The following is a 71,694-nucleotide window of genomic DNA, read 5'->3' as shown; positions in this document are numbered from 1 at the left end:
GCAGTCCTTCAGCGGTATAGGGACTGACGTACAGTCTGCTAATCACTAACACACAACCTGCTTGTTCCACAAAAGTTCTTATAAGGACTGGTAACTTGGTATAGGGTGCTACGGTACATAGGCTTGAGTGCGGTACAGTCTGCTGTTCTGTAAGGACCGCTATCGGTCCACAATAGATAGGGTTGACGTGCACCACTGCTGACCGCTGCCCTATACTGCAGCAGTCCTTCAGCGGTATAGGGACTGACGTACAGTCTGCTAAACACTAACACACAACCTGCTTGGTCCACAAAAGTTCTTATAAGGACTGGTAACTTGGTATAGGGTGCTACGGTACATAGGCTTGAGTGCGGTACAGTCTGCTGTTCTGTAAGGACCGCTATCGGTCCACAATAGATAGGGTTGACGTGCACCACTGCTGACCGCTCACCTATACTGCAGCAGTCCTTCAGCGGTATAGGGACTGACGTACAGTCTGCTAATCACTAACACACAACCTGCTTGTTCCACAAAAGTTCTTATAAGGACTGGTAACTTGGTATAGGGTGCTACGGTACATAGGCTTGAGTGCGGTACAGTCTGCTGTTCTGTAAGGACCGCTATCGGTCCACAATAGATAGGGTTGACGTGCACCACTGCTGACCGCTGCCCTATACTGCAGCAGTCCTTCAGCGGTATAGGGACTGACGTACAGTCTGCTAATCACTAACACACAACCTGCTTGTTCCACAAAAGTTCTTATAAGGACTGGTAACTTGGTATAGGGTGCTACGGTACATAGGCTTGAGTGCGGTACAGTCTGCTGTTCTGTAAGGACCGCTATCGGTCCACAATAGATAGGGTTGACGTGCACCACTGCTGACCGCTGCCCTATACTGCAGCAGTCCTTCAGCGGTATAGGGACTGACGTACAGTCTGCTAATCACTAACACACAACCTGCTTGTTCCACAAAAGTTCTTATAAGGACTGGTAACTTGGTATAGGGTGCTACGGTACATAGGCTTGAGTGCGGTACAGTCTGCTGTTCTGTAAGGACCGCTATCGGTCCACAATAGATAGGGTTGACGTGCACCACTGCTGACCGCTGCCCTATACTGCAGCAGTCCTTCAGCGGTATAGGGACTGACGTACAGTCTGCTAAACACTAATACACAACCTGCTTGGTCCACAAAAGTTCTTATAAGGACTGGTAACTTGGTATAGGGTGCTACGGTACATAGGCTTGAGTGCGGTACAGTCTGCTGTTCTGTAAGGACCGCTATAGGTCCACAATAGATAGGGTTGACGTGCACCACTGCTGACCGCTCACCTATACTGCAGCAGTCCTTCAGCGGTATAGGGACTAAGAGTTTTGTCACAGGGTCATTTAAAAAATGACATGCAGAGGAAGAGGCAGGCCCTTCCGCAGGGGTGGTAGGGGTAGGGCAGGAGCAACAGGCTTGAGCCAAAGTGGGAAGTTGCAGAAGGTGCGTTCAATTACTTTAAAGGATGCACCAGACTTGGTTGAGTGGCTCGCTCAGCCTTACTCTTCTGCACCCTCCTCATCCTCTCGATCTGCACCCTCTTCTTCACTCTCTGCTATGTGCACCCCCAAAGACACTACCACCAACAACACGACCACCACCACCACCACCACATACCTTCCGCTTGAGTCACTGGAATTATTTTCCGATCCATATCAAGAGGACATTTCTGATGCGCAGCCACTCTTGGTATTGGATCAGGAAGAGGAGGTAGCAACAAGCGCTACTCAGCAGTCTGACGCCAGTACCCAGATCAGCCCAAGGAGGAGGTTGGTCCCCGGTGTTGCTGCCTACTCCGAGATCTCTACTTATAGCGGTGGGGAAGGTGACGTTGATGATGACGTGTCTAGTGATGTCACGTGGGTGCCCACAAGAGAGGAAGAGGAGGGGAGTTCAGAGGGAGATATGGACCAGCAGATAGGGAGGAGAAGCAGCAATGACTTACATTGCACAGCAGGGACAAAGCAGACTGCAAATGTATCAGGAGCGAGTCATCGACCATGTACGGTCACATCTGGCGCTCCCAGGACACCGGCACATGGCTCCGCAGTGTGGGCTTTTTTTAACGTGTCCGCTGCTGACAATAGCGTTGCCATCTGCAATCTTTGCAGTCAACGCGTTAGTCGCGGTAAGCCCAATACTCACCTAGGGACGACCGCCTTAAGAAGGCACATGAGCAGCCATCACCGAGCCCAGTGGGAGCAACGGAACACACAAAGCCACACTGCAGGCTCTCACCGTCCAGCCTCGTCTTCTACTTCTCCTTCTCCTCTCTCCTCACAATTGTCCTCCACTCCACCTTCCATCACGCCAAGCTCACATTTTTCTGCAAAAAGGCAGGCTTCCGTGGGCCTAATGTTTGAGCGTAAAAAAATGATGATGCCGGATAACCCTCTTGCCCAACGGTTGGCGGCTGGCTTGTCAGAACTCATAGCCCGCCAACTACTGCCATATAAACTGGTGGACTCGGAGGCCTTTCGCAAATTTGTGGCCATTGGAACACCACAATGGAAGGTCCCAGGAAGGAAGTATTTCTCAGAGAAGGGCATCCCAGAGCTATATGGCCATGTTCAGCGGCAAGTGAATGTATCTCTGGCACACAGTGTCGGTGCCAAGATACATCTGACCACAGACACGTGGTCTAGCAAACACGGGCAGGGAAGGTATATCAGTTTTACTGCCCACTGGGTGAACCTTCTGACGGCCGTCAAGCATGTAACCCGTGGCACCCGTGTAGATTTGGTTTTACCGCCACGGATTGCATGCAGGCCTGACTCTTCTTCTCCTCCTCCTACTCCATCCTCCTCCCTCTCCTCCTCAGCTGCCTCCTCCTTTTCCGCTGCTAGCGTCTCTTCCACTGCACCGCCCAAGCTCCCCAGAACCTATTCCACATGCCAGGTGAGACGTTGCCATGCCGTGCTGCGTCTGTTGTGCCTGGAAGCAAAGAGCCACACTGGCCCGGCACTCCTTTCAGCTTTGCGTTCACAGGCAGATGAGTGGCTAACACCGCTCAATTTGACAGTTGGTAAAGTGGTGTGTGACAACGGTGCCAATCTGCTTAGCGCATTGAAACAGGGCAAAATCACGCACGTGCCGTGCATGGCACACGTCTTAAACTTGGTCGTGCAGCGATTCCTTGTCAAATACCCTGGGGTCCAGGACATCTTGCGGCAGGCAAGGAAAATCTCGGCCCATTTCAGAAGATCTTACACGGCCATGGCTCGCCTTGCTGACATTCAGCGGCGACACCATCTGCCGGTCAGACGTCTTATTTGCGATTGCCCGACGCGATGGAACTCAACCTTCTATATGCTTGATAGGCTGCTCCAGCAGAAACGTGCAGTTAACGTCTACCTGTATGAACTCTGCGAAAGAAACGGTTCTGGGGAGCTGGGTTTTTTTTCACCGCGCCAGTGGCTGCTCATGCGCGACACATGCAGACTTCTGCGGCCATTTGAGGAGATCACCAAACTGGTCAGTCGCAGCCATGGCGCCATCAGTGACATGGTACCTTATGCCTTCTTTCTGGAGCGTGCATTGCGTCGTGTCATTGATCAGGCTGTGGAGGAGCAGGAGCGGGAAGATGAGGAAGTCGCAATGCTGGATGAATTCCCAGGGGGGGCTACTCTATCTGAGACAAGTCAACAACAGGAGTCTGATGAGGAGTCAGAGGAGGATGGTGCCGGGGCGGATGAGCAGGAGCAAGAAGAGCATGCTTTAAACCTTTCTGGGATCCCTGTTGTGCGAGGATGGGGAGAGGAGAATGAAGAGGACGACATTATCCTGGATGATGAGCAGGAGCCAGGCCACCACACCGCTTCCACTTTAGTGCAAATGGGGGCCTTCATGCTCCAGTGTTTTAATAGGGACCCCCGTATAAAAAGCATGAGGGTCAAGGACCAGTACTGGGTGGCAACGTACTTAGACCCCCGGTACAAACACAAAATGGCGGAAATGTTACCGCCGTCGCAGAGGGCTGTCAGAATGCAGCACTTCCAGGCCTTGCTTCGAGAAATGCTGCATTCTGCTTTTGCGTGCGCTGGCAGAGGAGCAATTCCCACTCCCAGAGAAGGATTTGCGGGTACCAATCCAACAGCGCCTGCAAGAAGAGGCCGGTTTGAAGATGTGTTGGTGACTTCGGATATGAGGTCATTCTTTCAGCCGACCCATCGACAGGTGTCATCCGGATCCAGCATCAGGGAACGCCTAGACCGTCAGGTGTCCGACTACATTGGGTTAACGGCCGATGTGGACGCTCTGAGGAGTGATGAACCCCTAGACTACTGGGTGGGCAGGCTTGACCTCTGGCCAGAGCTTGCCCAATTTGCAATCGAACTGTTGGCTTGCCCCTCATCCAGTGTCCTGTCCGAAAGGACGTTCAGCGCAGCAGGGGGGATTGTGACCGATAAGCGTACTCGCCTAGCTCACCACAGTGTTAACTACCTCACATTTCTAAAAATGAATGAGGCATGGATCTCGGAGGAATTCAACACATGTGACCAGTAGACCATGTATATGTCTATAAACTATTTTTTTAATCAAGCACACAGACCTTCTTAATTCATTTGGCTCACTTCCTTGACCCAAAAAAGCACACCGTACTATATGCCCCTACCCTCCTCTTTGAAGAGGTTGAGCGGTGTCATATTTCTACTGGGGCTGCTTATGATATCCCTGTGCTGTGCTGACTTCCTCCTGGGGGTTCTTATTATGAAGGGATCACACTATCCCTGTGCTGTGCTGACTTCCTCCTGGGGGTTCTTATTATGAGGGGATCACACCATCCCTGTGCTGTGCTGACTTCCTCCTGGGGCTGCTTACGGTGCTGCTGTCAGTGCTGTATGTCACGGTGCTGCTGTCAGCGCTGTATGTCACGGTGCTGCTGTCAGCGCTGTATGTCACGGTGCTGCTGTCAGCGCTGTATGTCACGGTGCTGCTGTCAGCGCTGTATGTCACGGTGCTGCTGTCAGCGCTGTATGTCACGGTGCTGCTGTCAGCGCTGTATGTCACGGTGCTGCTGTCAGCGCTGTATGTCACGGTGCTGCTGTCAGCGCTGTATGTCACGGTGCTGCTGTCAGCGCTGTATGTCACGGTGCTGCTGTCAGTGCTCTGTATTACGGTGCTGCTGTCAGATGCCTCTATCACGGTGCATGTGTCATTCCGGTATGTCACGCTGCTGGTGATCATCTCCTGCACCCTCTTCTTTGCCTACCCTGGTCCCTGACCTTCCCTCTCCTCCATTGCCTTCATTAGCTCCATAGTCCTGAATTGTTAGAACAATTTCCCAAATAAAATAAAAATGCTTGTAGTTATCGATCCCAAATTCACCTCATACATGTATTATGTCATTGTCCAGATGGTGGGACTACGTTTTACCCCCTAATAATTACCACGTGGCCGCAAATTCGACATGAAGGTTTGCAAAGTTCGCCTCCCATTGAAGTCAATGGGGCCCGCGGCGAACGGTCGGTTTCGCGAACGTTTGGGTCCGTTCGCATTTCGCGTTCGCGAAACGTCCCGTCGGAAGTTCGTCCATCACTAGTAATGATTGATTGTCGTACTGAGAGATAATAGGTATCTGAATAGTTGGGGAGGTTTGGTTCTTTAATGGGGGGGAGAGTGTCGAAACAAATACAATCTTTATAATATATATTGTATGTTAAGAGGGGAAGTGTCTTTTTCTCTCTTTTTTTTTTTTTTCTTTTTCCTCTTTCTTTGAATATAATCTTTTAAGATGTGAATATATAAGTTTTTGATCTTATGCAATACTTTATATGGACACATGGTTTTGTTTTTACTTGATTGCTAAACTGAACCTTAATAAAGCTTAATAAAATAAAAAAACTTAATTATGAAAAAAAATGTTGAATAGAATAAATTTATAGTGCGACTCTTTAGGTTCTGAATGGTATATGACTGTGTTTATATCCCACAGTAAGGTTGCCACTTGAATAACTGTTTACACTTTGGGCTGATTTTCCTTTAAATAAGTGCATTTTTTTCCTCCTTTTTATATCCTGTATATTTAACCACTTCAGCCCCACATGACCAGGCCATTATTTGCTATTCAGCACTGTGCTGTTTTAACTGGTGATTGCAATGTCATGCAACCAGATGTGATCAAATACCACCATTAGCCCCTGTACACACGGTCGGAGATTTCGACAACCAAATCCGTCGGATTTTGTCCGTCGGATCTTGTCCATACACACGGTCAGACTAAGTTGTCGAAAAATCCGATCATTCAAAATGTGATGACGTTATTTCGTTACGATGGGACTACATTCACGCTAGTAGCCAATAGCTTTGATGTAGGAATTTGATCTGAGCATGCGTGGCACTTGGTCCGATCAAAATTCTCTACACATGATCGGAGTATGTCCGATCAAACCAGTTGGTCGGGAAATATTTCCAACATGTTGGAAAATTGGGTCCGACGGAATCAGTCCGATGCATACCACACACAGTCAGATTATCCGACGACACGGTCCGATAGGACAAATTCCGACGGATTCTCCGACCGTGTGTACAAGGGCTTAGAAAGCTCTATTTGTGTAAAAAAAAAAAGTATATAAATTTAGTTTGGGTACAGTGTTACATGACTGAAAAGGATTTTCCCCCTGTACCCAAACAAAATTTATGTTATTTTTTCCCCAGAAATAGAGCTTTCTTTTGGTGGTATTTGATCACCTCAGCGGTTTTTATTTTTTGCGCTATAAACAAAAAAAGACAGACGATTTTGAAAAATAAAAAACAATGTTTTTGACTTTTTGCTATAATAAAAACCCAAAAACAAAATGTCAAAAATCTAATTTCTTCATAAATTTAGGCCAATATGTATTCTTCTACATATTTTCGGTAAAAAAACAAAACAAAAAAACCCGCAAAAAGCGTACATTGATTGGTTTGCACAAAAGTTATAACGTCTACAAAATAGGGGATAGATTTATGTCATTTTTATTATTATTATTATTTTTTACAAGTAATGGCGGTGATCAGCGTTTTTTGTAGCAGGACTGCGACATTGCGGCAGACAGATTGGACACTTTTTTGGGACCAGTGACATTTATGCAGCGATCAGCGCTATAAAAATGCACGATTACTGCCTAAATGTCACTAGCGGGGAAGGGGTTAACACTAGAGGGCGATCAAGGTTAAGTGTTCCCTAGGGAGGTGTTTCTAACTGTAGGGGGAGGGGAATGACTGGAGGAGGAGAGGGATCACTGTTCCTGATCACTAGGAACAGATGATCACTTTGTATTCCCCTGAAAGAATGGGGATCTGTTTGTTTACATTGACAGATCCCCGTTCTGGCTCTCTGTGGAGCAACCGCGGGTGGCCAGCAGGCATCGTGGGTGCCGGCCACGCACCGTGGGCGTGTGTGCACGCCTCCGGCGCCGTGCGCACTGTATCTATTGCATGTAGCGACGTACACCTACACCTATAGTATAATGACCGCGGCTGGTTGGCAAGATGTTAAAGTAGCGCAGTGCTGAATAGCAAAAAATTGCCTTGTAATGAACGGGACCTGATCCATTGCGAGAGCCGTGCTCGGCCAATCAAGTGGCCGTGGCCCACGAACCTAGAAGGAAGACCGGGCGAAGATGGAAGCCCTGTCCATGGTGACAACGTGTTGCTGGAGGGTCTTGTACTTAGGTAAGACTTTCATAATGTGCTAGTATGTAATGCATACTAGCAGATTAGGACACTATTTTTTTATGGTATATTACTGCTTTAGGCCCTTTTTACACAGGCTTGTCCAGACTGTGACGGACTCCGCATGCTCAGAGGGGGATCGATCCGCTGATTCCCACTAAACAGGCAGATGACAGTTTTCCGCTCACTGTACATATACGGACCTGTCAGAGTCCTGTTCTCCTCCTCTATGGGAGGATCGGATGAAAACAGATCACCTGTCTGTTTTCATCCGACCCCATCCGATCTGACAGACGGATGGAAAATAGGGCCACCATCCATCTGGATTTGGTGGATCAGATAGCAGCAGGTGTCAGCAGACATGTCACCGCTGACATCCGATGCCCCATAGAGGTGAATGGAGGGTCTGATCAGGTCCTCCTGAAAAACTGACAGGCCTGATCAGAAAGCCCGTGTGAAAGGGGCCTTAAAGGGTTAGTTCATCTTTCCTATATAATAAAAACTACTTGTGCAAATAAGGGGTGTCTACCTAAAAACCAACTGTGCAGCTCTGCCTCTGACGAATGTTGGATAATTACCCTGCTATAGGTGTGTGGGCCATTTAAGTACCTTAGGAAGCCTGACTGGAAAACTTCTAGGATGTTGCTAAGGAACAGCTAGCTGTTACTGTTCACCATCACAGGAGCGAGCTTCCAAATGCTGAGCTCAGAGCTACTACATCAAAGGAGAAAGAGCATGTGAGGGATTGAATCAGAGTAACAGCTCACTCCAGTGATGGCGGAGGTGAACGGTAACAGCTAGGTGTTTCTTACCATCGTCCTGGGAATATTCCAGTCAGGCTTTATGAGGTGTGTAAATGGCCTACACCTATAGCAAGGGTGTTAATAATTTTTAGTCTGAGCTGCACAGTTTGCTTTTATCTACAGACACCCCTAACCTGCATGGACAGGTGAACTAACCCTTTAACCAGTTCAGGTCCACCCCATAGCAGTTTTACTGCTACAGGGCGACACCTGTGCACCGGATCATGAATGTACGGCTCGCTCCCGTTGTGATCAAACACAGCGGGTGCCCAGCAGCAGGTACCGTGGACTCGATGTCCGCAGGCACCCGCCGATCCTTCGGTAGACAGGCAGAATGGCAGTCTGACTATGTGAACAAGGCAGATTGCCATTCTGTCAGTAGGGAAGGCATGAGTCCTGTGTTCCTGTGCCCGTGGCATGATGGGGTGGTGATGTCACAAGGGGGCTACGCCCCATAGCTATAAAGGTAATGGCACATGGCAGACCTAGCATTAGGAGAGAGCATCGGGAGAAGATTGGAGGAAGAACAGAGGGAGAAGACAGCGGAGAGAGGAGAACCGGCAGAGGGAGAAGACAGCAGAGAGAGGAGAACCGGCAGTAGGAGAAGACAGTGGAGAGAGGAGAACTGGCAGAGGGAGAAGACAGCGGAGAGGGGAGAACCGGCAGAGGGAAAAGACAGCGGAGAGAGGAGAACTGGGAGAAGGAGAAGACAGAGGAGAACCAGCAGAGGGATAAGAGAGCAGATAGAGGAGAACCAACAGAGGGAGAATACAGAGGAGAGAGGAGAACCGGCCGAAGGAGAAGACACAGGAGAGAGGAGAACTGGCAGCGGGTGCTCAGCAGCAGGTACCATGGACTCGATATCCGCAGGCACCCACGATCCTCCTGTAAACAAGGCAGATTGCCGTTCTGTCAGCAGGGAAGGCATGAGTCCTGTGTTCCTGTGGCATGATGGGGCGCTGATGTCACAAGGGGGCAGGCCTCCGGACGACGTCACCAGGTGGCTACGCCCCATAGCTATAAAGGTAATGGCACATGGCGGACCTAGCATTAGGAGAGAGCATCAGGAGAAGATTGGAAGAAGAACAGAGAGAGAAGACAGCGGAGAGAGAAGAACCGGCAGAATGAGAAGACAGCGGAGAGTGGAAAACTGGCAGAGGGAGAAGACAGCGGAGAGAGGAGAACCGGCAGAGGGAGAAGACAGCAGACAGAAGAGAACCGGCAGAAGGAGAAGACAGCGGAGAGAGGAGAACCGGCAGAGGGAGAAGACAGCGGAGAGAGGAGAACTGGCAGAGGGAGAAGACAGCGGAGAGAGGAGAACTGGCAGAGGGAGAAGACAGCAAAGAGGGGAGAACTGGCAGAGGGAGAAGACAGCGGAGAGAGGAGAACTGCCAGAGGGAGAAGACAGCGGAGAGAGGACAACTGGCAGAGGGAGAAGATAGGGGGGAGAGTGGAGAACCGGAAGAGGGAGAAGACAGCGGAGAGAGGAGAACTGGCAGAGGGAGAAGACAGCGGAGAGAGGACAACTGGCAGAGGGAGAAGATAGGGGGGAGAGAGGAGAACCGGAAGAGGGAGAAGACAGTGGAGAGAGGAGAACTGGCAGAGGGAGAAGACAGCAGAGAGAGGACAACTGGCAGAGGGAGAAGACAGCACAGAGAGGAGAACTGGCAGAAGGAGAAGACAGCGGACAGAGGAGAACCGGCAGAGGGAGAAGACAGAGGAGAGAGGAGAACCAGCAGAGGGATAAGACAGCAGAGAGAGGAGAACCAACAGAGGGAGAATACAGCGGAGAGAGGAGAACCGGCCGAAGGAGAAGACAGTAGAGAGGAGAACCAGGAGAGGGAGAAGACAACAGAGAGAGGAGATCCGGCAGAGGGAGAAGACAGTGGATAGAGGAGAATCAGCAGCGGGAGAAGACAACGGAGAGAGGAGAACCGGCAGAGGGAGAAGACAGCGGAGAGAGGAGAACTGGCAGAGGGAGAAGACAGTGGAGAGAGGAGAGGAGGACTGGCAGAGGAAGAAAACAGTGGAGGGAGGAGAACCGGCAGAGGGAGAAGACAGCAGAGAGAGGAAAACCAACAGAAGGAGAAGACAGCGGAAAGAGGAGAACCGGCAGAGGGAGAAGACAGCAGAGAGAGGAGAAACGGCAGAGGGAGAACACAGCGGAGAGAAGACAACCGGCAGCGGAAGAAGACAGCGGAAGAAGACATCAGAGAAGGAAGAAGAACCGAACTGGAGGAAGTCATCAGCGGAGGGGGGAGAACCGGAGGATGAAGACATACCCAGAGGGAGAAGAAATCGGAAAGGAGAAGAGACGCCAGAGCTGCTTTAATAAATTACTTTGTCAAAAACCTGTGTACTGTTTTTATTTTTTACACTTTTCTTTGGGTGAATGGGTAGGGGTACAATGTACCCCATACTCATTCACATAGGGTGGGGGGGCTGGGATCTGGGGGTCAGAAAAGTCCCCCCGCCTGCAGACCCCCAGACAACCGCTGGCCAGGGTTGTCGGGAAGTGGCCCTTAGGGTTGATGGGGACAAGGTGCTTTAAAGAGGGGGCGCAGGGCCCCCCCTATCCCAAAGCACCCACCCCCACTTGTCCCCACCAACTTTCCTGACGTGCTGGGCTGCGTGCTCGGATAAGGGTCTGGTATGGATTTTGGGGGGGGGGGCCCCCACACCATTTTTTTTTTTATTTGGTGTGTAGTTTCCCCTAAAAAAAATTTGTAAGTGGGCAAACTTACAAAATCTGCAGGGGATCAAATAATCATTTTCCCCACTGTATTTTTTTGCACTGATCACTCTATTGGTGTCACTGGTCCCCACAAACTGTCAGTTAATGTCAGATGTGTCCGCTGCCATATAGCAGTGCCACTATAAGGCTCGGTTTACACAGTAGGCAGCACGATTTGCAGCGCCGCGACCTCAGCGGCGACTTGCAAAACGACTTCTGTATAGAAGTCAATGCAAGTCGCCCGAAGTCGCCGCAAAAGTAGTACAGGAACCTTTTTTCTAAGTCGGAGCGACTTGAGTCTCTCCTATTAGAACGGTTCCGTAGTACAGAACGGGGCGCGACTTGTCAGGCGGCGAAGTCGCCTGGACAAGTCGCCCCTGTGTGAACCGAGCCTGACTCACCGATAGCCGCCATTACTAGTAAAAAAAACAAAACAAAGGAAAATAAATAAATCTATCCCATAGTTTGTAGACTCTATAACTTTTGCAATATACACTTATTGGGATTTTGTTTACCAAAAATATGTAGCAGAATACATATTGGCCTAAATTTATAAAGAAATTCGATTTTTATTTTTATTTTTTTTTAATTTTCGCTCTTTTTTTGTTTATAGCGCAACAAATAAAAACAGCAGAGGTGATCGAATACCACCAAAAGAAATCTCTATTTGCCGGGAAATTTACATACATTTTATTTGAGTACAGTGTCGCACGACCGTACAATTGTCGGTTAAAATAACGCAGTGTCGTATCGCAAAAAAATGGCCTGGTCAGAAGGGGGGGAAACCTTCCGGAGGGCAAGTGCTTAAATATATTTATTACTATATGGTCACCGCCTGAGGAAGGTTAGGTATGAAGGAAGGTAGCAGGCTGGAGAGTACGTTCCACTGCCTCTATTGTCATCCTATTTATAGCTGTAGCACCTTCACTGAGTAAACCTCTCTGAGAGAAAGGGAGGGGGCGTGGCTGAGGCGGGGAGAAGTGTCCTGAGGTAAAGAGGGCGCGGTCTGAGCGGGAAAGGAGACAACTGTGTGGAGGTGTGGCTGAGTCCGTCGTTGCGGTGGGGGGAGTGGCCAATGCTCAGTGCGGAGGGCGGTCTCCCCCCAGTCTGAGGAGGCGGGGTGCTCAGTGCGCAGGCGCGATCGGTGCATTGTGGGAGTCCGCGGCCCAGTCAGGTTCTTGTCGTCGTTGGATGGCGGCGGTGTGCTGCTCGCTGTAGCCGGCCGCTGTCGCTCCCCATTTCCCCCCCTCCGCCGACCTGTACTAATCGTGTGTGTGTGTCCCTCTTGTTGTGTGTTAGAGCAGGAGAGGCGCCATGACTTCCAGCACAGACGTCATCCAGGTGACCAACGTGTCCCCCAGCGCCAGCTCCGAGCAGATGAAAACGCTCTTCGGCTTCCTGGGCAAGATCGAGGAGCTGCACCTCTTCCCGCCCGAGTAAGTGACCCGACGAGGAGGTGAGGGGAGCCCGACATGGCGGTGCGGGCCTGGCCAAAAATGGCGCCCGGGAGGGGGCGGGGCGGACGTGTATGAGGCGTGAGGGGAGTCCTGAGGGACTAAAGAGGCTATGTGGCCTAGTAGGCCCCTAAGCTGCTGAAGTACTGCGGGGCCCCTCTCTAAGCCTGGTGGGGCCCCACAGTTTATGGGCAGCTACAGGACTCCTCAGCTGCTGGGGGACCAAGGGGCCCTGCTGTGGCCCCTCAGCTGCTACAGCCCCTTGGCTATATAGTACAAAGGGGTTCCTAAGGTACTAAAACACCCAGCAGAGCCCTCCTGTAGCTAGGAGATCACAGGGACCCCCAGTTTCTTTGGCACTGCAGGGAATGGCGGGCAGTGTTAATTTTGGCAGCGCATTTTAGTTTTACTCTTAGGACTAAAATGGCATTTTAGTTTTAGTCCCATTTTAGTCTTTTGTAATTGTTTTAGTTGTATTTAGTCGACTAAATCTGCAGTACATTTTAGTCCTCTGAAATCGAATGGGTTTAATTAAATTGTAATGCATTAGTTAACGTTTCTCTATAATTTCCAAACCCCTTTTATATACTGCTGGAGTGAAAAGTCTCATATATTGATATGTTAACCACTTACCGACCGACTCCTGTACATATACGTCGGCAGTTTAAAGATGGATATCTCGGTAACGGCAGCAGCTGCTGCCATAACCAAGGCATCGATCTTTTGAGCCAGCGGTCCTGTTTACAGTACTGGTGGTCTCTGCGGCAGAATCACCGCAAGATCGCAGTTATCGGAGAGGGGGGGGGGGCCTTCCAGTCGCTTACCGGACGTGATTGGCTCCTAACAGTGGCTGGGTATGGAGACGAGTGAGGGGAGGATGGGGCCCCCCACCTGTCTCCATACCATAGCAGGGCGACATCATAACGTACCTCTTAGAGGCACAATTTTTTTTTCTGTCCCCCCCCCCCCAAATCAAATAATTTTTTTAGCGTATTTAAAATGCAAGTAAACCCTTCCAAACAACTTTGACCTACAGGTAAGCCTAGATTAAGGCTTACCTGTAGGTCCAAGTAATATCTCCTAAACCTATATGGTTTAGGAGATATTTGCCCGAAAATGGGCACCGCTGTCTACGGCGCATGCGCCGTAGACAGCGGCGCGCATGCGCACTAAATGCGGCAAGTCCAAGAATGGATTTGCCAAATTTGTCGACTCCCGTGCGCATGCGCGGGAGTGACGTCATCGCGGCCTCGCCGTATGACAGCGGCGGAGCTGCGAGGCGCGACTCCCGTGCGCATGCGCGGGAGTGACGTCATCGCGGCTTCGCCGCTGTCATTGGTCGGAGCTGCGAGACGCCACCAGCAAGATGGACGCGGCGGACTACAGGGATCAGCGGCGACTTCGCTGGCTCCTGTGTCAGGTAAGTGACACATAATGAGCTACTATGCGATGCATAGTAGTCCATTATGCTTTACCTTTGCAGGGAAAAAAAGAGGAAGTAAACCCATCAGGGTTTACTTCCTCTTTAAGTCCAAATATGAGATCTGAGGACTTTCTGACCTCGGATCTCATATTTAAAGAGGGCCTGTCATGCTTTTTTCTATTACAAGGGATGTTTACGATCCTTGTAATAGAAATAAGTGACACAATGTTTAAAAAAAAAAAAATGTAAAACTAAAATAAATAAGAAAAATTTAAAGCACCCCTTCCCCACGAGCTCACGCGCAGAAGCTACCGCAAAACCACCACACGTGAGGTATCGCCGCGATCGGTAGAGCGGGAGCAATAGTTCTAGCCCTTCTCTGTAACCCAAAACATGCAACCTGTAGATTTTTTTTTTTTTATGTCGCCTATGGAGATTTTTAAGGGTAAAAGTTTGTCGTAATTCCACGCGTGAGCACAATTTTGAAGCATGACATGTTGAGTATCAATTTACTCGGCGTAGCATTATATTTAACAATATAAAAAAAATTGGGCTAACTTTACTGTTGTGGGGTTTTTTTTATTCCAAAAGTGAATTTTTTCCAAAAAAGTGCACTTGTAAGACCGCTGTGCAAATGTGCTATGACAGAAAGTATTGCAACGGCCACCTTTTTATTCTCAAGGGTGTTAGAAAAAAATATGTAATGTTTGGGGTTTCCAAGTAATTTTCTAACTAAAAAACTTGTTTTTAACTTGTAAACATTGAGTCTGAAAAATAGGCCCGATCCTTAAGTGGTTAAAAGAGAACCTGTCCCCAGTACAGTTGCAGGTTGTGATACAAGTAATGCACATACCCTGGGCCTCTCCTATGATGTGACCCCGTGGTGTGCGGTGTCACCTTTCCTGCCTCCTTCCTCCAGGCATTCATGATGTTCAGCACTTTTCTGGGTGCCGACTGCGCTGCCTCCCTCTCTGTGATGAATCCTCCAGGCATCAGATTATTTTCTATTTATGTTTTCAGGACGAGAGGTCAGAGCAACAGTGGTGACAGGCTCTCTTTACGGTGGTCCGTGTGTTTTCTGAGGGTTTAACTTCTATAATTTGCCCAACAATTACACTTCACCCGCAGCTCCGCTTCAGTAACGGGAGCTTTGTGTACGCTGGTTGGCTGCATTCTGATGCCTGGTGTGGCTGCTGGTGAAGTATACCTGGTGCTGTGCATCTGTAAAATACAGGCTCTTTAGGGCTGTACACACTATTTGCACAGAACGACGTTCAGTTTTCCTGTGTCTGTGTTGGGCTTCTGGGAGCAGTTCAAGGCACTAATTCTCTCTTGTGTTTTTAATATTTTTCAGGTTTATTGTAAAGTGACATTCCATTAATTTCTGTGCACCAAAAGCAATTGTTTTCTGTGTATCCCATCTGTCAGCACTTTTCTAGTGCAGAACAATACCGGTCTCCATACAAGTGTGAATGAATCCTTAAAGTAGAACTGAAGGCAGTGCTTTTTTTTTTATTTTTTTTATTTTTTTTTGGATGGTCGGGGAGGCTTTTAACCCCTGTCATTATTATTAATTATTATTTTTTGCCTTGTGTCCCATTGGGAAGATTTAATTTCCTGTCCCTTAGCCGAAACAGGAAGTGAGAGGAATCCCTGGTTGTTACCAGAACTAGTGTCCCCTTTGGAAGTTTTCTCCTCTATTCATGTTCTGGTAACAACACAAAATTTGGGATTTTCTGTCATTTAGTGTTACGGTAGAAAAAAATGATACATTTTGACCTATATTTGTCCTATTTAAAATTGCACTAAAGCAGTAAAAAATTAAAAATGTCTCCCTGCAAGGTAATATCAAAATGTGCTAGTATGCATCGCATACAGCCACGTTGCCAGTGCATGTTTAGGGAGTTGTTCTTTGTACCTACAGATAAGCTATATTATTGGTTTCCTTGGTGGGGTGACACTATCCTTGGGAATTTTTTGCAAAAAAATACATGATGTGGGTCCTACAGAACAAGGGATCTAGATAGTGCCTCTTATTGAGAATACGTTTATTATATAAAAGGACAGTAAAAATTACAATGCAGAAGGAATAAGAGGGCACCGCTGATTGAGCTTTCAATCTAAAGGGAGTGGGGGTTTCGGTGGATTATGTGATAGAAAAAAATTACTCAGAACCCCCAAACATATATAATGGTGGCAGCTGCTCATGCAGGGAGCACAATCACCACCCCTAATTGATGCGCCCGGCCCCTAATCTACATGCAAGGCACCAGACGCATGGATTCAAATGGGTTGTTTTTTTGTTTTTTTAAAACGTGAGTAGAGCCTGAGGCTCTAATTGGCTTCACAAAGGGTGGGCTTGGGGCACAGAGCACTGCTCCCGGAGCCCACCCAGTTGTGTGACCTTAGTGAATTTAATATTCACTTTTGTCTTCCTGGTTTCCCCTCCCAGCCAATCAGGAAGCAGGTCCTGAGAGCTGACTGGCTGGGATCGTGCGAGCGCCGTAGGTGGTTGGAGGGCTGGCTGTGGGTGGTTGGGATTTGGGCTACCCCTTAAGAAAATGAAGCACCAGCCACTGATTAAAAAAAATGTAAAATTTTATATATATATATATATATATATATATATATATATATATATATATATATATATATATATATATATATATATATATATTGTATATGATTTTTTTATTATGCGCCTTATACTGCAGGCATGGCTTTGCTTGTCAACATATGATCCTGCAGGGCTGTGCAGATAAAACGATACATGATAGGAATTTTGTTCTGTAACACTTTTGGATACTATGTTGTCTTTCTTTTAAATGTTTTGATTTGAAGGATTAGAATAAGTTTAGGATTATGCATTTATTGTGGCATTATAGTTGATAAATTAAAGTGCTTTTCTTAAATTGTCACAACTGTTTGTTTAGTTTATATAGAGAGACTTTTTTTTTTTTCCCCCCCAGATCAGCAGATGTCACTGTTTGCCACAGATAAGCTGTGGCAGTGAGAACATTGCATCCTTTTCTAGTAGTTAAATATCTTATATGGGAGGATTAAGGTGTCACATGATTAGCTATTGGCAGTGTGCTGTAATATTTTTTTTTTTGTAAGCAGGCCAGGTATTTGGGTCATCTAAAGGGGGGGGGGGGGGTGTGGAGATTTGCTTCTACGATTGGAGATTATGAATTGCCTAAATATACTTTTGGTGGTTAAACAATGGTGCAACTGTATGCATTTTTATAGATGTGTATTGATATACAAGGGTGGCTTTGGCTCAGGCTTGTACAATTGAGTGTCAGTGTTTTTTTTTTTTTTTTTTTTTTTTAATTCTGCTGGACAATGGTGGTTAGTGCTTTGTAATGCCGGATGGTTTTCATCACAATTAAAATGTGTCCTAGTCTATGCACCTGTTGAAAACCAAATGCAGCCATTTTGCTCTTTGTATTAATATTCATGAGCATGCAACCTATAAATTGTTTTGACACCACTGCAAACTGAAGCTAAGCATGCCTGTGTTTCCAATAGAGTGGCATCCATATCTCTGTGTAAGAAGAAAGTATGCTGTTACACGCTTGGCGCTATGTGACTGTAGCTATGATGGCTGCTTTTTAAAGGGATCTTTCAGTTGTGCCATGCTAATTGTTTTTGGTAATTGGGGTCAATAGGATTTAAGTGTTACTAAACCCAGGAGCCTGCATTCACTATATCTGGACTCCCACAGTACACAGAACATGGAAATGCAATCATTTTAGTAAATATAAATGATAAATACATTTTGTCATCAGCAGTATATAGCAGTCTTGTGACTTCTGTCAGTGTCTGGTTAAAACTTGTAGGAGGAGTTTTCATTCTCCCATGATCCTTTGTCTGGACAGTGCTGATTTGCCCTGTGCTGATCACATGCACCCTGCCAAGAAAAAAAAAAACTCTAGCAATACACACCAAACTGAGCATGTGCAGAGTGACGCCTAATGCTCTGTTCTATCAGGAGATGGGTTTGAGTTGGGTAAAGAGGGGGATCGGAGAGACGGGATCACATATATCCTTTATGCACAATTCGGAGGATTAACCCTTTAGATACCACCGTGAGTATAACAAGCATGCTTCCTTTCTGCATATATAGACTGATTTTTACTGTTGTGGGTTTAGTAACACTTTTTAAGGCACTTCAGCTAGGCAAAGGGGTTATATTATGTACATGCTTTTAAAGAGAACCTGGAGGTGGCTGGCGCTTCTTCTGCAAATACTGGCTTTCATGTTTATCCTCCCTGCTTTCAATACTTTGTGTCTTTTACCTGAAATGAGCATTAGAATGCCTGACTTTGCAAGTAGGCATACTTGTTCAGGTCGGCGATTCAAACATTACTGAGCCAGACAGCAAACCTCTTCTGAAGGGGATTGGCAAAGGCCACCCCAATATGTGTTTTTTTTTTTTTGGGAATGGTTTATTTTAAAGTTGAACTCCTGGATATACAAACTTTTATACAAGAGGTTTGTGCTTTCTTCAGTTTTGGTGTGCTTTTTAATTTCTTCATGACCTGTGCATTTATTCAAGTGTGAGACTTTACCTCCGTGCAGGAGCTTCCTGTAATAAAGACCTGTCGCTGCTGCTCTCTGATTGTGCAGGGTGACTGTTTTTTGTCTCCGCCCCCCTCCTGTAGTTTTCTACAAGCAGCATGTGGTATGTTGGACCTGCTGGGCCCCTCCCACAGCTCTCTTCCCTGCATAGGCTATGTACAGTCTAGTGGTGTCGCAGCTACTTTTACAAAATAACTGGATTTGTAAAGGCAGTTTGTGCGTGCGCACACAGTGAATTTATATCCCTTGTAGCTATTGAGGAATATATTTAAATATGTTTTAGTGCTTTAAGCAGTTGGTCTTTGGATGTTGATGATCAGTTGGGGCATAAAGTGAGAGCACTCTTTGTTTTACTGGTCCCTGGAAAAAAGCATAGGACATATGGTGTTTATTTTTAGATTGTTACTCAATTTTGTAGAGATGGCAGAGTTTTCAGAGCCATGTTGTTGGTAGGGGTGGCTTAAAATGCAATATGGAGTTGATGTACAATATGAGCAGATACTGTTCACCTTGTTAATGATGGTAAGCACAGACCCAAAAATCAGCAGGCACAAGCAGACCTTCTGTTCCTGTGTACTGCTGACTAAAATAAGCCAGTGCAACTGGCTTATGTCAAATGGTCATGCTGAAATACCAGCATTTAATCAGCATTTTCAGCCAATGTGTTCTGATGGGGTAGTCTCCCATCCCCACCCCTCCTCCCTGACAGAATACAATAGCTTTTTCACTGCTTCTGTTTGTTGATGTAGGAATTTCTTTCTTTGTTTTTTTTGTTTTTGTTTTTTTTTTGTTTTTTTAACCTTCTGGTTAATGCTGAATGTGTATACCCTGCTTAGGTTAGGTGAAGCTGTTTTCACTTCAACCGGCCTTTTGCTAGCAAGCTTTCCTTTTTATCTTTCTATTGCACATGATTTGGACATTGAATATGAACACTAGTTCAAGTTTTTTTTTTTTAATTTTTTTAATTTTTTTTTTTAAACAGCCTCTGTTCATTCAGTGCCTATTTGTGGCTCTGCACTTTAGTAATGAACATTACATGAGTGTTTTGCTCTCTGAATTGCCATTTATTAATGGCTCCCAAAATTATAACATTGTGATAAATTTCAGCAGCCTGTCCCATTTTAATGTGAATGGCTGGCTTTTATTTATTTATTTTATTTTCCTTTTTTATTTATTTTTTTTTAATCCTTGGTTGAGGGATGTATGTACGACAAATACTGTTTATTTTTATTTTTTTATTTTTTTTAGCTAAATGTTTAATATAATTGTAAGGTATTGGCATTAGCTGGCACATTTTGTTTTGCAGTCATCTAGCAGGGTAGTTCATGTTGAGCTCCATGCTCCTTCAGAAAAAATTAGGTCAGCAGCTATAAGTACTGTAGCTGCTGACTTTTGATATTAGGACACTTATGTGTCCACGTATACCAGTGGTGTCTTCACCTGAACTGATTTTTAAATCGGCTCTCTGTTGCCGCCACCATCTCATCTAGGGTAAACCGGCTCCCTACTGCGCACTTTGAATCATTTGGGGGGAAAGAGGAGGGGGGGGGGGCCTTCTGGCTGACTTTGCCACAGTGAACTCGGCTAGGTCCATATGATGTACAGGCTGATGATAGAGCTGCACAATATTGGCCAAAATGTGAATCATTTATTATTATTATTATTTTATTTTTTGCTTGGAATAAAAAGATCACGATTTTCGTGACGTAAAATCTTTCACATTATACATCAACTTTACTGTGGTGTGTGGGTTTTTTTAAATAATAATTTTTTCAAAAAACTGCGCACATACAGTGTGACGTAAAGTATTGCAAGAACTGACATTTTATTCTCAAGGGTGTCTACAAAAAAATTGTTTGGGGGTTCTAAGTAATTTTCTAGAACAATTATTTTAACTTAAAACCAACAAATGTCAGAAAAAGGTTTAATGGTTAAACTGTTTTCACTTTTGCAGGAAGTCTATTCCATTGACAAATTGTTAAAATGTTTATACTTAAAGCGGGACTGTACTGGGGAAAAAAATATTAAAAGCCAGCAGCTATAAATACTACAGCTGCTGACTTTTAATAAATGGACACTCACCTGTCCCGGGAGGCCGATCGATCTCTCGGCTGCTGCCGCCACCATTCTAGGTGAGGGAATCAGGAAGTGAAGCTAATCGGCTTCACTTCCCGGTTCCCTACTGCGCATGCGTGAGTCGCACAGCGCAATAGGAATTGTCCGCACTGTCTCTGGGACCCGTGTGTGTCCCAGCAGACAGCGCTGCAGGACAGGAAGAGGCATAGACTCCCATGGGAGTCTATGCCCGGAAGTGGGTGTAAATACCTGTCTTTGACAGGTATCTCCACCCCCTCCCCCCTGAAAGGTGCCAATTGTGACACCGGTGGGGGGGGGGGGGGATCCGATTAGCGGAAGTTCCACTTTAGGGTGGAACCCCGCTTTAAGATCAACTGATAAAGAATGTTTTTGATTCTTGGCAGACTGCCCAGTTTTATTTTTATTTTTTTTCCTTCCTTTCTTTTGACAGCTTTGGCTTCAGAAGAGCAGAGAGAATTCTTTGCATAGAAAGAATTGGGAAACTCTTTAGACAAGATTGATAACGATTCTTGATGATTAATGATGCAGCTCTAGCAGACGGCTTACACTGACAGTCTGCGAGAGACTTGCATGGTATCAGTAATCTGGTGCAATGTTTTCCAGGCTCTCAAAAAAAAAATAAAAAATCAGCATTCATTGATAGTTTTATACCTGTGTGGATTGCAGTAACTTTAGCAGCAATACTGGTTCTGGGATAAAGGCATCATTTTGCAGTATGGATAGAGGCATACTTTTATACCAGAACTGGTGACATCTGCTGTGACAGAAAACACCTGTCCCATAAGTGGCAATCTCGATAATAAATAACTTTAATTTCTTGTAGGGATTTCAATAAAGGGTGAGTACTGCAATCTTGAGTGGCTGCCTAAATCCTCCCAATACTGGTTTTTATATTAGATCTCCCCCAGTGCTTCTGTTTATATTTTTTTCATGTGTTTCATCTGTATTTCTCCTTTTCCTTTTTTTAGTGAGTCTCCTTTGCCTGTAACATCTCGTGTCTGTTTTGTAAAGTTCCATGATCCAGAGTCTGCTGTGGTGGCCCAGCACCTGACTAACACAGTGTTCGTGGACCGAGCATTAATAGTGGTTCCTTACGCAGAAGGTTTGTACATTACCTGTCTATTCACGTCTTTTGAGGGGAGGTGGGGTGGGGATGTCTGTTTCGGGTTCTATAAGTGCACAGTCTGCATGCTTGTCCTTTTTGTTTAAAGATCTCTGGTATACACTGATTCTTTTCTTCAAAAAATATCCTGAGGCTGTTCTGCCAGTTCCTACACCGCCTACATCCTGTTTTTCATATTTACTGTACTATATTTATAGAGCGTGAGCAGTTTGCATATCGCTTTATATAAAAAAAGACAGTACAGTTAAAATACAAGAGGAAGGTTTATAGAGCCCTGCACCTGGAGAGCTTACGATCTCATTAGTTATTAATTGCATCAATATGGTGTCTTACTGTCCCTTTACAAGGACATAAAGCAGTGGTCTCCCTTGATGGAAAGTAATGTCATTGCTTTGCTTTGTAGCATAGTCACCATTTTAATAAAAGCTATACTTCTAACTGGCACATTGGCTGATAGAATTTCAGGTATACCACAGATCAGTCTTGGTGTTCTGTAAGTCAGTAACTTACAGAGGTGCTGAATGGGTGCAGGGTGTAAGATTTTTCTCTTTCCCTTTTTTGAAGTTTGCATCCTTCAATACCTCACAGTATTTGCCGAATAATGAACTCTCTTCTCTGTTATTTGTGTGTGTGATTTTTGTAGTGGAGAAGGCATTTGCAAAGCCCTTCCTGATGGCAGAAAAAAAGTGGGTCCTCTTCTGCTTCAGGGGATGCTAGACATTAACTAGACGCCAGCAAGCACTCGTGTGTTGTACATGCTGTAACTACATGCTAACAATGTTTCTTTTTATTTATTTTTTCTCTTTTTTTTTTTTTTTTAATGGCTGAAGTTTCTGTATATCTAGTATTGTTAGTTTTGTGAGGTTTTGTATCTGAAAACAAATGCGGGATAAATGACTTAAAGGATATATGGACAACTTCTCTAAACTGGCAACTCCTTCGAAAATGGAATTTAATCCTCTGAGTGGATCTGGACAAGTTTCAATTATTTATTCATTGCTGATCAAGAGGGGTCCTTCCCTCTCTCCTATGACTGTAACAGATTTAAGGTGCGTTTTGTCAATAAACTCGCTTACTCTTCAGGATGCTGAACACAACAGTACAGTATCATGTGACTAATACTGGTAGACCGATTAAAAAAAAAAGAGACCCTCTCAGCAACTTAAATTTCAGGTCAATTTTTGCAAATATGCCTTTGAACCTGCTAGATCTGACTGCTCCAGGATAAGTCCATTCCCTAGCACAGCTCCCTGCCTCCTTGTAGTTTATAGCCCCATGCTCTTCTGGTGGGAGCATCTAATTGCTATATTTGCTGGCCCAGCTCTTCCCACCTACAACACTTTATGAAGGAGCAAAGGGAAATACTTTTAGTCTGTCCATGGAGTGACAGCTTTGAGTCTGCTGGGATACTAATGTCACATCTAAGATGGTGGCACCCAGCTGCAGTCTGTTTTTTGGATATCTAGCCAAAGGGAGGCTTTTTGCAAGTAAATAGCATGCATAAAGTGTTAAATGCAAATCTAATCTGTCCAGAATATTGTATTTGAAATGGATGGTCTGGCAACAAGTTCCCTTTTAGTTTAATCTTCAGGATGTTGGACACAATATTATGTGACCACTAATGTATTCTCTGTAAGGAAACCGTATTTCTGGTACATCAGCTTTTAAAGCCCATCCCATCCTGTCAGTTTTGCCAAGGGTAGAGATCGCTGCAGCAAGACGCTGTGATGACCCCGGTGTTTAAACACACCCCACGTTGCATATTGGACATCACCATTTTGTCTGGTGTTGTATTGCAAATACTTAATAGTAGCATGTCACCAAAACGAGTCTTGTATTACAACTTTGGTTAGTCTATCAATGGCTTTCTTATGTGGATAATAAAACAAAATACCTTTTTGGGTCTTACCCAGGGTCACAGAGTTTCACAAACCAAACATGTTTTATGTGTTTTATGATAGTCTTTTAAGCTGCTGTGTTCAAAAAAGAATTCCGATGCAAAAGTTTTTCTCTTTAGTGGATGGTCTTTTCAGCCAGCACGGTACAGCTGTTCACGAATGTCAGGTTTACTTTTTCCTAGTAAGATCAGCATTCCTTTTGGGTTCTCAAGACTTGAGTAACAGCACTTTGCTCTTGTCATAGAGCATAAGCTTGTCTCCGTCAGTCTTCATCAGTCGTGAATGAGGTACCCTATAATAGTCAGTGGGTTATTAATGTGTGCCTGTGGTTTTAATGGCCACATTCAGTTTGTTGCCATATTAAGAGGCTTCAAATTTCTGAAAACACAATGTTTAACAATTTACTTTCTTTGTTTTTATATATCTCTATAGTCTCAAAGTTTCTTACCCGTTGGATCCTATCGGTAACCAGAGCCTCCTGTTATTTAATACTACAAATACTTCTATAGACGCATCAGTTTATGTAACACAACTATTCATTCACATCAATCCCTGCTCTTGATCTTTAGAGTTTAAGGTCCTTTTCTCCTACACACATTCTAGAGCTAATTTAGTCATAGACATATATTTAGTGTGTCAAAGGAAACGCACGGACGTGCCGAACATGCAAAATCCATGTAGACTGTGTCCTGGCTGGCACTGAGAACCTCATAGGTCCCCTAAGCCATTGTCACTGAACCAATTGGTGCAGTGCTTACTAATGCTCCCACACTCTCCTATGTGATATTGTGCATGTTCCACTTTAAAGCCAAAATTCTCTGGCTGCCAACTGTCCATACATGCTCCCTTAGTTGCCAGTTGGGCCCCTGTTCTGTTGTTCAACCCAACAGCCAACTAATGGAGTGCATGTGACAAGAGTGAAAACTGCTGCTGATTGCAAGGCAGTGGTTTAAGCAAGGTCAGCATGCAACAGGAAGTGCTGTTAAGAGAAGTATGGGTTTGGGGTTTTTCCCCCCCATCATACTTGAGAGGCTGCAGCATCAGTCCTATGCTGTGTCTGTTCCCCAGCGTCTACACACTGAGAACTGAGCGATTTAAACATCGCCGATGGCTCGGTTCTTGCAGTTCCCCGAGCAGAGAGCTGCTGCCTGTCAATCAGCAGCTCTCGGCTCTGCTCCACGCTCACTGGAGCGATGAGCTGTGGAGGGGCGGGGGATCGGCTGTCCCAGCATCTCGCTGAGACGGGTGTCAGTCCAGGCACCTGGTGTATCCAGACTAACATTGTCGGGATGACGCCGTGCATGGACTGATTCCTGTGACATCAGCAGAGATCGGATTTCAGTCCGTGCTCTGCTAAAAAAAAAATAAAAAAAAAAATGTCACAGGGGTGAAAAACAAATTGCACTCCTGTGACCCATAGGAGAAGCCCAAAAGACTTCTCCTTTAATGGCAGGATCTTCAGGTAATAAAACTTTGCAAGAGGTCCCCAAAAAGCTATTTCCTTTATGCAATCTTTATAGGCCTGATGGTAAAACAGTCTGAAATGGGTTTTGGGTTTACGTACATTTTTTTTTTTTTTTTTTTTTTTTTAAATTGGCCTTATCAGTTGTCTCAAACTCTTGCTAGGACCAGTGGTTTTCCACATCAGAACCTCTGGCTTTAAATCTATTGGGGAAACCTGACACATAAGTTTAAACCAGATAGTTGCAGATTAGACTTGGTCATGTTAGTGTGCAGGTGAACATTGTGGTATACATGGGGAATTGGTGTGAAATTCAAGCCTCACAATTAGGTTTCAAGTATAAAGTTTTGCTCTTGTACATTTAAACCCTGCATACGTAATAACTTTTACTGCATTTTATGCCGTTTTCAAAATTGCACTGACATTGAGCTGCTAAGCTCAAGTAGATTTAAAAGCAGTGATAACTGTAAAACTATTTTATACATGGCTAATGTGTGTTTTTAATTTGGGGGGGGGGGGGGGGTGACATATTAAATATATTTCTAAACAATATCTCTCTCCCATTTTAAGCACATAAAATCTTAGGCTGTTTTCTCCCGAGCTATGATGTAGCCAGAATGTTTTTATTCAGTATTAGCAGTGCAGTGACTTGGTTCTTTAGTGCCCCCTCACTTCAAAAATAGACTTTCTATAAATATCCTGCTTTAGCTATATATCCATGTCACATGCTAAGCAACACTTGATGGGACTTGTACGATTTCCTTCCTAATCCCTTTATTACAGCTGTTGCCTCTGCCACCATCATACACAAGTTATATGTAACAAAGCAGTTTAAGGGTCATTAAAAAGGCACATCTTACAGCTGAATGTAATCCGTGACGGAATACTTATATGTAAAGAAAGTTAAGTGTACACATTTTTTACTTGACACTCGTCGCTTAAAAATCTGACATTTATATCTTCCTCTTCCACACAATCTTTATTATTATAGCTGCCTAAGATCAGACTGATGCTGGCTCATCAGAAAATCATAATGGCGTTGTTTTTAATAAAGCTGAACTCCAGGCAGCTAAATATGAAGATTAAATGCACAGGCGCTTTTACTTACCAAAGGATTTGTATTTATGTCCATATGGTCCTGAGACTTGCTTTGCACAGCCCTGTCTGGCGGAGCAGAAGACCTAATTTTTCTCTAATCCAGCGAAGTAATTCTAACCGGTCTTGTACCTCCCCCATTCTGTGATTGGCTCTTGAAGGAGAAGCAGCAGATTAAACAACTCATCTGTCCCTTTGCGAATGCTTCTTGTTAGCACCTAATTACTGCAGCGCAAATGATTGGCTCCTTATAATGCTTCTTCTCTCCCAGTTTGAGTTTTGCTGTACAGTAGATTTGCAAGAGGCTGATGCCATATAAAATTCAGGTACCTACACTGATTTTATTTAAAAAAAAATTAATTCTGATCTCCCTCAATTTTGTGTTCCTTTTTCTTCTTCTTTTTTTTTTTTTTTTTTTTGTTTTGTTTTTTAATCTGCCTGAATGTTAGCTTTAAACTAGTAGAGTACATGAAGTAAACTTGTTTTCTGTTTTTATAAGGTAAAAGTCCTGCAGACACCACAAGATGGTAATTTGGGCTTGATTTACTAAAACTGGAGAGTGCAGCTCTGCAAAGAAACCAATCGGCTTCCAGATTTTGTAAGCTTAAAGTGTTAATAAACCCAGGAGCCTGAATTCACTATATCTGGCCTCCCACAGTACAAAACGCACAGGAGCCGCCACGTGCGGCATATCGCCGTTGACGGCGGCGCGCTCAGTGCGCATGCACCGCAGACAGCGGTGCCTGTCTTTCGGCAAATATCTCCTAAACCGTGTAGATTTAGTAGATATTTCTTGGACCTACAGGTAAGCCTTAATCTAGGCTTACCTGTAGGTCAAAGTGTGTTGTAAGGGTTTACAACCACTTTAATGACACTTTTTATTGAACAAGCTGAAATTAGAAGCTGACTGGCTACCATGCAGAGCTGCACCACAGTTTGCTCTCTCCAGTTTTAGTCAACACTTTTGTGTGCCAGAAACCCACATCTGTGGTCATTTTGAAAGCTAGTTTTCATTTTTCTGTCAGACTGTCTGAAAGTCCATGCTAGCTGCCACCCCCCTGTAAAGTGAAAGCACCCTCCTTTTGAGGTTTTGTTAGAAAAGTGGATAACACCTGATAGGGCTTAAGCCTATTGACGGCGAGGTCAGAGCCTTGTAGATGTAAGAAATATATTGGCAGGCATTTCAGTGCTGCTTTAGAAAATGCTAGCTGCCTTGTCATGATCCTCCAGCTACAGTGCTAAGTCATAGTCATGAGATAAAGCTAAACTCTTGTCCCATATTGAGGATCTACTGCTTGTTTAAGGCTGGGTTCACACCTATGCAGATTTGCTTGGATCCAATTCACATAGCAGGGGAATGTGAGCGGCTCTCTATGGAGTCGGTTCACATATCTCCGGGGTAGCCAAGGAGCGCACTGCACAGAAACGCCGTGCGTCTTTGGCTCAGTTTCAGGGCCAAATTCAGGCAAAGATTTGTCCCTGAAACGGAGAACAGGGATGCACAGCATTCCTGTGTGATCCGTGGCAGGTTTAGATGTGAACTGAACCTCAGTCCAGCAGGATGCAATAGAAAAATCATTGCTTGGTCCCTTGGCAGCTGGAGCTACTCTTCGATCCCACCAGTGGTTGCACTAGTTCCTGCATTGTAGGCAATCCTGATTAAATGGATGGCCTTGTGATTTGAAAAAGTCTCTGCGGGAGTGGTAGTCATACCATAACTGGTGAGGAGGAGAAAGTCAGGAGTATGGTAAGCAATTCTCTATTACATCCCCACTAGACTGAATGAGGCTTTAGATCTGGAATATTTGGGGTGGCACCCACATGTCTTCCTTTGTAAGCTGACTGGAGTTAAACTTGAATCCGTTCTAACCAACTTGGTTGCATACCACTTCAGGATCACTGACTATTGGTAATAAAGATGGAGAAACTGTTTCACAAGCAACAATGTGGAAAGGAAAGCATCGCCCATTGGAAGTGTTTGCTTTCACTTTTGCGGCTGGTGAAGTGTCGGCTATGATGCTGTAAGCCATGGGTGCTCAACCTGTGGCCCTCCAGCTGTTGTGGAACTACAAGTGCTGTCATGCTTGTTCGTGGCTTGCAATGCATCATGGGACTTGTAGTTCTGTAACAGCTGGTGGGCCGCAGGCTGAGCACCCATGCTGTAAGCAGTACATACTCTTCTATGGAGTGTCCTGGGTGGCAGGCATAAGTAGGAATGTATGTTGACATATTAGACTTAGTAAATGTCTGCCATTTTTGTTCTGACAAAAGCTAAAATAAAATGGGCACTTTTCAGCAGTACTGTATTTGTAGTAATGTATTTAAAGGTGATCATTTTTTATATTACCATTGTGAGATTTTTCCATACATTTCTAGGGCTGGTCCACCCAAATTGTATATTTCACACCTGGATATTTTACTGGCCAGTTGACTCCAGTGGACAGTTCACCTTTTGTAATAAAATATACTATACAATTGCATAACTCAACACTTGCTATAGTGCCCAGTTATGCACCTTTGTTGCATTTTCTTTAATAGTGAGTATTCAAGCTTTGTAATTGTGGACAATAATGGTGCCCACAAACTACTTGCTATTTTTTTATTTTTATTTTTTTTAACCAAAAAATGTAATATTCTTTTTGGGTGAACTAACCCTTTAAAGGCCAAGTGCACCTTTTGTAATAAAAAGTACTATGCAGTGATGGGGCTCCAGTGCTTTATAAAAAAAAAAATATAGCTTGTAGCATTGGGGGTTATTAGCTGGAGAGTGCAAAATCAGACTCACTTCTGCATAGAAACCAATCGGCTTCTAACCTCAGCTTGTTAAATTAGGCTTCGGCAATACAACCTGGAAGCTGATTAAAAGCCTAATTGAAGAATCTGAAGGTATAAGCTTATTGGTTTCTATGCAGAAGTGAGCCTGATTTTGCGCACTCCAACTTTGGTAAATAAACCCCATTGCTCGATGGATGAAATGTCTTCATACCTGTAGGCCAAGCTTGGTTTTACCATAACCTGGCTAAAAAAAACTAGCCTCATTCTGGCAAGGATCCGGAATGCATAGCACATGGGCTATCCTCAGCATCACGAGAACAAGCCCTTCTCCCTCTCGATCCACCCATCGTAGTAGCACTGAGCTAAGCCACTCTTACAATGGGCAGAGAAGGCACATGTGCCTGATTTTTACTTTTTTTTTTTATTTCCTGGGGGGCTTGCTCAAAAATTAGCATTGAGTCACAACTCCTATGCTAGGACCAAGGGTTTCATCTGTCAGAATGTTAGTTTTTTTGAAAGGCTTGTGGAAACAGATTGGCCTACTGGTATGTCATGGAAACTAAGATGGATAGATATAATTTTTTATTACCAGTGTGGGATTTTTCCATAGAGCTGGTCCACGCAAATTAGACGAGTCACACCTGGATATTTGCTGGCCAGTGGACAGTTCACCTTGTAATAAAATATAATAAACAGTTGCATCAAGTGGCACTTGCTATAGTGCCCAGTGATGCACCTTGTTTGCATTTTCTATAATAGTGACTATTCAAGCTAGATGGAGGGATGTGTTTTTTTTTTTATTTTTTACATTTTAAGCTAGACCATGTTTCTTACACTGACAGCCACTTGACTGCATACTATTTTTTATTTTGTAATAAAAAATGTGAGCACTGCCTTTTATGGTCTTGATAACACTACAGAGAGCATTGGTGTGCCATTGCCCATAGTGGCCAATCAGAAGGTGACACTGAGCAGTTTAGCATAGGCAGAGTAAAGAAAAGTCCCTGATTAGATGCTATGGGTTACTGGACACAAATGCTCGCTGGCTTTTAAAATAAAGGTCTTTAGAAATGGGCTGGATTTCAGGTGTATTGGTTAATGTTTGTTTCTTTTTTTTTGTCTGTTTCTTCTTTTCTTTCATTTCAACATATCCACGCAGTATTTCATGGTTCTAACAAAGCGGCAGTGTAAAAAATTAAACCATGACGCATGAAAAATACCTGGTGAGGGTCCTCATTGCTTTTTTTTTTTTTTTTTTTTCTTTTCATTTTATTTCAGTTAGTTTTCTTCTAAATTAATGTCACATTTAAAAAAAGTTTAAAAAAAATAACTCCCAGACTGGTCTATCCAGTGCATGATTTATGGTAGATGCTGTCTTTTAATTTTTTATTTTTTTTCCCCTAAATATTGGCCATTTCTTGTCTCTGGACCAATGCATGACTGTCCCCTGAGATATACCATAGATATTTGTGATGTATGGTGAAATTGGCAAAGACTTGGGCCCCCTTTTTTCTCAGAACACAGCAATCTGCCTCATGCAGTGTAAATATATAATTTGTTTAAGATCTGCAGCTCTCAGCGTAGGTGGAAGGAACCATGACCCTTATTTAACAGTGGTTTTTCTTTTTTTGTTGTTGTGTTTTACAGTTCTTTTCCCTGGTTCAGCCTGAACTATATACCAGGCCCTGCTGAAAATACCACTCAACCGTTTTCTTCTCCAGCTTGTCCAGTTTCTCTTAAGTGCCCTGTACATGTTGTATGTTTAATGCTCACACGCACTTTGTTAATCCAAGACAAACGACTGGTATTTGGAAATCTATAGTTGCATTTATTTAATTTTAATTTCTTTCTTTTTTTTTTTCCCCCCATTTCGTTGATTTTGCTCACGCTCTGATTTTGGGGGTGGATACAGGCAGTTGGAAGGGGGAGGGTAGATGAATAGTGCACATCGGCGTTGTACTGAATGTGCTGTCTTAACAGTCATCACCAACATACAGTGAGGACCTGTTTTTGGCTGCACCAAACACACTGTTTTGTCATTGGTGCAAACACAGGGTCCGTATCCCTTTACCATTTATTAAAGCGAACCTGTCACTTTGTATCAGACATGTGCAAAAGATGCAGTTTGAATGGGGTTATAAACTTTGCTTGTGGTTTTTAGGAAGGAAAAACGGGGAAGTGGATTGCCATCAGACCATGGTCTTCAGCATTCTCAACCATTGTATGCTGAGTTACACCTTGGGAGAAAGGCAAGATCTGCTTATATTTGTTAGTCCGCCCACTGGAATAAACGCTTGGTTAAAGTGTTACAGCCTGCCATCGAATCCATTTCCTGCTAACAGGGATGATGTAATTGGACCACCTTCCGTGATCCTGGGAAAAGGTTAACATCTAGAACCCCCCCAAGAATGTACTCCTGTACTGAGCAGGAACACTTACTCAGATTTTCAAATGCTGTCTTTACCAGGCAAGCATGCCTGAATCCGTTTTGTTTTTGCATTAAGCAGGAACTGGTGGAATTTTCAATCCATGAATGGGCAGCCTGGTTGTAAACAAATCAGTCTGTCCAGTTTTTCCTGCATGATTACTGCCACCGGCTATAACAGGCAACACTAATCATTATGTTCTGCCAGCAGGGAAGGCTCCCCTCCGGCAGAACACAAATAGCTCTGCAGAAGGGATTCCCCATTAACACATTTGTTTGTGGGGGGGGATATCTGTGCAATTTTCTTGAAAAGGAAAGAAATTTCCTCATCTATGGCCTACCTAACCAACGTTTTTCAGCACGCTCCAATCTAAAGCCTTTAGCCCATTTTGTACTTGTCCACATTTTGTCCAACTAGGAGTTTTTAAATTCCATTTATTTGGTTTAAAAAGATTTGCATACTTGCCACCTTCCCTCTATTAAACATAATTTGGGGATTTGTCTATATGGTTTGTTGATATAAAAGTTGCATAGATAACTTTTATAAATGGGAAATCTGTGACATTCATATTTCCCATAGAGAAACATTCAAAAAATTAGTACAGTTTATGGTTGGACATTTAAAGCCTTGTGCCTATTAAAACCCCCTTACCACAACTAGCATGCAACCAAAAGCCACTCGCCTGCGCTCAAAATGGTAAACACAGGGGCCTGAAGTGTAGGAATTATTCCTCGGCGCCAATGGTCTTGCTGCCCCCCTCACAACGATGCATGTCCTTGGGACTGTAAAACAAGAGAAGGGCGCATTAACCTAGTGCATTACCCCAATAAAAAAAAAAATCTGAATAAAAATAGTTATACCCTCAAACACATGATAAATGTGTGCATATCATAGCAAGTGGGACCAATCTCTTTGAAGTCTGCTGTAGTCTTCCAATAGTGTGGGAAGACCAGGAGGCGTCTGTGGTGGCTGACGTGTTTCAGACACTCTTCATCAGAGCCAAGTAGTGAATGTCCCAACAGTTCATCTCAGTGCACGTAGATACACATGCTCAGCAAGAGGGATTCCACCTCTGGGTTGGCAGAGTCCATAGATTGTGGGTCCTTTGACAAATGATATGGGCTGTTTGGTAGTGCTGGGCACCCACAGATGTTCTGCTCTATAGGCTGCTCAGGAGGGTTAGAGGGTTCAGTCTCTGTACTGACTGTCTGCTTTGCCTTCTAATAGGCTGGACTGCATGCTCTAGTCACATGATGCAAACGCACACTTTTTTTTTTTCTCTCTTGCAAAAATGAATTTTGCCTCCTCCCTGTGCTGACATTTTCTGATGTCAGCAGCTGTCTTCACTTACTGTTAAGCAGCATTTTTTCCTTCCGGATGTCATGAGTCTCACTCGGCACATAGCCTGCTCAGAATCAGTGGCCTATGCGTATAACACAGGAGTGGGTGATTTTGCCAACATAGCTTGGAGTCCGAGGCTGTAACTAAGAGGGATAGAAGATGTCAGAGGATATAGTGAGAAAATGGTCCGTGCTATGGGTAAGTATGCATCGTTCTTTGTTTAGAAGAGCATGTTCAAGTGGAAATTAGCCCTCCTGCCTGCTGAGGAAGATGCCATCCTGGCCTCTGGCTCTGCCATGGTGCTGCACATGTGACCAGCTATGGCGTCAGTCATATTTAGCCTGAAATTTAGCTTACATTAGACATGCACTGTTGGGTATAATGTAAATGAAAGCAGTAAAGAAAACAATGGTGCATTTAATGAAACCCTTACTGCTGGACCTTTTTAGCGGTTCTTAACGCTAAGGGCATTTTATGGGTTTCCTGATCATGTGATCGGGAGCCTGTTCTATCTGCTCCTGTTTCTAAACAGAGAACTGGAAGCTATTGGTGAAAGCGTTAGAATATTGGGGATGCATAGTGAGCATGCTCCCAGTACAAAATGGCAGCACAGCATTTAAAGCCCACTGCTGTGCTGCCACATGTATAGGTACAGCAACAGGTTAATTTGGTAAACGGTTTTGAAATCCTTTTCTGTCAAACTTTCTTTTAGAGAAATTTTTAAATTAGTTCCACTTTAAAGCCAAACCCTGGGCCCCAAGATTATCTTTGGATGTGTGCACTGTAAAAAAAACATTGGCACAAATGTAGTGTTGCATGTGCAAAGGGTGCAGCGTTCTGCTAACATTTCACTTTAGTTCACCCCTTAATTATAGCAAATTTTGAATGTCCAGGGGTGAAACTGTTGCGGTTGAAGTACACTGCAGGTCACTCATCCAATGACAAAACCTTTTTACAGAATGCAAGGTGTTCTGTAAATGCAGGAGGTTCTTATGATTTTGTTTAAAATCCCCCCCCCCCCCTCCTTGAATCACAGAATACCTAGCAGTCTGTGAAAAAGAATGCAAGGTGTTTCTCAGTGAACAAGGCATAGAGCGAGTGATCTGATCAAGGTACTCCAGCTTGTACTGTAAGGCTCGAGCGCTAGGGTTTCAGCACATTTATTTTTAAAGTGCACATACCCAAATGTTGTGTTTGGCCAGGGTACAGCTTTATTGTAATGGAAACGGCAAGATCTGAGCTGAAGTAGACATTGGGATAGACCAAAAGCATTCTATTTTGCAGAAATGTGTCTTCAAAATGACAGGTACACCTTAATATTGGTTCAGTCTTCAAAATGGCCTCCCTACTGTATGTATGTGACGTATCTATTTTGACACAAATGCACCTTGCGTATGGATTAGGCATCCTTTTCAATGCTTTCTCCCATAACCCTACCCAATCATTATCGCTCTTCATCAGGTAAGCAAAGCGTTAGAAATCAAAGGGCTTAATTTTAAACTCCCGAACACTCTTCTACAACACATTACAAACTCTCACACTCTTCTGTGGTAGGTATGATACAAGAGCTAGTGAATTGTTCCATATGATTAACTCCTAAACCGACCTTTTTTTTTTTTTTTTGTCTTGTGTATCTTGATTTCTCTGTGTGCTTTATAGTGAAGCAGCCGACACGAGTCGTTGTTCATATAACAGCTTTTGAAAAGTTGAGAGCACACCCCCCTACGGAGAAAACCGACTGTGCTTGCTTACGTTTGGTTCATGAATTAAAAATCCCGTACAGGTGATGAAACCTCGGCAGTGTTAACACAAAGCAGCAGTAGTGTGTATTGTGCAGTCTCTCTTTTCTTACTCTAGAACTTTTTAACCATGTGTAGAAAGTCAAGAAAAAGGCCCAGTGTTTTTTCTTTTTATTTTCTTTTTTCTTTTTTTCTTTTTTTTTCACTTTATCGGTAAAATGTAGATAGAGCTAGCATGAACATGACAGCCATAAATAAGTACAATCAACAAGTTTGAGTGATGGATCAGTGAATTTCTGGGTGTTTTTTTTGTTTTTGTTTTCTTTTTCTTTTTTTTTGATTTTTGTGTTTTAAGTCCTCCTGTGAATGGTGTGGCTAATACAGATATGTTCTTCTGCAGGAATCATTCCTGATGAGGCCAAAGCTTTAACACTTGTGGCCCCAGCTAATGCAGTCACTAGTTTGCTACCAGGCGGAGGACTCCTGCCCACTCCGAACCCCCTCAGTCAGGTAAGTTTTTTTTATTTTTTTTTTTATTTTTATTTATTTTATTTTTTTATAGTTCTATATAACTTATTGATTATTTTTAAAGATTTTGATTGCTGTAGCGATAGATTTCTACACATAAGTTTACAGAAAAAATAACAGGTATTCCAATACATCAAAATGTAGTAATAAACATATTCAATAGTAGACTTTTTGGACTATCCATTAACAAAGTAATGGAAACATCTGCTTTTGATCATTTCACAGCAAATTATAACCGTTTTTGCAGTGTTAAAATACAATCTGCACAACCACCTCTAACCTACTTCAAATTAAAGGGATTGTAAAGTAAATAAATTTTTTTTTTTTTTAAATAACAAACGTGTTATACTTCCACTGTGCAGCTCGTTTTGCACAGAGTGGCCCCGAACCTGCTCTTCTAGGGTCCCTCGGCGGCTGTCTCTGCTGCTTTCCGCAGGTACTTCTCACGTTCATGCGAGCTCCCTTGCATGGTGAGAAGCACCTGCGGGCACGCTCCCGTGATAGTCGGCCGCTATGGCCGCTCGCTGTATCACAAGGCCCCGCTTCATTGGATGTGATTGACAGCAGCGCGAGCCAATGGCTGCGCTGCCTTCAATCCATCCACTCCAGCCAATCAGCGGCCAGGCTGAGCGGAGAAGAGGCCGGCGGGGGCGAGCGCGGGACTTTCGAGTGGTGAGGTAAGTAAAATGGGGGGACTGGGGGCGCCGGCAGTGTGAGATGTTTTTTTTCACCTTAATGCATAGAATGCATTAAGGTGAAAAAACATTTACCTTTACAACCCCTTTAACTTAGTCTGCCCTATAGCTGTTTTACTGCTACACTCCAGCACAGAGGTGCTGCCCTGTGTGTGTGTGTGTGTGTGTGTGTGTGTGTGTGTGTGTGTGTGCGCGCGCGCGCGCGCGCGCACACACTCACACTGTGTATTTGTGTGTATTCCGGGTAGCAGGTGCAAACACACACCGCTAGCTCCTTGTTCCTGCTGTTGTTCAGTGGGGGAACCATGGACTCCATGTTCGGCTGCACCCGCCAATTCTTCAGTACAGATGCTTTCTCTGCAAAGGGAACAGGATGACCAATCCATGTACATCAAAGAATAAATGGGGCCATGTATCGTGAGATTGAATGCAAACCTCCTCCCATCAGCAAGGGCACTGAAGATGAAACGTGGCTGGGTCTTTAAGCATGAAAATTATCCCAAATACACTGCCCGGGCAACGGAGGAGTGGCTTCGTAAGAAGCATTTCAAGGTCCTGGAGTGGCCTAGATCTCCAGATCTCAACCCCAACCCCATGTCTGGATTTGTTTCCACATCTTGTCTCTCATAGTTGAGATATACCTATGATGACAATTACAGGCCTCTCATCTTTTTAAGTGGGATAACTTGCACAATTGGTGGCTGACTAAATGCTTTTTTTGCCCCACTGTGTAAAGTTGCTAGCTGTGCACCCTTATAGTAAAAATATATAAATCGGTGCAGCGCAACAAAAACTAATTTGCATATACATCTCAAATCATAAAAATGTGTGTGTCCGACACTACTATTCAAAAGTTGGGTTGTGACTCAAGCAAATCCATTGCTCCCCAGAAAAGTAGTATTTATCTATCTGTCACTCCTCCAGTGAGTCGTGCACCTCCACACCTCAGGGGAAAAACCTGCTCACCTCAAGCTCATAAGTATATGTTCATTTGTGGTCTTAATTTATATCCACTTGGCTAGCGACCGTTCTCCAGTCCTCGAATCTCTAGCTCTCCTCAATGTGCTTGTATCCCACATATGGATTACATACAATATAAATATAAAATACATAGTGCTTCCTGTTGGTGTGGTGTGTTTTTTTTATTTTTTACTTTGTTTAATCCTGCAAGTGTATTTTACTTGCATGTAAATAAAATCTCTTTATGATGCACATCAGCTGGGTCACCACTGCACAATGACGCGTGACATCACGGGCTCAGCTACTCTCTCCTAGACGCATAGTGCACGATAATTGGGCTTCCTCAGTCATCAAGTGCTTTTGGATTTAGCAGTGTAGTGGGGGTGGTCTGCTAGCTATTTAAACCATGCTCTCTCATATTTGGGTGGGCAAACCCAACACCTGACTGGATGCCTGCAGTCTGTGTCAGTGTTGCCCTGGCCGACAGCCCCCAACTTCAGTGAAGAGGAGATCTGTCTCGGGAGTGTTTCCCGCAACCTCCATGGAACAGTATGTAGATGCCCCTCCTCCCTCCCTGTGCACTCGTGGGCGTGGGTACTCCCTGGGGTGGTCAGCCCTGCGGGGTCCCTTCCAGGGTCTCTCTTACTACACCCCAGCCTCCCCCTATACCATCTGGGGTGAATTGATGTGGGGTTGGGTACCCTGATCCCCCTTGTTTCACCAGGCTTCAAGTGTCACGAGGTGTACCTGATGGGACACTGTGTGGTATATGTCTGTATGCCATCTCCCTCACTAGTGGCCGTATCTGTACTTCCAGATGGACAGGCATCCCCCTGGCCTTGGGGTCCACTGGTACACTGCTACATATGCACCTTCCTCCCCCTTTCCTGGGTTTATTTGGGAATCCAGAGGCTGCAGGAGACATGTGGGCGGGTATTGCATCTTGTCACTTTTTGGATGGGCTTAGATTTATCTACTCTAGGGGGGTGGTTGCTTCTGGCTCCCTTCCTTGCCAGGGTACTTTGTTTTTGGGCTTTCTCACGGGTGCACACATGTGGTCAGGCTCCCTACAACTTTAGGCTGCTTATGGGCAGGCACCCTTTATACATGCCAGTGTCGCTGTTGAGCCTGGTGCCTGCCCCCAGATGGGCGTTGGTGACTGCCTTTTCACCTTAGACCATTCGCTCCTTTACTCCCGCTTGGTTGCAAGGGGGAACGCAATGGCATGGTGGGTTGGTCCGCTCTTGCATGTAGGGAGAGACTCCCCCTGGGATGATGCATATCGGTGACAGCCCAGGGGAGCAATTACCACAGGTGATCTGACTGCATCTGCTTCTACTGAGGCTCAGCTACTCCAGGAAGGTGCCGAGGTTTGTGGCCAGAGCAAGGGGCCCCCTTTCGGATGCAATGGGTGCACTGGTGGCGCAGTGGGGTCAGTATCCTCATTTATGCATTTCCTCCTCTCGAGTTCCTTGCTCAATAGCTGTGCAGGGTAGAGGCCAAAGGGATTCTAGCCTTTCTGGTGGGGGCTGCCCTTCAATAAAATACGTGGTACCGAGGGCTAATCTTTAACTCTGATTTTTACCATCTCTGGCTTTGACTGCGTGTCTATTGAAAGCCTGGTTCTGAGAGTTGGAAGGTTTTGGGGTTTGCTGAATCCCCCCTATGTTTTAGGCGTGCAGGTCTACCTTTCGGGAGCTTACACAGTGCACCTGGAAGGCCTACATCATCTGCTGCAAGGCTCTGGGTTCTGTTAATGCTCCTTTGTGGTGGCTCTAGTTTTTCATCCTTCCAATGGGGCGTTGGACAAAAGCTTGCGTTGGACAAAAGCTTGCCTTGAGTACCATAACGGCTAGGTTTCGGCTGTGGCAATCCTACTTTTTATGGACCTTGGCTGTGCATTCCTTGATTCGTAACTCCATCCAAAGGGCTTGCCCTGTGGTGTCTCCTGTGTGCTCCCATTGCTGCTGTCAAAACTGAGCTTGGTTCTTTCGGTCTTTCCAGAAACCTCCCCTTGAGGGTTTTGGCTAAGTTTCCCTACTGGTGCCTTTTTGGTTGTTTACTTCTGCACAGAGGGTGTTGGAATTTGGGGACCTTATCCTGTCTGTTATTTTTTTTCCTGTTTGGTCTTACACATGGATAAGGGGGTCCCCCATTCGTGTCCCCCCCCCCCCCTTTCTCGAGGTGGCACTGGATTTCTACCTGATTTGAGGACTATGTTCTGCGTTCCCGGTGTCTAACTGTTGCATCCTTAAGAGGTTGCACTGCTCTCCTTGGATGTATACCTGGCTGCTATGGCTTTCTTCAAAGGTCGGGTGCCTTATTTGCAATCAGCCAACCCTTGGATTGGCCTGGCGGCCTGCTCTACCACTCTTTCTGTGGGATTTTGGCAGGCTATTGTTCAGGTTGCAAATGTTAAGGGTTGTGCTTCGCCCTTCCCAGTCATGGCACTCTCCTCCAGAGCTATTGGTGCCTCCTGCATGTTTCCGACATCCAGTGTCTCTCTCAGGTTTGCGAGCCGGCTACCTGATCATCTCTGCACACTCTTACCAAAGTTTACCAAGTTTGTCTTTGAATTCTTGTTTCGGCCATTGGTTTTTCAGGCCACTTTTTAGGATTCCTTGTTTCCCTGGGGGGAGGGGGTTTATGTGTAGGTCGTTTGGCATGTTCTGCCTGGTTGCTCCAGTGTTTAGTTGTTGTCCACCCCACTGTTTTGGGACGTCCATATGGTCAAGAGTAGAAGAGCTGTGTCCTTCAATGACTGTAGGACAAAATGTAATTTATTTATTTTTTTTATTTTTTTCTTGCTTGCTATAAAATCCCTTTCTGTGTTCATTGAGAGATACAGCACCTACCCCACTTATTGAGTTTAACTGGCTCGCCTATAGCAGAGATGAGGGTCTATACCAGCTAGAACTGGCCATGGGAGGCGCTGTGTAATTTTTTTTTTTTCTACCTAGTGTCCTACGCATGTAGATCGTGCTCTAAACCATATAGTCAAGAATGGAAGATAAGCCATGCCCGTTAATGAACTCGGAGAAGAGGATTTGACGGCGAGTAACACAAAATCCTGTGTGTGTTATTATTGAAAAAAAGTAAAAATGGTAAACGGGACAAATGGGGTCGATCTCCCTAATGGGGCACAGACCGCGATAAAACAGACATGGGTTCTAATCCAACACCACTTGGTCAAAAACAAAAAGCTGCACCTTTTTAATGGACCCCGAAGCCTTCTGGGACCTGAAATGTTCCAAATATGGAGAGGGGTGGGTTAGAAAATGCGAAGTTCTTCAAGTGTATGCAGACTAACAATATATACCTTTTTTTTTGGCCTGTTTTTAGGTTTGTTAAATTTTACCATTTTTTGAAAGTTTTATTTTTTATTTTTTTGTCTATTTGCGAAGTACAAAAAAATACTTGGTGATCCTGCTTGAAATCTGTGCTGTGCACTGTGTAATTCCTTCACCTATGTTGTGGAGGAGGGAAGAGGGGAAGGTGTTCTGAAGTCCTACACTTCCTGTCCTATGGTGATAGTAATATATACTTCTCCATAGTTACAGTACAAAGTGAGCTTTGCCACCCCAGACAGGAAGTGTTAATAAGATGGGCAAAAACTGAAACCCACTGACCATAACTTGGCTATCTTCTATATATAAAATTTTTTTTTTTTTTTATTTAGATATGCTTTTAAGTCAGGTGGTCATAAACTGTATTGAAAACTTCAAACATCATGTCAGCAGGTAAAATGTTGAACACCTTGAGGTAAATGTGTGTGGATTGGGCACATTTCATTAGAATGGTTGTGCTCCATTTTCATTTGGCATTTTATAGGCTTAGTTGCAATTTGATGTACCACACAATCCTGTTTTTATATGTATACAGAATGGGCATGTTTATGGATAACAATGCAGATATTATTTGCCTCTAGATGGGAGCTGTACCACTTTCTGCATTGGGAGCACCTACACTGGATCCCACTCTTGCGGCTCTCACTCTTCCAGGAGCCAATCTAAATTCACAGGTAGGTTTTCCTTTAACAGTGAAAAATTATGTGACTTTGTATCTTGCATGTCATCATGTGCTCCCACTGAAATGAGTGGGTTTCAAAAAATGCCATAAAAATAGTATGTGTATATTTTCAAGCTTCATTGAGTTGAATGCTACAATGTGAACAAAGACAACTTATAAGTACAAGGTTTGGCTTGAGTGTTTTTAGAGCTACAAAACACTCTGTTGTGAATAGGGGGCTGCCACTTTTTTACTGGACATGTTGGTCTGCATTTAAATCTGGAGAAAAATGGTTATGAAAAGTTTGAAGGGATTGTTAAAGGTGTTTTGTTTAATAATAAAAAAAGTTATACCTACCCCCCCCCCCCCCCCCCCCTCTGTGCAAGGGTTTTGCAGAGTGGCTCTGATCCTCTTCCAATACAATCACTGGAATATTATAATTTTTTGGGTGTTTAATTCATGTTGGTGTAAAAATAAACAATTGATTTCAGGGGAAGGCCCTGTACAGTGTTTTGGAGGTCAGCATTTCTCTCATCAGTATCAATAGTTTTCAGTGGTAGTCAAAAGAACAGCATTCTTTATAGGTATATTGTGAAGGCTGTGTAGGGTTATATTGGAAGGAATCTTTGAATTTCTTAAAAAGCTTTATATATATATATATATATATATATATATATATATATATATATATATATATATATATATATATATATATATATATATATATATATATATATATATATATATTTATATTTATTATTCTCTGCATTGAATGTAATTTTGTAGTTAATGTGTTTTTGTGTGTTTGATTCCAGTCTCTTGCAGCAGATCAGCTGTTGAAGCTTATGAGCACAGTGGATCCAAAGTAAGTCCTGCTCTCCCTATAACTATTAAGCCCACAGCTTTCTCATTGCACGCTCCTCATTCTGTGTATGCATTGAATGAACTATAACATGTTTTTTAGGCTGAATCATGTGACAGCTGGGCTAGTGTCACCAAGCCTGAAGTCTGATACCTCTAATAAAGATATTGAAGAGGCAATGAAGCGTGTTCGGGAGGCCCAGTCCTTGATATCTGCAGCTATTGAGCCAGGTAAGTAGCAGTGCCAGGTCCTGTTCGACTTTCTATATGTTGATTTATCAGGGATCTGAGAGCTATCTGCATATTTTGATTTCAGACAAGAAAGATGAGAAGTCCAAAAAGCATTCAAGGTCACGTTCGCGCTCTAGGAGGAGGAGGACGCCCTCTTCTTCCAGACACAGGTGAGAAATTCTTCTACATCCAATTCCAATGTTTCTTGTAAAATTCTAGTAAAGTACACAGAGGCCTATAAATGATGTTTAGTTTGCCTCATAAGATTAGAGACCCTGTAACCACAGTGCACATTACTGTGCTTAAAGCGGAGCGCCACCCAAAAGGGAAAGCTTTGCTCGTTTGCTTCCCCCTCCTCCGGAAGTTTAGCCCTGCTCCTCCTTCACACGCCGCTGGGCCATTCACAAAGCGCAGCACGCTTATGCATTAGGGGACTGGCTATGAAGCCGCAAGGCTTCATTGCTGGTTTCGCTTACAAGGTATGGCGGCAGCACCCGAGAGCAGATTAAAAAATCGACTGGGGTGCCGACATTGCAGCATTTCTGGACAGTAGAGTCCTAATATTAAGTCTGCAGTGACTGTATTTGTAGCTGCTGACTTTAATTTTGTGATGGGGGGCCTGGAGCTCCTCTTTAAAGTGATTGTAAATGCTTGCTTTTTTAAATCTCTTATCACACGTGATCCGACACAGAGGTGCCATGTGGTCAAAGTGACCCGTTTTGCATTGCTTCGTACAAACAAACACAGGTTTGCTGTTAACAATAAAAATCTCTTAAATCAGTGTTTAATTCTGATCTTGGTATGTTTTTCTTGCATGCTTAGGCGATCTAGAAGCAGATCAAGGAGAAGATCTCATTCAAAGTCTAGAAGCCGTCGGCGATCAAAGAGCCCGCGCAGGCGAAGATCACACTCACGGGAAAGACCCCACCGCACTCGCTCCAAGTCCAGGTAATTCTCCACTTTCCTTTTCTTATGTATTCCGTTTTCCAGAAGCTTTGCCCCTTCCAAAATTTATATTACGTTTAACTTCACATGATTATAAAACCAACAGCTCTGTACTCCTGGACTCAATATCTCACTGATTGTTAACTTGTTTTAGGGAGAAAAAGCGAGAAGAAAAAGAGAAAAAACGATCCAAAACGCCTCCCAAAAGCTATAGCACAAGCAGGCGGTCTAGAAGCGCAAGCAGGTAAAGTCTCCTGTGTGAAATCTTAATGTAGCATTGCCAGAAATAAGAATCTGCTGACTATGCTTTTTAAATGCCTTGTCTCATGTAGTATTTTTTTTTTTTAACAGAGATCGGAGGCGCAGGAAGAGTCGAAGTGGATCTCGGTCTCCTAAAAAGCCAAGATCACCAAAGAGGAAGTACTCGCGCTCTCCTTCACCAAGGAGGTAATTTCTTTAGCCACCCAAAGTATGTGCGTCTACCCTTTATGGTTTGCGTAACTGAGACATTAGTTATTTTTAAAGAGATCCTGCCAGACTATATGAACAAACTTCTTATAAGCTTATACGTGTAACTAATCTTTTTTGTATTTTTTTTTTATGCATGTTATTTGCTTGTTAAACGCCCTCCCATGTGTAGATATCCAAAAGCTGTGAAATATCTGCTGGGCACCACCATCTTGGATGTGATGTCAACACTCAGAATTGTCAGTCAAGTGGCACTTTATAGTGAGGAAAGGGACACAGGAGCTGGGCCGGCACAGAGTAAATAGACAAGCCCAGAAGAAGAAAGGGATAAGAGGCTGTAAGAGGAGTAGTTAACATTTTGTAGCAAGTTCAAGGGCACACTTGCTAAAATATGGAAAGGAAAATGCCACAAGTATTTGGTTTTACTGTGCTTTTACCTGCAGTTTTTTAGGTTGGTGACAGGTTTTCTTTTAAATACATTTGTCTGATAACAGCGTAGCTTATGGATTTGTTTTAAAGTGACTGAGTTTTTGCAAATAGCTGTAGAGTCATACATTTTACATGCCTGCTACAGTGTTTGTTCCCTTGTTCTGATCAGACAAAGCTCAAATTCTTCATATTTCCTAGTAGTGTTGACACTTGTCCAAATTCTTCCTCACATTCATTTTGACCAGTGAAGGAGCCTATATAGCTGCCACCTATAGATTGCCCAGTTGTGGTAGTTCATAAGCTTTCTGCCACTCTTCTACATTTGCCTGGTTCACACCTAAGCATTTTTTTCATGCATATTCAGTTTTGCAAAAGTACACTTCAGTCCATTAAACATGGTTTCCTGTAGCTCACATCTGTGCATTTTATGGAAATGGCCAGGGACTTGTTATTGGTTCCATAGACTTCAATGGATCAAAAGCGTGTATTGAAAAACCTACCTGCCTAGGGGTGAATCAGGCCTAAAAGGATGGAGCACATTCTAATTGACAGCTGCTTTTGGTAAATTAAGTGTCCGATAGGGCAGGAAAGAGGGAGGATTAGGGCACTGACAGAACCGCCCTGTTGCGTGCACAGTGCTGGCAGAAAATGAAATTTGCCAACAACTTCATCACCTCCCAATGATGCTGATTAAATAGATGGCTCAGCCTTTGCAGGATGGTATTTGGATAATCTAAAAAATGGAAAAGCAGGGGGTTTGGGGCCGGGTAAACCTCATAAAAATGGTTCTGCTACCCAAGATCCTCTGTTTTCTGGCACTCCCCGACTTACTTACCCTTGAAGCATTTTAAATCCCTTGAGGCCCTTCTTAAACCCTTTGTATGGGGTAACAGACATAAATTAGCTTGGCAGGTGCTTAAAAACCCCACGGACCTGGGGGGCATGGCCCTTCCCGATTTTAATCTTTATTACATTGCGGCACAATTATCCCAACTGTACCATATAGACAAAACGGACAGAGGGCGGTTTCTCCAACTGCTGTGCCCGGGGTGGGCTCGACGCACCGAAGATTCAATTTACCCGCTGGCGATGGGCCTTGGTGGGGCGGGCCTGGGGGACAACAGACAGACTTTGTTATACCATTACAGACGCATATGGGACTTGGCATCTGTCAAGCTGGGGATACCACTCTATAATGATTACACTCCATTATGGCATAATAAAACTCTGTCAGAACTCTTACAACTTCCCGATGCAGACCTTCGGTCTACTCATGGTATTCTCTATATGCACCAATTGTTTGTTGACGGAACCCTTAAAACCTTTGCCACGCTCAGAGAAGAATTCTCACTCCCCAGCTACATGCTCTTCCGATTTTTACAGGTGAGACACGCGGCCCGGGCTCAGTTTTCAGAATCCATCCCGCAGTCAGCCACCAATGCACTAATGGCCATAATCAAGAGTACTGACCCCCGCAAATTAACTTCGTCCTTCTATGACATGCTCACTACCCCTGCTTCCACCAAACTGGCACATACTCTCAGGCCCCGGTGGGAGAGAGAGGTGGGCCCTTTGGAGGATGGGGAATGGGAGGAGGCTTTGGAATCCTGCAAGGCTGTCTCACCCAAACTTGCTGACAGACTGACCCAAATTTATATTATCCACCGGGCGTATCTCACCCCCCTTCGGGTTGCCAGATACAGAAGCACTCAATCTACCCTTTGTCAGATGTGTGGGAGTGAGGTGGGTACGTTCTTTCACTTAATCTGGTCATGCCCTAAAATACAAGGCCTGTGGGTGCAAGTTATAACATTCCTGCACGATCACATGGGCTCTCCGGTCACATTGGACCCGAAACAATGCCTACTCGGGGTACTTCCAGATACTATAGACAAATACGCTAAGACGTTCCTGCATGAGACCTTGTTTTCGGTGCGGAAGGTCATTGCCCAGAGGTGGATGCGGCCCGCACCCCCCGGGCTGGCGGAGTGGAAGGCGGAGGTCAATAATAATTTACCATATAAAAAGGTTGTGTATATTAACAGGGGATGCCCGGCCAAATATGACAAAATATGGGATCGTTGGTTACAAGACTCCGATACTTGTACGTAAGGCACTTTGAATCTATGTTGCCAGTTAGATGGTTTGCCCCTAACTGTGTGTTCTGGTTTGGGTCTGGCTGACCCACATGGTCGGGACCAGCTACCACTCTCTCCCTGGTTTTTGTTCCCTCTTACAAATGTTTGTTATTCATGACACCGGTTTTGAACCGGCTGTACTCTACTTACTGTACACCCTTCTGATACCAATGACACCTTGGCTGTATGTAATAATTTGTATGCACTTTTTCTTGTTTTAATAAACTTGGTTATGCAAAAAAAAAAAAATGGAAAAGCAAAATAGAACACAGATTTGCAAGTGCTCATGCATGCTGGGCCCGTGTCCATAGAGCTTGGAGGGTGTCGATTGAGTTGGCTTTTGACATCAGTTTGAAACACTCACGCCATCGTTTATCGAAAGGTGAAGCTGACCTCCCTTTTTGACCTTCCAGACTGCTTTTGTATTCCCATAGACTTGTATTGTGAGTAAAGTGGTTCTGCTACAAAATCCAATTGATACATGCCCTTATTTTTCATTAAAAAAAAAAAAAAATAGCAAGACTATGGGAGATGACATTTCTGACCACAAACAATTAAAACGTACATCCTGGGCAGCTGATGGTTTCTAGAGACCGTTAATGACAACCTCCATGTTTCTCCTTTTGACCGGGTTCCTTTGTCCGATCAGTCAGACTCTGCAGTGCATTTTGCACATTGTGCTTAGTTTGGCTTCTCTGCCTAGAGGCAGGAATACAAACACTGTTTAAGTGTCTTAAATATATATTGGACAATTCTGTAACTTTTTTTCCAACCTTGCAATTCTAGACACAAAAAAGAAAAGAAGAAGGATAAGGAACGTGAGAGGAACAGGGATGAAAGAGAACGATCATCCAGTAAGAAGAAGAAGAGCAAAGATAAAGATAAAGAGAAGGAGCGTGAGCGGAGATCAGAAAGTGAAAAAGATGTGAAAGTAAGTTGGGTTTTTTTTCTCAGTTATGGGTCCAATTAAACAAAGTGTCCCTTTCCTATAATGGCTATCTGTACAAAAATGTCTTCAATTTCCTGGCAGCCTTTTGGTTGCCTTGCTAATGGTATTTAGTTACCTTCAGTTTCCAATAGGCGGTCAATTGTATAACATGCTAAACAAAAAATGGTAACCACACCAATTCATGGCTTTTAGAGTAAGGTATGTGTGCGGTTGTTGCAGTTACTCCCCTTCCTTGCTTTCAGCTGTACCACAAGCTGCAAGACCACAGGGTCTGCCTGAAACTCTCTCAGACTATAGCAACCAGCTTGAGGCCGATCCCACTCACTCTTGTATGTAGATGGTGGATACAAGCAGGCACACATTTATAGGTTGTCAGCTCCACATAAAGAAATTGGCCTGGAGCCAAGGAGATTAAATGGGTAAAGTCAGGGCTTGATAAATTAGCTTAGACTCTAGGAGCCATTTTTTTTTAAATCCTCTGCCCAGCGTCCAGAACTGCATATCTTGGGCATCGGCAATAAGAATTGCTCACGCCTGATGCCAAGCAAAAAATTTTTAAAAAAATCAACTTTTGTTTTGTTATACGATTATTTATTTATTTTTTCCTTCACTGATGTGCTCTGATAGTCTGCACTGATGAGGTGGCATTGATTGGATGGCAATGGCAGGTAGTGTAACTGTGAAAAGGGAATGCTCTCTGCAGGGCAGCGGTGTGTGAAACTGTATGCCCAGGCGCCAGGGCACAATTTCTAGTCGCGACCTGGCGCCTGGGTATTGTCGAGCCCTGGGCAAAGTGACTTCATGTTAATCCTATAACTTAACTAAAGTATTGCAAATTGGCATTTGGATGATCTAATAATTGAATATCAACAAGGTAAAAAAAAATTTTTATTTTTTTTGTAAGCTTTTCAGCATAACTATTCTTTCATGAATTTTAATGCATTTTATTGATGGAATCATGCAAAATCAGTAGTGTTTTTTTGTTTGTTTTTGTTATTTTTAATCCCTTGCTTGAGCAGAGGTTAATGACTACTAGATGCCAAATTTATGTGTTAATTTGATTCTAATTTGCCGTCTTACATTAAGCTTTTATTTGGTACACGGTTTTAATAAATATAAATGTCCAAAAAACACAAATTTTTGAATATGTAATTGTTTACTCGCATACTGCAGCGGGGTGGCTCGTACAGGCAGCGTAATGTACCTGTGTATGTCATGGCTTTCTTCTGGGAGTCCTTCGGCTCTGCTGTAATGGAACACAGTGGGACTTGGCATGTCCTGGCCAATGATTTATGGCTGGTACCTAGCATATCCGGTTGTGTCCAATCACAGCCCAGTGCTCTGTGTTGACAACACAGGGCTCTGTACAGTGAGAATCTGTTTTCTTCAAAGCAGAAACAAAGATATTTAGTAAAAACACAGATGTAGCACCCTGATGTTTAGGCAGGGTTGTGCCTAAATTTACCTGCCAGGAATTAGTTGCCTTGGCCAATTGTTGGGGATCAATTTATTTCACCCTAAGTTTGGAGTTGCTGCACGTCTCTTCTGCCGCTAGGTGACCGGGTACCTAGCATCATTAGATAAGACGAGGACATATTAGGAGTATATGGGGGGGGGGGGGTGTATCTTGGCCAATGGACAGGGATTTTCTTAAATCCCTTGGCCTGCTGGGAGAACCTGCATATTTGGTTGGAGTCGGGTGATTGGGGTTCTTTGCCACCTGGACTACTGTCTGGGTGAACATGTGTTGTACTGTCCCGGGCTGCTAGCCAGAGTTTGGGCCTATCCCAGGGAAATCTGTCTGCTAGGCTGCCTGAGGGCCTATCCAGAAGCAAGAGAGAAGCATAGGGTTGGGCCTGCGGCTTGTACTCCAACCAGAAGTGACGGTTCTGCTACTGGAGAACCTGTTGTGATTGGAGGTAGAGGGGAAGCTGTCACCACTAAGGGACCAATCACTTTATTACCAGGGACCCCTGAGAGTAGCTGAAGCAAGTACTGGAGCAGTATTCTCACAAAACGGGGATGGTGAAGAATTGGGAAACTTCAGCACATGTCAAGCCAGGGACCAAACCAGTGGAGGTGGTGATGGCAGAGCAGCTTTTTGTGCCAAGCCAGGGACCAAGCAGGGAAGCGGGGGTGACGCTTGAGGAAGCTAATCGGAGAAGATTGGAAGAGCTCAGGGGATCCAGTGGCAGTGAATTGGTTAGCCTAGGGAGAGACTGGAAGCTCAGCGGAGTGAAGATCTACAAAAAGTGAAAGTCAAGTTCTTTACAACTTGTGTTAGAAGCTGTTATAGGACTGTTGTCATATGAGACAGCAAGCCTACATATGCAGATGTGGTGCCTGGCTGGTTGCCGTTACCTATAGTATAGTATAGTCTGAGTCTGCAAATTACCATTGTAACTACTAAAGAATGATGTTCTGGCCCTAAACCCTCTCCCACAGTTCTGTTCAAGAGAAAATAAATCTCTTTGCATTCCAGAAGTGTCTGGCGCTCGTGAATCCTATCTTGCACTACACCATGCCTTGTAATCTACTCTATACAGAAGGATGGCAGCCGTCCATGGCTCTGGAGGGTCTCATTAGACTAAAGGAAGTCTGAGACCTTGCTACACTAAACATATTATACATTGTCGGTCCCACTGATTGATTACTACCATTAGTTGTATAAATTTTTTTTAAATAATATTGTATTTTGTATATTGTAATATTGGCTGGGTATCGCAGAATATTGTAGAGATGGCTGCTTCCATCCGATCTCTCCCCTCCACTGTACAGATCAGTACAGAGAGGGGAGAGAGAAACTGGCATCGTGACATGGCGCTGGTTTGTTTACAAGTGATCTCTGTCGGAGCGATCACATTGTAAACGGCCTGGGTGTAGAAAGATGGGCGCTGCTTCGGAGCTAGGCTGAAGCCGCAGCCTTTCCTAAGGCCATGATCGTGGCATTTGACGATCCGAGCGGTATATATAATCGATTATTTATATTTAAATATTCAAAAAGTGCTTGAGGAGGTATAACGAAAGGTATCCAAGTGTTCCAAAGGTGATAAATCTCAGAGCAGTCCAGGATATTGATGTATCATATGGTAAAAAAGAGAAAACATACATGTGAAGTACTGCTGGTACTTTGTTGTGTAGTACTTGCACCACTAAAGAATCAGTCATGTTTCAGTCTTATCTTGTTGGTTTTTCCATCCACGCAGCAGGTAACCCGGGATTATGATGAAGAGGAGCAGGGCTATGACAGCGAGAAGGAGAAACGAGAAGAGTACCTGGTTTCAGAGGCCACGGGGCCACAAGACGAGTCTGCGGCTGAGCCAGCAGGCAGCGAGTCTCCAAAGGACTCCAAAGTGAATGGAGACGATCATCACGAGGAAGACATGGATATGAGCGATTAACTCTCCTTATTACTATGTGATTTTTATTTCTATTTAATGTTCTAATTTTGGTTGTATGCAACACTGAGCTATTGGTGAATGTACATTTCCTTATGTTACTAGAGCTGTGCTGAAAGGTTTGTCTATCTAAAACATTGAAGTGGATAACCGGTTTTGTGTGGTGAAAAAAAAGTGTAAAATTAAAAAAAAAAAAAACACCCCAATTCTCTAGTGTGACGCAACTTAACAAATATGTTGCATGCGTCTAACACCTCGCATGAGTATATTCATTTTGCTACTTAGCTGCCCATTCCCTTCCCTCCTCTCTCCTGTGTGCTAGACAGATCTACGCAGTACTTTAGTGGGAGAAAGCTGTATGTGTGTTTGCAGTCATTAGACCCCAACCCCTGTGTTCACAGCCAGCACTTCCTATGTGCAGCAGAATGGATACAAGGAACCTTTCTCTGCTCATGAGAATGAGACACATTCTGCCAATTTAATGTGGGCTTTTGTTTAGGCTTTAATTCATGGGTGCTCAACCTGTGGCACTCCAAGTCCCAGGCTGACCGTTACAAGCATAATTCTCAAGGGCAGAGACACAATGGGACTTCTAGTTCTGCAACAGCTGGGCGGCCATAGGTTGAGCACCCATGCTTTAATCTGAAGGCTGTGAATGAGACCCCTTCAATACTGTTTTGTGGTCTTCAGGATATAGTCCGCTACTATACAAAAAAATAACAGGCTTCTTCAATAAGCTAGCACATAAAGCAGTGATGTTTAGTGAGACAAAGAAATTATCTGAAGGGGGAGAAAGCAGAAGCCCCCTACAGTTTCCACTCTGCTCATGGCTACCATCCCTCAGAGAAGGTAAGCTTTAGTCAGTTGTTTTTGGAAAGTAGTTGCTTTATGGTGGGTTTTAAAGACCAGACTGCGCAACACAGACCACTTGGAGATCAAGGGGTTGTCAAAGATGTGCTGTGACACCCAAAAGAATCTGAGATGATTGGCCTAGCCAGTCAGAACAGATAATCAAATGGATAACCCTTACACATTTGTGAAGCCCTTTCATCCTTGATGGGTAAGGACTTTGTACTTTGTGAAAGTAGATGCCCATTAGAAGGCTTGTTTATATTAGTCGGGAGAGGCCATGTGTTCTAAACATGACTTTATTTTTATTTTATTTTTTGTTAGGTTAGCATGTTGACCATTTTAGTCTTTCAGAAGATTCCCATCTTCTGACTATATAATAGCCACGAAAAGCCCCAATGTGAACCCATCAAACACTGCCCACCTCAGCCTATACTCAGTAAAGTGACTGGCTCTTAATACCATTGGGTATGGGGGAGCATGTGACATTCGACCTATCCACCCAGGCTTCAGTGCTTGGGCCTGAAGGGCCAATAGCCATGGTCACAGTAAGTGCTAACAAAGGGCTTACACAAGGATTGGACCCATGACTCCAATGGAAAAATGTTACAGTGCAGATGAGCTTTTGCCTGTTCTTTTAACAGATTTGTCTGAAGTAAATGTAAATCTGAGGTTAGCTCCAGGTTATAGCATGCTGTCCTGGATTTGTCACATCATTGCCGTTTGGTCTGCCTTATTAAACAAGCCTGCTAGCGTTTTAACACGTCTTGACCGTTCACTTAAACTTTTTGCTGTGTAAATCAATTTAAAAAGTACTGCATTTTAATTGGTTATTTTTGTATACTGTTGAGGTCGTTTCTTTCCCCTTTCCAGAACGTACCCCGCTGGTTGTGTTCTCTTAGTGCTGTAGTATACTGATGGTGATTCCATTCTTACACACAGTAGTCAGTGAATTTTTTTTATTTTTTTTTCAGTTTCAACAAACATGAGCTTATTTTATTTTTCTTTTTTTTTTTCTTTGGTTGATGACCCAGTAACGAAAACTAGTTTCCAGTCTGTGCCATCTCGTTGTACAGTTCCTGAAATTTTGTTTTACAAGAAACTTTGATAATAAAATATATAAACCAGAATTGCTGGTTTCATTTTATTTGTGAGCTGTGTGTTTGTTTTGTTTTTTTCTTTATGGTTTGTATATTGTTCCTATATCTGTGTGCATGCACTGTGGATTATTTCAAGATAACCAAGACACAATGTGATTTAAAATACCTGAATAAATATATTGGGATTTAGGCCTCATCCAAAAAAATCTAGACACAAGTTTGGCAAATACCAAGGTAAAAACCCCCGAATCCTACAAAGGGCGGAATGTAACGCCATAAAGTGGAGACAGGTTTAAAATTTTACAAAGTTTTATTATACAATTTTTAACATGGTCAAACTAGTGTCCTCTCCCAACAAATAAAGGGGGGACTAGACCATACACGTAAGACATTGTATGTGGTTAGTAAGATATGCAAGATTTGAATGGATTAATCTGGTTTTCTCTGCATGATTGACGTTTCGCCAAGAAAAATGGCTTCTTCAGGGCCCAGACACCAGTCAGATCATGTAGTCAGCAGGTCAACCAAAATGTCTAAGGTGGGCCTAGGCACACACCTGTAGGACAGACTGTTTGTTTTTTTTTTTAAAGGTGCTTTAGCGCTAAAACATAGCGCCGGCAAATGCCTCGTCTGCAGTCCCGGTGTGAAAGCCTGTGTGGTGTGTTTACAGGACGTTGGAAAAAGTCCTGCAAGCAGCATCTTTGGGGGTGGTTTGCGAGCGGTGTATACACCGCCCCTGCCCATTGGAAGCACTGCCGAACCACCAAGACGTGTGCTTTTTAACCTCTTATCTCACTATATATTTCTAGTCTGATTATGGTTACTAGCTATGATTAACCACTTCAGCCCCAGAAGAATTTAACCCCTTCCTGACCAGAGCAATTTTTAACTGACAATTGCGTGGTCGTGCAATGTGGCTCCCAAACAAAATTGACTTCCTTTTTTTTCCTCTTTATATTCACTGACCGACACAGCTCCTCTCTGTAACTAAATGGGTTTGTTAGCCTACCACTAGGAGAATTAGGCAAAATTGTAACAATACACAGAATTGTCAGTACCGCCCAGGGGGAGGACCCTGTGCTAACAAACCTCCCCACTGCCCCAGCTGCCTCAGCCTCAGCTTTATTTTGCCTAGTGAAGGAGAATGACCTAGGAACCCTGCGGGCCCTTTGGTCCATTTTTTTGATGCAAGATTTATACTTTTGCGCAAGATGAAAGATCCCAGGATCTTTAATCAACTGCCAGGTGGGAGATGGTTGAGTTATCCTTGTAGTCCGTCCCCCCCCCCCCCCCCCCCCCAGTCCGGCCATCGAGCGCGTGCAGGTCGCAGCTAAGGCTCGGCAGGCCACGATATACCTCAGATCCAGAGGTGGTCGGTGAGCTTCAATGCTCCGGGGTATACATATAACCAGGCTACTGATGTCTGGATCACAGTATAGAAAGGATGATCCACCGCTCCAAGGTAATCCTCGAGGACTGAAGCTTTGTCTCCTATTGATGAGCCCCAGGTGCTGACCATTACACACACACACACACGACAAAACTGGATAGCCGCACACTGGAAAGACTTGAAATCCCATCTTTAATTCAAACAACGTGGGTCACATCAAAAAAAAAAAAACCCACAGCAAAAGGAATAACAAAAATAACGAAAATTCTGACACGTTTTGCACCGCAATCAGTGCTTACTCATAGCTATGAGTAAGCACTGATTGCGGTGCAAAACGTGTCAGAATTTTCGTGTACCCTGTTTATTCCTTTTTGCTGTGGATTTTTTGATGTGACCCACGTTGTTTCAATTAAAGATGGGATTTCAAGTCTTTTTCCAGTGTGCGGCTATCCAGAGTTGTGTCCTGCTTGTTGGATCACAGTATACCGAGACCAGCAGCCACCCTGTAACTGCGCAGGAGTGGGTCTGTGATGTAATGTCTCCCAGGACTGGTAAGTACGGCTCTCCCTGCTTTTGGCAGGGTTGAGCAGCTGGGCATTTCCTGGCAGGTCGATTCGGGGGCGGGCAGCTGCATGTGCTGCTGGCGGTGTGTGTATGGGGATTGCTGGGTCTCACCTGTAGGGGGTCTGTGAGGCTAGCGATGGTCCCAAAAAGGTGTCTGTGAAGGTATTTTTGCTGGTCTGAGGTAGCGCAGTTCTGCGATTTCGCATGGCGCTGTCCGGCGGCCATTTTGACTGAAGGCAGAGCAGGCTCCCCTTGTGAGCATCAGTGGCCATTTTCTATGGGATTTTCCTATTAGTAGCATTGGCGACCATTTTTTTTTTTTTTTTTGAAGCCTGAGCGCTTTTTTTCACCGCAGCTCTCTTGTTACAGCATACTATGTGCTATCACATGCTGTTTCCTGTGTTCCTTGTGTATACAGGACGGTGGATGGCCATTTCCTGAACGCTAGTGCAAGCTCTGCAGATCGTTTCACCGCACTTCTACAGCTGCTACTGACACAGTTTCTCCACTGCACTTGGGCGGCAGCAGGAGGGTGGGACCTTCACTGTCTTAAGTCCCCTTTCAGGTGGCAGACAGGGTAGGGTCAGCATGGCTTCAGAAACTGGTGTTTCTTCCCCCGAAATCCAGGCTATTGCAACCGGGTCACTTGCGGATAGCGCTGTGCCCATGGACACCATGATGGTGGTCCTTAACTCTTTTGTTGCAAAGATAGAGGCGGTGCGTGGAATGAAAGGTGTGCGTAAAAGGCCCCTGCCCCCCCCCCCCCCCGTCCTCTGGGAAGAGCTCTGATGCAGACTCGGGCCCTGCTGCGGCTGCTGACCCCTGCTCTGACCTATCAGACGAGGCTGACTAGGACCATTTGGGCAGCGAGGATGATTCCCCGTCCGGGTCCGGGCGCGACAATGCGCTAGTTGTAGCACTTATCACAGCTGTGTGTGATACCCTGAAGATCCAAGAGCCAGCGATCCCTCTGCTGATGTATCGGTTACTTTTGGGTCCCGCAAGCCAGCGCGTTCACCTATGGTGTTCCTGTATTTTACTTATTTTGACGAGTTCATCTACAGGGAATGGGGTCGGCCGCAAAGGACCTTTTCGGTCCCCAAGAACATGGCGGTGCGTTACCCCTTTTGAGGAAAGCCTTCTCAAAAAATGGTCGGCTCCTCCGCTCGTGGACCCCCCAGTATCTAGGTTAAATAAAGTAACCACGATCCCGGTTAAGGGTGTACTTAGTGATCACCGTCCATTTCAGTCTATCTGACTGGGGTGGGGTTATAGGGATTCAGTCAGCGCAGGGCCTCTGGTCGGACGGAAGAATCCGAGTTGCCAATCAATCTGCTCTAATTGAGAGCGATCATGTTGTGTCTCCACACATGGTCGATGTGTCTTCAAGGGCGTCCGATCAGGATACAGTCAGACAACGACAAGGCTGTGGCGTACATAAAAATCATCAAGGGGGAACAAGAAGTTCAGCCGCTGCTTGGGAGGTCACTCACATTCTTTGGTGGGCAGAGCGACACGTTCCGGCCCTGTCGGCCATTTACATCCTGGGGGTGGAAAATTGGCAGGCTGAGTCGCCAGATGCTGGACCCAGGAGAATGGACATTGCATCTGGAGATATTCAGGCTGCTATGCCTGAAATGGGGCACACAAGATGTGTATCTATTGGCCTCCCGTCTCAATCGGAAGGTGCCAAGATTCGTGTCCAGGACAAGAGATCCGTGGGCAGACGTGTCAGACGCGCTGGGGGCTCCGTGGGATCAGTACCAGCTGTTCTACTCCTTTACTCCGCTAAAACTGTTACCACGCCTGCTGCGCAGAGTGGGAGCTGAGAGGATTCCAGTAATCCTGGTGGCCCCAGTGAGCCTGGTGGCAGACGCTCCCTGGCGACTGCCGCTGCGGGAGGACCTCCTGTCTTAAGGTACAATTTTTCACCCTGCTTTACCATCGCTGGCTTTAATGGCATGGCTACTGAGAGCCAGGTGCTGAGGAACCGGGGTCTGTCAGTCTCAGTGATTCCAACTCTGTTGAGGGGACGGAAATCTTCACGGAAGATATACCATCGTACCTGGAAGGCCTACATCTCCATGTGTGAGGAGAAAGGATGGCATCCGCGTTCCTTTTCTATATCCAGGATCCTGCTGTTTCTTTAGCAAGGTGTAGACCAGAAGTTGGCGTTTAGCACCATTAAGGAGCAAATTTCAGCCTTGGCTGTCCTTTTTCAGCGACCCCTGGCGTCTCACTCATTTAGTGAGTACCTTTGTTCAGGGGGTACGACATGTGGTCCGCCGTTGCCTCCATGGGATTTGAACCTGGTGTTGTCGGCGCTTCAAAAGCCGCCGTTTGAGAATATCAGGGAGATTCCTTTGTTGACCCTTTTACAGAAAGTGTTTTTTCTAGTGGCCCTCACATCGGCCAGGAGGGTTTTGGAATTGGCGGCCTTGTCCTGCAAGTCGCCTTATCTGGTCATCCACAGGGATAAGGTGGTGTTGCGTCCGCAACCGTCCTTTCTACCGAAGGTGGTCTCGGCCTTTCATATCAATGAGGACATTGTATTACCATCGTTGTGTCCTAAGCCGAAGCACCCCAAGGAGGTGGCCCTTCACGCTCTCGACATGGTTAGGGCTCTAAAAGTGTATTTGTCTGCCACAGCTCCCTTTCGGAAGTTAGACTCGCTGTTTGTTTTGGTGGCTGGTCCAAAGAAGGGTATGGCGGTCTCGTCTGCCACCATTTCCAGGTGGATCAGACAGCTTGTAGTCCAAGCCTGCGCCTTGAAGGGGCAGGTGTCCCCCCTTTCCAGTCGCGGCCCACTCTACAAGAGCAATCGGAATGTCTCGGGCCTTCCGACACCAATCGTCTGTCGCTCAGGTGTGTAAGGCGGCGACCTGGTCGTCTGTCCACACGTTTACCAAGTTCTACAAGGTAGACGCCAATGCATCGGCTGATGTCTGTTTTGGCCGCAAAGTTTTGCAGGTGGCCGTGTAGTTGCAATTATATCTGCAATTGAGATTTTTACTGGTTTTTCAATAAAAACGCAGTACTGTTTTGTTAATGCACGGTTGCATTACTTCCGCAATGTTGCGGTCTGGGGAATCACTCCTGTTGAGAATACCTGGTTATATGGTGGTGTTTTTTTTCCACACACTGCTGTTTTTTTTGTGGGTTTAGTTTCACTAGTTCCCACTTGCCATGGTGGATGAAGTTTTCATGCTGTTTTTCCCACCCCTTCTTTGGCACTACTTGGGGACGTCCCATTTAGTTACAGAGAGAAGCTGTGTTGGTCGGTGAATATAAGAGAAAACAGGATTTTTTTTTGTACTCACTGTAAAATCCTTTTCTCTGTAATCCACTGACCAACACAGCACCCACCCCTCCTTTTCTCTACGTTATACTGCTTGTTGACGTACTAAGGCTGCTGGGGCAGTGGGGAGGTTTGTTAGCACAGGGTCCGCCCCCTGGGCGGTACTGACAATTCTGTGTATACAATTTTGCCTAGTTCTCCTAGTGGTAGGCGAACAAACCCATTTAGTTAGAGAGGAGCTGTGTCGGTCAGTGAATTACAGAGAAAAGGGTTTTATGGTGAGTACAAAAAATCCTGTTTGTCTTTTTTTTTTTTCCCCCCCACAAATAGAACTTTCTTTTGGTGGTATTTGATCACCGCTGCAGTTTTTTTTTTTTTTTTTTTTTTTTTTTTTTTTTGTGTGCTATAACCCCTTGCCGCCGCGCGTACTCGGCTTTCGGGAGTTATACCGGGATGATGGCCGCAGTTGCAGGCATCATTCCGGTACTTTATTTTTTAGAGCGGGCGATCTGCTTTCCAGTGATAACAATCGCTGCGGCTAAAAGCCGCTCGGCTGTTATACCGGAGGAGCGGGAGGGGACGCGCCTGCCACCCTTACCGGGGCTCCCGTTCCATCGGGATCCCCGATCAACAAACCGCTGCTTCTGTTGGCTAGGGACAGACTGGAATGAAGCCATAAGCGGATTTATTTCAGTCTCCTAATTGTAAACATGGAAGCGACATCATGCCATCACTTCCCGCTTACTCGGCTGCCAATGGTGCCGGTTTAAAAAAATAATATATATATTATTCAGAATCGCAGAAAACGGTGATCTGAATAAAAGTGCAAAGGAGCGATCGGGGGTCTTTTGGAGAAGTGATCAAAATATATATATTTTTTAAAAATTTATTCATTTTAAAATAAATAAGAAAAAAATAAACATTTTTTAAGCGCTCCCGTCGCCACAGCAAAGAAAACGCATATGGAAGTCGCGTCCGCATATGTAAATGGTGTTCAAATCACATATGTGCAGTATCACTGCAATCATCAGAGCAATAATTCTAGCACTAGACCTCCTCTGTAACTCTAACCTGGTAACCGTAAAAAAAAATTAAAGCGTCGCCTATGGAGATTTTTAGGTACTGTAGTTTGTCGTCATTCCACGAGTGTGTGCAATTCTAAAGAGTGACCTGTTTGGTATCCATTTACTCAGCGTAACATCATCTTTCACATTATACAAAAATATTGGGCTAACTTTACTGTTTCATTTTTTTTTTTTTATTCATGAGTGTCCCTTTTCCTAAAAAGTTGTGTTTAAAACACTGCTGCACAAATACTGTGTCACATAAAATATTGCAACAATCGCCATTTTATTCTCTATATTCTTTGCTAAAAAAATAAATATATATATATATATATATAATGTTTGGGGATTCTAAGTAACTTTCTAGCAAAAAATACGGATTTTAACTTGTAAACGCCAAATGTCAAAAATAGGCTTAGTCATGAAAGGCCCTTGGGCCAGATGGCTTCCCCGCTGACTTCTACAAGGTTAACGTAGAAATATTGGCCCCTAGACTGAATCTACTTTTAAAATACTTCCATGAACAGAACACCCTGCCAGAATCTATGCTAGAGGCATATATGGTTTTGTTATTAAAACATGGAAAAGACCCGAAGGATTGTGCCTCATACCGGCCAATAGCTTTACTGAACATGGACTTAAAAATTCTGACGAAGATCTTAGCCCTCAGATTGGCCACGGTTCTTCCTACTATTGTCACCATAGATCAAACGGGCTTCATGCTAGGAAAGTCGAGGGACACAAATCTGAGGGGACTATTCACCCACTTACAAATTCGACCGAGGACCGATAGCACTAGAGTAGTAGTCTCTATAGACTTTGAAAAGGCCTTAGACTCTGTGGACTAGCAGTATATGTTCAAGGTCTTGGAGGTAATGGGGTTTGGTCCGCAGTTTAGGAAGTGGGTATCCCTGCTTTATAGACACCCGAGAGCAGAGATCCGGCTGGGGACCTCCACCTCAGACTTTTTTGAGGTGGGCAGAGGAACTCGGCAAGGTTGCCCGTTATCCCCCTTTTTGTTTTCTCTTGACCTGGAGCCCCTGGCAGTAGCACTAGGTCCTCTAGAGAAATACAATCCATCCGCGTGGGTAAACGTTTCTGTATGGCTGGGTCGCAGAGTCCCATGACAAACATATCGCGGAGGGCCATTTGCAGGTAGTCTTCAAACTGACAAGTGGCAGCTAGTTTACGTAAAGCAATGATATAAGTCTTTATATCCTCCCCAGCATGCTGCCTCCTACTGTAGAATTTAAACCGCTCTGCGATTTCTAACGGCTTTGGGTGGTTGTGCTCATGTAGCCTCTAAATGAACTTAGGGAGGGACTTAGAGGCCAGCTTGTCTGGAGAAATTAGTTCTCTGAGAGTGCCATATGCAGCTTGACCAAATGCTGTGAGGAAAACTGCAACTTTCTTTTCTACAGCCACACTATTTGCTTCCATATATTGTTCCAGCCTCTCCACCCAGGAGCTCCATGATTCAGCAGCAGGATCAAATGGTTGAATAAATCCTATGAAGGCCATGTGTGCTAAAATCCACAATGCTCGTCGCCACTGTTATGTCCGTCCGCTCAGCAAGTTACACACAGGCTGCATGCACTTATTCACCAGGGAAGGGTTTATTACTCACTCAGGAAGCGATGTACATTCTTACACGGAGGAGTCATAATACAATAGGTCTCCCTCTAAGTATCATGCTGCTACTTCCCAGTCCCACACACACTGTGACTGACTTCCTAGTACAGCCCCTCCTCCAGCATGCATCAGGAGAAAGGGGTTAAGGGTCACAGTGATTCTGCACAAACATTACATTAACCAGCTCTGCACTGGAATTGAATGAAATACTTGTATAGCGCACAATGCGAACTGAATCGCCTCTAGGCGCTGTGGCGAGCTTTGATCATCTGCTAAAAGAGGAAGGTCTTGAGTTTTTTCCTAAAAGCCAGGTGATTTTCTTCCTGGCGGATGTTGACTGGTAGAGCATTCCATAGCCGAGGCCCTTGGACAGCGAATCTCCGATCACCCTTGGATTTATACCGGGCTTTGGGCACGAGGAGGTTTTTGTTGGCTGATCGAAGACTGCGGTTTGGTGTGTAATGATTTATTTTCTCCATTAGGTATTGCGGAGCTTCTCTATGCACGCATTTGTGGGTGAGGCACAGGGTCTTGAACGTGATCCGATTTTTTACGGTTAGCCAATATAAGCTCCTCAGCGAAGATGGATGGATTCCCAGGTTTTTTTTTTTCCTGTTATCAGCCTTGCCGCCGTGTTTTGGATCAGTTGTAATCACGCAAGTTGATATTGTGGTAATCCTATGTAAAGCGAGTTTGCGTAGTCCAGTCGTGAATTAATGATTGTTCCAACTACCACTGCTTTGTCATTCTTTGGGATAAAAGGGATGAGTCTGCATGCGCAGCAGATGGTGAGATCGACTGACTACAGATCCTATTTGCGCATCCATTGACATTTGTGCGTCTAAAATAACCCCGAGACTCTTCGCTTTGGTCTTTGGGGAGATAGTCTGCCCAAAGACGGTTGGTGGAGACCAGGAGGTTTTGGTTGCGGGCTTATGATTTGGGTGCAAGATAAGAAGCTCTGTCTTTGATTCGTTCAGCTGGAGGGAGTTGGTGGTCATCCAGTCCTCTATTGATTTGAGGCAGTTTTCAAGTTGTTGTTGGTGATCTTTTTTTCCATTGATCCGGAAATAAAGTTGCGTGTCGTCAGCGTAAGAGTGGAAGCAGAGATCTGAGCATCTGATGATTTGAAGGAGTGGGCGAATGTAAATGTTGAAGAGAACGGGTGACAACGGAGAGCCTTGAGGGACTCCTCAGATGACTGCCCGAGTTTCAGAGAGGAATTTTCCTAGTTTCACTGTCTGTGACCGATTTCCTAGGAAGGACGCGAACCATTGGAGATCTATGTCTTGGACTCCGGCTACTTCTGTGAGGCGGACGAGTAGAGTATTGTGATCTACTGTATCAAACGCTGCACTTAGGTCTAGCAGTAAGAGGAGACACGGCTCTCCGTCATCTGCTGCTTCGAGGGCGTCATCCCAAATCTTGAGGAGAGCTGTTTCTGTTCCATGACCCGGGCGGAAGCCTGATTGCAGCGGGTCCAGCAGTTTGTGATTATCCAGGTGAAGTTGTAGCTGATGTACTACAGCTTTCTCCATGATCTTAGAAATGGTGTTGAGGCTTGTAATTGGCCTACGGTTGTTTGGATACTGAGGGTCCAGGTTTGGTTTCTTGAGTAGAGGTTTGACGATGCCTTGTTTGAGGATGCTGGGAACAATCCCTTTGTGGAATGATCGGTTTATGAGGTGGGTTATGGTTGGAGCCACGATGTCAGAGCATTCTTTCAGTAGTTTTGTGGGGATGATGTCAATAGGTGAGGTACTGTCACGCAGTTTATTAATGATGTTTTTTGCGGTGTCTACGGTAATTGGGGATAGTGAAAATTTTGGCGGTTGCGGTATGTTGGTGCAGACATCCTCTTTATGTATTTGCTGGCTGAGGTTGGATGTTTTCTTCTGACAAATTGTTTCCCTGATGGTTTTGACTTTATCGATGAAAAAATCCTTGTCACAGTAATCCTGGGATTCGCTTTCTGGGGGTTCTAGGCACACCGGATTCATTGATTGATTAACCAGTTTAAACAGTTCCCGTGGTTGGTTTGCGGCCGTTGAGATTGTATATGAGAAGTGGTCCTTTTTGGCATTGAAGATTGCTTTCCGATAATTCTCTGTGAGACCTTTGTAGTTAAATAGGTTTTCCTCGGTGGGATTTCTTCTCCATGTTCTTTCCGCTCTTCTGCGTTCTTGCTTTAGTACGGAGAGGGAGCTATTAAACCATCCAGCATTTTTCTTCCTGATGAGTGCCCTGCGTTTTGGTGCTACCGAGTCTGCTGATTGCAGTAATGCCTTGTTCAGGGAGTTGAGTGTTTCCTCCGTAGAGTGGTTTAAGGTTATTGTAGATCTCTTTTTGGACAGAGTGGTTTTGAAGGCTTCTGAGTACAGTTTTTTATGCGATCTGGTCCAGTGCGTTGTTACAGGTTTCCGTTTTGCGTTGGTGATGTTGGTAGCGATTTTGAATTTGATGGCGTGGTGATCCGTCCATGGCAGAGTTATATTGTCGCATATATTGACGTCGATGTTCTGTTTGAAAATGAGGTCCAAGGTGTGTCCTGACCCATGCGTGGGAGTCTTTATCAGTTGCTGTAGACCCAGTTCTTCTAGTTGATTGATGCAGGCAGTCGCGATGGGGTCTTTAGGCTCGTTTGCCCAAAGGTTGAAATCTCAGAGTGCCAGGAAATTTTTGAATTTTAGGGTGTGCATTGCAAAGGATTCCGTGAGGGGTGAAAGAAGATTGGACTTTGGTCCCGGTGGTCTGTAGCACAGTAGAATATGAGTGGTGTCATGGGGTGTTGGTTGAAGATGTAGCGTCAGGGTTTCCATAAAAGGCACTGGGTTCTGAGATGATGGTTTAGTGAGATCCAGGTGACCCTTAAAAGATCACTGCTAGGCCTCCTCCTTTTTTCCCTATCCGGTGTTCGGTTAGGATCCTGTAGTTTTCCGGCACCAATTCGGTGAGGATGGTGTTGCAGTCAGAGGTTAACCAGCTTTCGGTGATGAAGAGGCAGTCTACATCGTTCTCGATGATGAAGTCGTGTACTTGCAGTCTATGTTTGACTGCAGACCTGGCATTAATCAAGGCGCAATCTAATTGTAGCGGTCAAGTAGATGTCTTCCTGTGGTTGGGAGCTGCTTGTCGTCCGGTTTTTAATAGTTGTTCTCTTTGAAGTATTTTTTGTATGGAAGATGGCAATGTGGTGTTGATGTTCCTTAGTCTGTGCAGAACTTCAGCTGAGTATTTGAAGTAGCACATGGTTTGTGGATGCTGTTGATGGTACTATGGGCCTAAGATGATGATCCTGATCAGGGTATTGATCCTGAGGTGGGGCTAGGTATCAGACTTGCCGCCGTGCTTGAGGCTATTAGCGCGCAAGTTGATCAGGGGATGCCTATATGGATGCGGAAGGAGTTGTTGTATTCGGTTGCTGGCTGTTCCAGCTACCTTTACTTAAGGTGAAGGTCTCCGCTCAGAAAAGAAGTCTGGCTGTGATCTGGAATAGTCGTCCTAGGATAGCGTAAAAAATAGAAAGGAGGCTGGAGGTAGGAGTATGCTAACCTATGGTTGTTCCTCATTGTTCCAGAGGAAGGCGAAAAACCCCCTGACAGTAGCAGCCAAACGCACCAGTGGGGCAAAAATTCCTTCCTGACCCCCGTAGGCGGTCGGATGGAGTCCCTGGAACAATCACTGGGGGGGGGGGAGTGGAGGTGCGAGCTTACCTGGCTGCGGTGGTCCCCGTTAAACACTCTAGTTCCAGTGAATCTGGCTTGCTGTCAGCCTGACGTTTCTGGAAAGCTGTCTGGTTGCCCCTTGCAGTGGGATCTTTAAAATGGAGGGGAGGATGGAGGTAGGATAGAGGTTAGAGACTCCTGTCTTAACTCCTGGTTATTAACTCTCCACTTTAGTTCAAAAAATCCACTTGTGTTCACAAAATCCACATGCAAGACACCATCAGGGAGCAAGCCTGGAATTGGGGAAGTCCTCACTCGTTAGCATGAACGGTGGTCATGAAGTTGCCTAAGGACTTGGTCTCCAGGTTATGAAGACTTCCCATCAACATTCTCAAACTTATAGCCATTTGCTCAGCTTAGCTGGAACAGTCAACTTCAGGGGTGAAGTTGCTGCCGCTGGCCGGTCAGTGGACGCTCTTCCCTGGAATGTAGAGTCGGATGAAACACTTGGCAGTGCTGGTGAATTTCAGTACCTCCTGTATTGGAGGAGCATGTATGCCCCAAATGCATGCCACGCCCACTACACCTCACTCGGACGTCATCCCTGCCCAGCCAGGGTCCCTGTGACAATCCAGGAAGTTCTGGAATCCACCAAAACCGCCAAGGGTTTTATCTGGCTCTACATTGCAGGGAGAATGGCCAGCTGCAGCAGTGCCCTAATATCACACTAATAAGTGCCCTTAACTTTATTCCTGTAAGTTGTCAATTTGCAGCCTCAAGTAAAAATGATTGGAATACTACAAAGCTGCTTGCTTTCTTGTCATTTCTTCTAGCTCTTTACCAGCAGCTGCCATTGAGTTTTCTGGACACCTTTGTACTTTTAGATTGTTTTATTGCATCTTTTGTGTATGAACATTTGGGATTTATCTTACAGTGCGCCCGATTATCCCCTTCCTTTGCATGGGCACCCATTTGCCTGTTTAGTCTTTCTTCTTCTACCCCAACCTTTCTATTTTATCCATCACAGCTGGTACTATTGCCCCACTATTCCTTTCAATACAGGGTTGCCTTGCTGGATGGGTATATTTGAAGGCCCCCCTCTAGACATTGTGCACTGTTAATTACATCTCAATTGGGACTGCATTCAATTTTCCTATCCAGCAACAGAGATACTTCCTACCAAGGAGGAATGGATGGGCATCCAAGTGCAGAAATCTCACTCTTCAATGTGGGAAACCGCAGTTGACAATATCCAAAGTCTGATGCATTGTCTCTAGCAGTGACAGTGCAGTCAAGAGGGGTACACAACACATATCCCTCAACTTGTTGCAGAGAAGTACCCAGAGGTGTAGGTTCTGTAGCACAAAGGGGATGGTAAGTGGAGATCAGATTTACCAAAAAAAAATTCCAAATGAAGCAGAAACTCTGTTCTGAGAAACCAGATGAAATTGCCAAGTAAAGGGATACACCAACCAGAGAAATGGCGAAACTTACTGCCCCCATCCCACACAAAATCCAACAGGTTGTACCTGGGACTTCTTGGTCCAAAGACACCATTTTGAGGTCTCAAGTCCAGGCTTCCAAGCATAAGTGATGTGTCCACATGAAGAGGGGAGACCGCATTAGGAGGATACATCCTATATACCATAGAAGCTCTAAAAAGGGAAGAAGAGATCAAACATCCACAGGGTGTAGAAATCCCTAGTGAGGACTGGAACTGAACCATCTTGCTGGGACAGAATTTCTTAGACTGCAAGTCCAGATAAGTGAACCTCTTCAGGGAGTCTGCCCTGTGTGTTACAAAATGGGGATGTCTTGAAAGAAACTAAGGTGAGCAAAAGGTCCAGCAACAGGTGCGTCTTGAGGACTGAAAAGTCTGGTATTTATTAGCGAGGGGTCCTTGTTAACCCTGAGGTACAGGGTGCACCCAATGGTGCAGTGAGGTAGCTCCCAGTTCTTCAGCCCAACTGACCTTAAAGTGGTTGTAAACCCTTCCAACCAACTTTGACCTACAGGTAAGCCTAGATTAAGGCTTACCTGTAGGTCCAAGAAATATCTCCTAAACCTACACAGTTTAGGAGATATTTGCAGAAAGACAGGCACCGCTGTCTACGGCGCATACGTCGTAGACAGCGGCGTGCAGGCGAACTGAGCATGCCGCGGTCAACGGCAATATGCCGCGAGTGACATCGCGGCTTCGCCAAATGACAGCGGCGGGGCAGCGAGACCCGCCGAGAAGATGGATGCGCCAGACTACAGGGGACAGCGGTGACTTCGCTGGCTCCTGTGTCAGGTAAGTGACACATAATGGACTACTATGCGATGCATAGTAGTCCATTATGCTTTACCTTTGCAGGGAATGAAAGAGGAAGTAAACCCATCAGGGTTTACTTCCTCTTTAACTAATAAAGCAGTCTTCAGGGACAGAGCACACCAGAGACAGTGCCCAGGCTCTGCACCTGGAAAGCTCTTAATGGCTAACCAACAATACAATAGAGCAGTGGTTCTCAAATTCACTCAAGTACCACAAACAGGCCATGTTTTCCTTTACTTTGCACAGCTGCTTTAAATTAATATTGATGACATGGTATTGATAAGAGCTATTTTATCTAGGGGAACTTCTCAAAACATGACCCGTTGGGGGTACTTGACCTCTGCACTAAAGGATAGTCCAGTGCCAAAAGGTCATATTCTAGGCTAGACCAGCACATCCAGTTATGGGCTCTAAATCATAGCTGAGGATACGCTGATCCAGATAACTATGAAAAGACCAGCTCAAGAAGCAAGGACACAGGTGCAGCTCATAAAATTTAAAGAACATCAAAAAGATTTATAATACAGAAATGTTGGCTTACTGAAAAGTATGTCCATGTACAGTATAGTATGTACTCAATACTTGGGGTCCTTTTGCATGAATTACTGCATCAATGCGACGTGGCATGAAGGCGGTCAGCCTGTGGCACTGCTGAGGTGTTATGGAAGTCCAGGTTGCTTTGATAGCAGCCTTCAGCTCGTCTGCATTGTTGGGTCTGGTGTCTCATCTTCCACTTGATAATACCCCACAGATTATCTATAGGGTTTAGATCAGGCAAGTTTGCTGGCCAATCAAGCACAGTTATACCATGATCATTAAACCATGTATTGGTACTTTTGGCAGTGTGGACAGGTGGCAAGTCATGCTGGAAAATTAAATCAGCATCTCCATAAAGCTGCTCAGCAGGGGGAAGCATGAAGTGCTATAGAATTTCCTGCTAGAGGGCTGTGCTGACTCTGGACTTGATAAAACACAATGGACCAAACACCAGCAGAGGACATGGCTCCCCAAATCATCACTGACTATGGAAACTTCACACTAGACCTCATGCAACTTGAATTTTGTGCCTCTACAATCTTCCTCCAGACCTTGATTTCCAAATGAAATGCAACATTTATCACAGTCTGCGATGATTTGGGAGTGTATGGTAAAAATGCCCGCTTACCGGCTATATGGGATCGTCTATGACGGAAGGTCGACAACGCTGGTGGCTACACACCGAGCCTGGACCTTTCAATACCGCTCTAATAAAATCCCCCCACAGCCAAAGGTGCAGCTCATCCAAATATTGCTTCATCCCCAAAAATATAAAATGCTCCACATAGTGTAAAATCTTAAAGTGGATGTAAACCCCAATTTATTTATTTTTTTTAATTAAGACCCATATCTGTTACAGCAGAGGGTGTAATTTCATCTGTGCCCAGTCTTGCCACAAAGAGTTAATCTAGCTCTGAGCAATGCTCTTATCTTTCTTCAGATAAGATAAAAACAGACACACACAGAAATCATGTCCATTTCTTCCCCCTTGCTGTGAGTGACAGGCGATTTCCTTAGCTCATGCAGAGTGTAAGAGGCATTCTGTGTACTTCACACCCCGCCTCCTCCTTTCTTCTCCAGCTCTCCCAGGATTGGCTGCTCCACACCTCAGCATGATTGGGCATGCTGAAGTCATGTGGTGACTTTCCTGGGTTTTGACTGGATGTTAGTGATCATGGGGCATAATCCACGAGACCAGCAGACGTTCAGTCTAAGAAATAACAATGCCTGGCCAAGGGGAGTGTAGAGGTGGGCAGGGAGTGTAGAGGTGGGCAGGGAGTGTACTGATATCACGACTCCACCCACCGAGCCTTGGACAACAGACCTGCCCACAGAATCCAGGGTATTGCAGGGCTCCAAACAGCTAAAGGAGAGATATTTGACAGGTAAGGATACATGCAGGAGGACATGTATATCCTTGCAGATCAGCACTATGGAAATCAATAATTTAGATATCATGAGAGAGGGTTTACATCTACTTTAAAAGGTACTTTTTATTTAACCGCTTACTGACCAGCTGCCGTTGTCATACTGCGACAGGTCAGGATGATCCCACAAACCATTATAGCTGTGGGTCGGTCCCTTTCGTTGTAGCTGTGGGTCAGCGTGCACACTGCACTGCGGGAGGGGGGAGGATGCACGTGGCTGGTGGTCACAAGAGCCAGAACAGGCACATGTTTGTGTAGATACACAAATCCCTGTTCCGTGAGTAGAGGCAGATCGTGAGTTCCTACTAGCTAGGAACAACGATCTGTCATTTCCTCCAGTCACTCTCATCCCCCTACAGTTAGAAAACACACTAGGTAAAAAAAAGTTAACCCCTTGAACGCCCCCCCCCTAGTGTTAACCCCTTCCCTGCCAGTGACATTTACACAGTAATCAGTGCATTTTTAAAGCCCTGATCACTGTATAATTGTCAATGGTCCCAAAAATGTGTCAAACGTGTCCGATCTACCCGCCATAATGGCGTAGTCACGATATAAAGAAAAATAAATAAATTCGCTGATCACCGCCAAAAATAAATAAAAATGCCATCAATTATTCCCCATTTTGTAGACGCTATAACTTGCGCGCAAACCAATCAATATACGCTTATTGCGACTTTTATCATCAAAAATATGTAGAAGAATACATATCGGCCTAAACTGAGGGAAAAAAAAAATAGTCTCACAGGTATCCTGTCCACTTCCGGGAGCCGCAGATATTTGCGTCACCGCTCAGGCTCCCCCCTCCTTCCCTGGCCAGTAGGAGAGAGGAGTGGAGCCTTGCACACGCACAGTAGGGTTTCCAGCGTTGTTGGGGGTTCCCTTACTTGCAATGGAGGCAGCAGCACCTGACCGCTGATGGGAACATCAGCTACGGTGCCGACATCGTTGCACTCCAGGACAGGTAAGTGTCTGATTATTAAAAGACAGCAGCTGCAGTATGTGCAGCTGCTGGCTTTTAATTTTAGCAGCGGTGGGCGGACCTCCACTTTAATAACAAGCACTCTAACCATACTCAGGTGGTGGTGCTTCAGTCAAGATTCCAAATTTGGTTTTGGATGGTGACTACATACACTTTTTTGATATACTAGTCGCACATGAAGAGGAGATTACCTAATTTTATGGCTTTATTTTATGATCCACTTTTTTTTTTTTTTTTTACTTTCACTGGACTATTTCCTCACAGTATTTTCCACTGGACTTTATGTACCTTTTATTTTTTGCATTCATTTGGTGCATTTATATGTTGTGTCTATATGGATTTCCTTCATAGCGCAACTTTACGTTTAGCATATAATAGGACTGTTTATATCGCACAGAAGATTTGCAGCTTTCATCATTGGTTTTACAAAGGATGGTTTGGTTTCATTGTTATTAAGCACAGTTTTTCTTTCCCTTTAATAATTTAAATCCTGGTGCTTTTGCGGTTCTTGTCTGCGTTTGTCTGACTGGAGCTCAAGAACAACTTTTTATAATACAAATACTTTTGCAGCATATTGAGATGTCTGCAGTGGCAGCTGGTGCTCGTTTGGGGGGGGGGATGGGTGAGGCAAACAAACCGTCCCAACCCCCCCCCCCCCCCCTGCTCACCCACCGGCCCCGCACTTACCCCATTCAGGTCGTGGGCTCGCCACTGCCCTCCAGGTGGTCACTTCTCCTAGCCAATCGGGTTTTCAGGACCTGCTTCCTGATTGGCCTGGAGGAGAAGCAGGAAGACATTAGCGGATATTAATTTGCTAATGTCACACAAGTGGGTGGGCTCAGGGGACAGTGCTCTGCACCCCAATCCCATCCTTTTTTAAGCCTCTGGCTCTAATCACTTGCTTAAAAAACAAAACAAAAACTTCCATTGAAATCCAGGCGTCCGGAGCTCTGCATGGAGATAACGACCCAGGCGCATGGATTGGGGGGGGGGGGGGCGGTGCGCACCCCTTATGGATGGGCTGCCACTGGATGTCTGCATGAATGAATTCCTAAAACCCACTTGAAACAAAATCTGGAGAAACAATACACACAAACCGAATAAAACAGATTGATCTTTGTTTAATTAAACCAGTACTAGGTGTGGTTTCAGCAAGAAATGGTTATCATTAACTCGTTTACTAGTTACAAAACAAACAGCAAAAAACAAAAAGTATGACAAAGTGTACATCTTCCAGTAAAAATCTCTGCAGTGATGGGGGATCGGGGACAACCTTCAATGCGGGGGGGGGTGGGGGGGTAAAGGACTCTTCGTTCCCTTTCAGTAAAAAGCAACATTTTGGAAGACCTGACTTGTGAGCCTGAAAATCTGCTTCATATTACCCAGGGTGCACCGAGTGAGAAACATATTATATGTCCATTATAAAGGTTTCCATCCCAGCAAGGTCACGGATCTTACTGGAAACCACATGGAAGAAATTCCCATCAACATACAGTACCATTGGCGGCATTTTTTTTCCTTTTGTAATTATTTTATGATAAAATGCAGTCCTTTTAAAAGAAAAGCAAAAATTGCTTACAGGGAATTTTTGTTTTTATTTACAAAATTCCCAACAAGATGATTAATATTGCAATATTTAAAAACAGGTTAGGAGGTTGTCTAGCAAAAGACATTTTTTTTTTTTACACAAGCGTGTTCTGTCCCTTTTAATAGACCTTTAAAAAGCCCCTTTAAAGCTTGTTTAACTAGCTGCTGCATGATAGCGGTTACCCCCCTCCAGAGACCGTCTGGCTTCTGAAACAAATTAATATAACCCTTTCCAGCATATTAGGAGAACAATCTATGTACTGCTCAAAAATCAATTCAATGGTGACAACATGCATCCCAGGTAGTTATGAGGGAAGGAAAAAAAAAATACCAGATGCTTCTGCAAAATAAAAGTTCAATTACATTTTAAAAAAAAAAGAAAGAAAAAAAAAGGTAAATAAAAAAAGTAAATGTGTTAAATAAAAATTGCACCCACTCTGGAGCAAAGCCTCTGGCCTCCCCTGTGAGTGTGATGGTCTGCACTGATGTATTCAGTCAATGTTTTTAAGTAGACTACAGAAGGACACACCTTCTATTTTATATATATATATATATATATATATATCCAGCAAACAGGAATCTATACATAATATTACATAGAGCATAATTTATGGAAAAGATTATTTAAAAGTTCACCCTAAAATATAAGGTGGAATTATACAAGATTTGAGTGTCAAAAAAGTCCTTGAACACAACTGGATGATCCGCAGCTGCAGTGAGGAATTAAACTGAAGGAAAAAAAAAAAAAAAAGGAAAGTGTAAGGAAGGGGTGTGTAGTTTGGGTATTGAGATTGTCCCATAATGCCCCTGGCTTGCCGGACTGTGCAGCTGGTTATCGATCCTAGAGGTAATGATCACAGATTACGAGCGATCAGAAGCGGTTCGCTTGCAATAGAACACATAGGCTCTGTGTTTTCCCAAAGAATCTCATCCAATTTTTTTCCCCACATAGAATCTTACTCTACACCCAAATCCTCTACGGGATCTATAAGTCGGGAAAACGGCTTGGATCCTCTTTGTAGTCATCCGGTATCGTAAAGATGG

The 71,694-nt window shown here is 44.6% G+C and overlaps 2 protein-coding genes across 4 annotated transcripts in view; one reads left to right on the top strand and one right to left on the bottom strand.

Moving 5' to 3' along the window:
• The first annotated feature begins 12,343 nt into the window (after window positions 1-12,343).
• On the top strand, window positions 12,344-52,240 carry SRSF11 (serine and arginine rich splicing factor 11). Of its 3 annotated transcripts, XM_077450487.1 has the most exons (13): window positions 30,320-30,351; window positions 30,776-30,932; window positions 34,555-34,678; window positions 35,035-35,144; window positions 40,746-40,838; window positions 41,641-41,690; window positions 41,790-41,917; window positions 42,003-42,087; window positions 42,740-42,865; window positions 43,017-43,106; window positions 43,214-43,309; window positions 46,684-46,828; window positions 50,053-52,240. In XM_077450487.1, exons 5-13 carry the CDS (start codon window positions 40,746-40,748, stop codon window positions 50,245-50,247), a joined length of 1,008 nt encoding a protein of 335 aa, XP_077306613.1. In that variant the 5' UTR covers window positions 30,320-30,351; window positions 30,776-30,932; window positions 34,555-34,678; window positions 35,035-35,144; the 3' UTR covers window positions 50,248-52,240. The 3 variants fall into 3 exon arrangements, with proteins under 3 accessions (XP_077306611.1, XP_077306613.1, XP_077306612.1); XM_077450485.1 differs by lacking the exons at window positions 30,320-30,351; window positions 30,776-30,932; window positions 34,555-34,678 and adding exons at window positions 12,344-12,653; window positions 21,744-21,877; XM_077450486.1 differs by having other exon boundaries at window positions 30,776-34,678.
• A 17,924-nt stretch (window positions 52,241-70,164) lies between these two features.
• ANKRD13C (ankyrin repeat domain 13C) overlaps window positions 70,165-71,694 on the bottom strand; it is a 62,802-nt gene continuing 61,272 nt past the window's right edge. The window contains exon 13 of the mRNA XM_077450484.1: window positions 70,165-71,694. This exon is cut by the window's right edge and continues 72 nt beyond it. Within this exon, the coding sequence (XP_077306610.1) occupies window positions 71,636-71,694 (59 nt within the window). The 3' untranslated portion in view covers window positions 70,165-71,635.

This window comes from Lithobates pipiens, unplaced genomic scaffold (genome assembly GCF_037356315.1).
Source record: "Lithobates pipiens isolate NorthernLeopardFrog02 unplaced genomic scaffold, aLitPip1_a1.2 Scaffold_23, whole genome shotgun sequence".
Lineage (NCBI taxonomy): Eukaryota > Metazoa > Chordata > Amphibia > Anura > Ranidae > Lithobates > Lithobates pipiens.
This window is presented reverse-complemented; position numbering and strand designations above follow the sequence as displayed.

Coding starts and splice junctions, on each gene's coding strand:
- SRSF11 (XM_077450485.1), top strand. CDS start 12,532: ATGACTTCCAGCACAGACGTCATCCAGGTGACCAACGTGTCCCCCAGC. Junction 41,691..41,789: donor ATGAGCACAGTGGATCCAAA/GTAAGTCCTGCT, acceptor CATGTTTTTTAG/GCTGAATCATGTGACAGCTG. Junction 46,829..50,052: donor AAAGTGAAAAAGATGTGAAA/GTAAGTTGGGTT, acceptor CCATCCACGCAG/CAGGTAACCCGGGATTATGA.